The 72,089-nt window shown below is 41.0% G+C and overlaps 1 protein-coding gene across 2 annotated transcripts; it reads right to left on the reverse strand.

Moving 5' to 3' along the window:
• Nucleotides 1-18,053: 18,053 nt before the first annotated feature.
• LOC131237239 (uncharacterized) lies at nt 18,054-59,295 on the reverse strand. 2 transcript variants are annotated; one of them, XM_058234927.1, is made up of 2 exons: nt 58,775-59,295; nt 18,054-21,885 (listed from the first exon to the last, which is right to left on the reverse strand). In XM_058234927.1, exon 2 carries the CDS (start codon nt 21,822-21,824, stop codon nt 18,654-18,656), a length of 3,171 nt encoding a protein of 1,056 aa, XP_058090910.1. In that variant the 5' UTR covers nt 21,825-21,885; nt 58,775-59,295; the 3' UTR covers nt 18,054-18,653. The 2 variants fall into 2 exon arrangements, with proteins under 2 accessions (XP_058090910.1, XP_058090911.1); XM_058234928.1 differs by lacking the exon at nt 58,775-59,295 and having other exon boundaries at nt 18,054-21,555; nt 21,704-21,834.
• Nucleotides 59,296-72,089: the final 12,794 nt, after the last annotated feature.

Raw genomic sequence — 72,089 nt, forward strand, 5'->3', positions numbered from 1 at the left:
ACCTTTTTCGGCAACAGGTTTGGTGTAGATATGATTGGTACCTCATCGGTAGAGAATTGGCTAGCCCATTGGTGGCTATCTCCATCTTTTAGGTCATCAGTCCTCTTCATTTGAAATCTGGTTCCTTGTTTCATCATTTGGGAATATGGAAGGTCATAAATGCTGCAGTGTTTGACGGAAGATCTCCTTCTCCTTCAGCGATTATCTCTCGCATCTACTGGTGGATTGCGCTCATCGGTAAGGACAGCCAAGTGACCAATCTCCTCTCCCTTGTTTCTTCCAGCGCACCCAACCAGCAGGTTCCTACCAGGTCCTCTCCCATCAATTCCTCCCTAGTAGTGAAATGGAGGAGACCACCACGTGGTTGGGTTAAGGTTAACATTGATGGGTTGGCCAGCTGCAACCCTGGTATGTCGGGCGGTGGAGGCATTTGTAGAGACGACTAGGGTGGGCTGTTATTTGCGTTCTACGAGGGTTATGGTATGGGCTCCAACATAAGGGCCGAACTCCGAGCCATTCACAACGGTCTGTTCCATTGTATTTTCAGGGGCCACAGGTTTATTATCATAGAATTGAACTCGAAGCTGGTCATAGATTTCCTTCTAAGCGCTGCCTCCCCAAGCTGGAAATGAAACTACTAGCTTTCTCGAATTGAGAATCTCAGGCTCTCAGGCCAGGTTCTTTTCACTCACATCTTCAGAGAAGGCAATGGTCTAGCCGATGCCATGGCTAGATCAGGCAGTTCAAGTCAAGCTTCGGCGGTGGTGGACAGATTAGATGCCCTTCCTACACTGGTCAGGGGATCCCTTTTCCTAGACGGAGTGGGGCTAGGTTCGACCAGAGACTGCTAGGCTAGCCAGGCTATGGTCTTGGTCGGCCAAGCCCTCGCCCCTTTCCTTTTGTCTTGTTTCTTTTGCCTTGTTTTCCTTTTGTTTTGGCCTCCCCTAGGCTCTTACGATAGATTGTCCCAATGTCCTTTTTGTCCTAGGACAGCAGCCTAAAGTGTAATTTTTTGTATATATATATATATGTATATATGGAAAGCATCCTTTAAAATAATAATAATAAAAAGTATCAAGATGTTTGATGAGATGGAGCGTACCTTGACTAACGTTAGGCACGTTCCTGATATGAAGAAAAGTCTGATTTCTCTCGGTGCACTCAAGGCTATAGGGTGCAAGTTCATTGGTATTGATGGTGTCTTTAAAGTTTCAAAAGGGACACTCATGGTTATGAGAGCGCAAAGGCACGGTAACCTTTACAGGTTGATTGGGAGCACTTCAGCAGGTGGAGTGACAGCAGCTATTGCAGATTTCACGTCTCTATGTATGTGGCATGCTCCTCTGGGCTACATGAGCGAGCAGGGCATGAAGGTACTATTTGATAATTGTTTGATTCCAGCATTTAAAAACTCTGATTTAGATATATACGAGCATTGTATATATGGAAAACAATCTAGATTATCTTTTAAATCTGGAAAACATATATGTAAAGGAGTGCTTGATTATGTGTACTCTGATGTATGAGGGTCATCACCAGAAATTTTCGTTAGAGGGTCGTCATGGTTTGTTTCATTCATTAACGACTACTCCAGGAAAGTTTGGGTTTACTTGATGAAATGTAAATTCTAAGTTTTCACCATATTTAAATAATGGAAGGTAATGGTGGAAAAACAGTTAGGGCGAAAAATAAAAGTTTTAAGGACTGACAATGGTGGAGGATTTACTTCCACTAAGTTTAATGATTATTGCAATATGAAGGGATCATCAGGCACAACACAGTGCGCCACACGTCCGAGCAAAATGGTGTAGCTGAGCGAATGAATCGGACTCTCTTGGAGAGGGCCAGGTGCATGTTAAGTAATGTTACGTTAGGAAAGAACATATGGATAGAGGTCGTTAACATGGCTTGTTATTTGGTGAACTGGTCTCCTTCAACGAAAATTGAATATAAAATCTCAGAGGAAGTATAGAGTGGTCAGAAAATTAACTACTCAGATCTATGCATATTTGGCTGTGAGGCTTACTCTCATGTACCGTCAGTTGAGAGAGATAAGCTAGACTATATAGCCAAAAAGTATATCTTTGTTGGCTATGACATTGGTGTGAAAAGTTACAGGTTATTTGATAAGGTCACACGCAAGGTCATCACTAGCCGTGACGTTAGGTTTGATGAAAGCTTCATATTTCGCAAGAATAATCAGGAGGAGCAAAAGGAACCTGAAAGGTTAATCGTAGACATCCAGATTGACACAGATAATACTCAAGCAGAGACAGATGCGCAGACAGAGGTACAAGAGTAGGTGGAGCAGCCACCTTTAAGGAGAAACCCACCGCGTGATCGCAGGTTACCGGCAAGATAAAAGGGCGACTCTAATATTGCATATGCCCTCATTACAGATGAGCGGGGCCCGTCTACTATTCAGGAGGCTCTTGATGAGCCTAATGTAGAAAAGTGGAAGGTGGATATGGATGATGAGATGGATTCGGTGCACAAAAATCACACATGAGAGCTGGTGGAGCTTCCAGTGGGCCAAAAAGTGATTGGATGCAAGTGGTTATTCAAAAGAAAACAGGATAGATACAAAGCTAGATTGGTAGCGAAGGGTTATGCTCAGAGAAAAGGAATCGACTTCACAGAGATATTCGCGCCAGTAATTAAGCAGGTGTCTATCGGATTCTTGTTGGCGTTAGTTGCACAATACGATCTCGAGCTAGAACAAATGAATGTCAAGACTGCATTCCTGCACAGGAGTTAGAAGAGTAGATCTACATAAAGCAACCAAAAGGCTACGAAATTAAAGGGCAGAGAAAAAAGTTTGTAGGTCAATGAGGTCGTTATACAGCATGAAATAGTTGCCTAGGCAGTGATATAAAAAATTTAATTTTTTCATGGTGAGTCAGAAATTTACTCGGAGTGAATACGATCACTGTGTCTATTACAAGACATTGAGTGATGACAGATTCATCATCCTAGTATTGTATATTGATGATATGTTGATCGCCTATCATGATATGTCTGAAATCAACGTACTGAAGACTCAGTTATTAGGGACATTCGAAATGAAAGATCTGGGGGCTGCAAAGAGGGTTCTCGGCATAGTATTCATAGAGATAGGAAGAGGAGTAAGCTTTGGTTATCATAGGTAGAATACCTTGAAAAGGTATTGATCAAAGTATGGGATGGACTAGGCAAAGCCAGTAAGTGTTCCCCATGCAGCTCACTTCAAGCTTTCCTCAGAACAACGTCCTAAATCAAATGAGGAAAAGCAAGTTATGTCTCGTGTGCCTTATTCGAATGCAGTTAACAGTTTAATATATGTCATGGTCTGTACGAGATCAGATATTTCACAGGCAGCCGGTGTTGTGAGTAGAAACATGTCAAACCTCGGCAAGCAACATTGGGAAGCGGTGAAATGGCTTCTTCGATACATTCGAGGTACGAAAGATTACGTCTTAACTTTTGAGAAGACGGAGACAAAATTGGTAAGGTATGTAGATTCAGACTACGTAAGCAGTGTGAATTTCAGAAAGTCTACTTCAAGATACTCATTTGTACTAACAAGTGGAGCAATCGGTTGGATGTCGAAACTTCAGTTCGTGGTGGCTCTTTTCATGACCGAAGTAGAATATAAGCAGTGACGGAAGCATTTAAGGAAGGTGTTTAGTTAAGAGGTATGATAAATCAGTTGGGACTTCAGCAGGAGGCTGTGCCGGTTAACTGTGATAGCGAGAGCGCTATTAATTTAGCTAAAAATTTTGTTTATCACTCACGTACTAAACACATTGATGTTCGTCACCACTTTATCCGACAGGTGCTTGAGGAAGGAGGTATAACACTAGAAAAGATTCACACCAGCATGAATCTAGCGGACATGCTCAACAAGGTTGTTTCTACAGAGCAGTTCAAGTTCTGTGTAACTTCTCTGGGCTTGGCGATGGCGTAAAAGAAGGATGAAATGTGCACGAGAAGCGTTGATTGAAGCTATGATGCAATGTAGAGATAAGAGAAGAGGGCAACAAGATACAAGTTTAAAGATTGAAGACATGGTGGAGATTGTTGTCAGAAAGTGATGTCTTAAATCTTCTGGGATGCTCGACCAGTCGAGGGGCTGGCTCGACTAGTCGAGGATCCCTTCAACCAGTCGAAGACCGTTTGACTCGAAGTCCAGCGACAATGTATTTAGATTTTTGGGACGCTCAACCAGTCGAAGCCTTGACTCGACTAGTCGAAGGTTACGCAGATTGCATAAATTTGAGGCAGTTTCTGGACTTTTCCAAAGTCGGTGCGTAAGTGGAGTTTTCTAAACTATAAATAGGGCTCCCTAGGGCCTTTCTAAAGTATTCTAAGGCTTCCTAAATGTATTACAATGGTTTCTAAAAGGGTTCTAGGGTTATCAAAGGGTGTAGCAAGGGCGAGATTTGAAGTTGTTCGAATCGAGTAAGTCCTCTCTCTTTGTAATTTCTATTTTCATAATGGATTTCTGTCGCTTTGTGCCGTGGTTTTTTTCTGAAAGGGTTTTCCACGTTAAATCTTTGTGTTCTTTTGGTGCTCTTGGATTGTTATATTAAATCCATATCTGTGTGATTCCGCAGCACAAATCCCAACACTTGCCATTCATGATTGTTTGTAAAGAAATTGGATGAGAATAGAAGAAGGAAGAGGGCTAGTTCTAGTTAACAAGCTGACATAGGTCGAAGAGATCCATTTACAGTTGAAGAAGTGCTTGGAATAGAAGTCATAAAAAAACTTACCGCATCGTTGGCAGTTCAAACATGGGAAGAGAAAGCCCCTTTGGTGTTTTAGATCATCTTTAAAGAAAGATGAACAACAAAAGAAGGAAGAGGGTTAGTGCTAGTCAACATCTACTTCCATTAGTCGAAATGAAAAGGATGGAGAGGTGCTTGAAATTTCAAGAGCAAAAAACCCACCCTAAAGTCACTCGAGCAGAGATGAAGACGAGCAACGAAATGAGCTTCATATATCTTTGGTAGAGTGTGGGGAGTACCAATTCAGGTGCCAGTTAGTAGGCTGACATGATGGGGTTTTCCTCCTCAGTTTAGAGGAGAGATAGTGCAGCAGGGTAAAAATCGGAGTGTTTCACCGCGCTGCTCGACTAGTCGAGTGGGCTACTCGACCGATCAAGGGTGGCACTCGACCAGTCGAGGGAGGCTCGACTCAAAGTCTAGCAACCAATTGAATTAATTCCTCCGATGTGCCCGACCAGTCGAGGGAGGTGTGAGACTCGTATCCTAGCCCGTACCATTCCATAGGCTTCTGCAGTTCTCCCGATTGAATTTCGGCAACCTGCAACCTGTAATCGGTATTTGCGCGTGACCCTGAGTCACGTGCTGTCAATGTAAATCGGCTCAATACGAGACTTGTACCCTTGCGATCGCGTCGTCGCCAAGGTTCCAACACTGCGTCTCACATGCCGATGTGATACCCAGGCTAGGAGATGTGGGCCAGCGTTTATTCCGAAGAAATGCCGCACGTTTCAAATTCTGAGAGAATCTTTACAATCCGTCACATCAATCAAGTCAAGTACATCATCCATACCCCCATGTCATCTCACCCTATCACAAGTACAAGCACCCATTCCCTATTTTCCTCAAGTCAACTCTCTCTCTCCCCACCCATTCCTCTTTTATCCAAATTTCAACCAAACCCATACCTTCCCATCCCCATTCCTTACAACACTCATTCCACCATTCCTTATCAATCCATCATTCCTCTCTCTCTCTCTCTCTCTCTCTCATTCTCTAACAATTCTCCAACTCCCACGAGAAAGCACCCAACGTTTAAGCTTTCCCAAAGCCAAGTGTGTCCCACTTTCCTACCCTCTCATCTCCCATTTCAACCCTCCATTCTTCATCAACATCCATCAAGATCAAAGACAAGGAGCATAGGAGTCCAAGGAGCTAAAGAAGGAGGTCACATGTGGGTCCACCGTTGAATTTCATTTAGGGCCCAGTTGTGATGGGACCCATGTTGATGTATGTGTTGTAGGCTAGAGGAACCCATAGTGGCGGGGTCCCTCCATCACACGACTCTTTCTCTCTCTCTCTCTTCCCTGTTTGCGGCCTGCCAGGATGCAAGTATTTTATGCACGCCGTGCATTTAGTGGACTACGTTGTTGTCCAAGCAGGGCCCACATCGTTGCCACGTTCGGGGCCCACCACTGGCTGTCCATTTGGACTAGCCCGGACTGAAGGTGAAGCAAATGTCAGCTTGACATTGCTGGTGGGCCACACATGAGGACCCACCATATGCATGTATTTCATCCAGCTGTCCAATCCATGGACGCTGCTAGAAGGTCTGGTAGCTGTGAGACCCACCGTTGCACATGTACCCTCCCAGCCGTCCATCCATCAGACGTGGACCCCACCATGGCAGAGTGTGGGGCCCACCTTCATGTGTTGTGATCCTACACCGTCCATGCATATGTGATCCACATCAGGTGTGGGTTTTATTCACATCGACCGTCCAGCGTCCAAGGCCTGGATGTTGGAATTCTTTCAAAAAAAGAAAAAAAATAATAATAATAATAAAAAAATATAAATATAGATATTATAATAGTATAATATATAGTATACAATATATGATGGTGGGCCCCACGTGAGACCCACTTAGATTTGGGAACGGATTGGTTGGTGCGTCTCACACCAGCTTATAGCTGTTGTATTGCAGCAGGAAGTCCCGTGGACCCCACACATGATATATGTGTTTCATCCATGCTATTATCAACACCGTCCATTGTTGGACGGTGTCATGTGGAGCCATCGTGACGTATGGGTTTAATCCACATCGTCCAGATGTTTGGACGGTGGGACCCACACCATAATGTATATGTTATATCCAACCAATGTCCATCTGTTTTACATCTAGACCGTCCAGCTACTGGATGAGCAGCCCGGGGCTGCTGTATTGACACCAGCGAATTCTGTGGGTTTTGTCCACGCCGTCCATTTGCATGGACCCCACATGATGCTTGTGTTTTATTCACATCGTCCATATATGTGGACCCCACCTATATACCTGTTGTACTCAGGTCAGCAAGTTCTATGGGTCCCATGTGTTGTATGTGTTGGAACCATCCATCCACCATAGGGCCCACGTGATGTATTTGTTTCATCCACACCGTCCAGACAGTGCTGGACGGCGTTGGACAATGGTTAGATGGTGCTGATTTACATAGACAATGTTTGGATGGTGCTGATTTACATGGGAAATATTTGGATGGTGTTGATTTACCTGGACAATGTTTAGATAGTGCTAATCATCGTTAGTGGGCCATGTGCCCCATGGAATGATAGTGTACGGTGATACACATGTTACACCTACAACTATTGAAATGATTTTTATGTGGTCCAAGCCCATTTGAGGCCCATTGGCGCGGCCCATCCATGAGGCCCATCATGATGTATTTTTGGCCCATGTGATGGGGCCCACCTGTTTTGTATTTGAAGTCCATTGATGCGGCCTACTTGATGTATATATTTAGCCCATTGGTGCGGCCCATTAATGTGGCCTACTTGATGTATATGAGGCCCATTGGTGCAGCCCACTTGTTGTATATGAGGCCCATTGGTGTCGCCAATTGATGCAGTCCACTTGTTGTATATGAGGCCCATTAGTGCGGCTCATTGATGTAGCCCACTTGATGTGTATGAGGCCCATTAGTGCGGCCCATTGATGCGGCCCATTTGATGTGTATGAGGCCCATTAGTGGGGCTCATTGATGCAGCCCACTTGATGTATATGAGGCCTATTAGTGTGCTCCATTGATGCAGCCCACTTGATGTGTATGAGGCCCATGTGCAGGGCCCACCTTTGATGTATATTAGGCCCATGTGTAGGCCCACCTATTTTGTATTTGAAGCCCATGGGTTGTGGCCCATTGTGATGTATTCGAGGCCCATGGGTTATGGCCCATTATGACGCATTTGAGGCTCAGGTGGTGCGGCCCATTATGATGTATTCAAGGCCTGTGGGACGTGGCCCATTGTGATATCTTTTCGGCCCATATGATGAGGCCCGACTTGATGTATACAAGGCTCGTTGCGATGTATATTAGGCCCATGTGATGTGGCCCATTGTGATGTATGGGGCCCACTGTGATGCGGCCCATTGTGACGTGTATGAGGCCCGATGTGTTGTATATGAGGCCCATATGATGAGGCCCAATGTGTTGTATAAGGACCATGTGATGCGACCCACTTGATGTATGAGACCCTTGTGTAAGTCCCATTCAGACTGTATTTGACCCATTGTGATTGTATGAGGCCCAATGAGACGGTATGTGGCCCATTAGTGAGCCCCATAGTGATGTGTATTAGGCCTTTGTGTGGGGCGATGGGCCCACTTTATGTTTGGCTCTATATGGGCCACTCCTTGGGAGCAATGTTGGTTAAACATCCACATTGATGGGCAATGATGGTTAAATGTCCACATTGTGACATTCCCTTAGGTCCTTTGTTAGGCTAATTATTAAGGCCGATTATCGAAACAATTGTTGATGCCGATTGTCGATACCAGTTATCGATACCAATTATGAGTATGTGACGGCATAGCATCATGATACATGCCCATACACATCATCTGCATGTTTGTTATGAGATGTGATTGACCATTGCATATGCCATGGTGAAGGTGGTTTTTGGGACTCCCTGATAGGTGGAGTTATCCCACATGAGCGCACGATATGCGCAGGATTGATGCATGATTAGACTCCGTGACTCCTGCATCTTGTATTGTGTGATTGTGATTACTGTATGCCCTAGTGACATTAGGGCTATGGCCTCCACAGGCATATCGTAGATGACCAGATGGGACACCGAAAATGTTTGATTCAAGCATCTGGGCACTTTAGATGTCTGTGGATGAAAGTCCCTAAACCTCCGTGGCCAGGAGATGCCCCAACGTCTATACCGAGTGGATACATGAGCGCCCGAATGCCGAATACCAGTAGGTCACGTCTCCCACTGTGTCGTGGTCGGTTGGGAGGGGGTGTGGCCTTATCCGCCTGAGTGAGGGGTCTGTAAGCTAGGCTGAGTTTGACCAGCTCCCAAATGGGTCCGCTATCGATGACTTGGGTAGGCATTGGTATACTACTGGCAGGCGGGTAGTGAGGTCTTTTCCACTCGTTGGGCTACACGGCCGGCCGGGGCGGTAGCCAGCTTGGAGTGTACTAGACCCCGGTGATGATCTTAGAGATGTACAGTACTGATTTGTGGAGCAGGAGTTGCATACTCAGCATTTTACTCATTCATTCATTCATTCACTATCCACTCGAGCTGGTGGTGCGCAATTATTTGTTATGCGTACCTTCGCAATGGCCAGGATTTCAATTGGGGCGCGCGACTAACCTGAGATCAAGAGTTTATCACATTGAGTCTGACTATTCAAATTTAGGTATGAGACTAGTTTGAATAGAAGTCTCTTGTGGTGGACCCCGTAGCCTGCGATACTACATACTATCATCCTGACTTCATACTCCAGTTTGGTCATTTCATTCGCATCGTATATTGCATTGCATCCTCAGCACATAACATTTGGTTTATTGTGCTTCTGTATTGCACAACCTTATTAATGTTGATGGTATTCGTGGACTTGGTATCTGATATTTAGCTTACTATGTCTCCACATTGCATAGCTGATCTATATTGCTTCCTTAGCATATGATATTGGCCTATTATGTCTTTACATCGCATAGTTTGGATAAGGCTGATGATATTTATGGACTTACCAGCATGTTTCCGCATTACTCTGATATTGTACGATTTATGGATTGCCAGTATTTCCACTTATCCTGATATTTATATGCTTGGCACGTGCATCGCACACACTTTCACCACCCTCTAAGCTTTCTATAAGCTTATGCACGATAGATGCGTGCAGGTGGCGTTAGGTCGTAGTAGCGTTGAGCTTAGAGCGTGCAGCGATCTTCTGGAGCTTAGATTTTCGATATATGTATTTTCCTTTCAGCACTGTATTCAAATGTTTATATTAGTGGATATGTGATGATGATGTTGTCTTTGTGATTTGGGTAAACTTATGGTTATATTTCTTACAAGATAAATGTATGTTGGAAAATCCTCCTTCTAGGATTCTAGGATCGGAACCTGGTGTATGGGCGTTGGGAGCCGAGAATAGGGTACTACGAAGGCTGTCGGCACCGGATTTGGCGATCGGGAATTTTGTGAGCCCGGTTTCCGAGTTCGGGGCATGACAGGAGGTGCTCTACCGGTCGAGGACCCTGCTCAACCAGTCGAGGCTATGCAGATTTAAGTCCGGATCTTGTGCGGACTGTGAAAATCTGAGGCGGTTTCGCAAGAGGTGCGAAAGAGAGTTGCCTAAACTATAAATAGGGGTTCCTAGGGCTTTTCTAGGTAATGCAAGGGAGTTTCCTAAAGCTTTGCAAGGATTTTCTAAAGGGTTTAGGGCTATCAAAGGTGTGTGTGTGTGTGTGAGAGAGAGAGAGAGAGAGAGAGAGAGAGAGGAAGCTTGTGGAAGGGAGGTTCTACTCATAGAGGTGATCTACTATGCACTCGACATCTCAGCGCTTCTACGTCCTCGTGATCGGTGAGATCTCTCCATTTTTCTTTTATTCTCTTATTGTTCATCCACTCTTGTGTGAGTGAAGAAGGTTTGATCCAAGTAGTGTGTGCTTGTGATCGGTTGTAACGTTCTACTTCATAGTGGATTGTTGATCTGGACTAGGTCCCGTGGTTTTTACCTCTTTGAGGGTTTTCCACGTAAAAATCTCTTGTGTCGTGTGGTTTGTGCTTTGATTTATTTCATTGCTTTATTATCCCATAATTCTGGTATTTTTAGGGAGGCTAGATCTTAAGGTTTTGTGCAATGGCCCCCAACAAAGTGGTATCAGAGCGAGGTTGGTTGAACGGAGTGGGATAGGTTTTGAATTATGAAAGGTGATAAACGGGCTCTTATTAAAAATTACAAAGACATGGTAAAAAATCAAAGTTTTGAAAGACGGAAGTCCATTGGGTCCTACCCTATCTGTCTCTAGCTAGGAATGGGTAGATCTACGTGGGGTCCATCATGATGTATCTGTCTATCCATGCCGTCCATCCATTTTCTCAGATCATTCTAAGGCATTAGCCCAAAAATGAGGTAATTCGAACACTCAAGTGGACCACACCAAGATCTTCCTCATTTTTGGGCTCATACCTTAAAATGATATGAAAAAATGGATAGACAATGTGGATAAACGGATACATCACTGTGGGTCTCCACATAGATCTACCAACTAGAGACGGACCTACACAATCCACTTCTGTGAAAGACTTGCAAAAACAAGGACTTTAAGCAAGGAATGGACTTTTCAAACTCTCAAACAGAAGTAACTTAGGGTGTGTTTGCATGATAAGTTGCTTAACATAAGCTATTTATGCCTCGAGTAGTATGTTTTAATTTTTACTTAATCAGTTGATAACAATGTTTAGTAAGTATGTTTTTAAAACACCTCACAAGAAAAAGTCTGACATTGCCATAACCATGGGCCCACTTTAATATATATGTTAGATCCATATCCACTCTGTTCATCTATTTTGCCCGGTCATTTTAGAGTATCGGCTCAATAATAAACCAGAACCAAATCTCAGGTGGACCACACCATGGGAAAAAATGTTGATTGAACGCTCACCATTAAAAACCTCCAAAGACCCACTGTAATGTTTATTTCCTATCCAACTTGTTGATAACGTCACGTAGACTCAGATGAAGGGTAACACAAATACTGGCTTGATCCAAAACTTTTGTGGCCTCCAAGAAGTTTTTAATGGTGGGCGTTCACTCATTATATTTGGTATGGTATGGTCCACCTAAGATTTGGATACGCTTCATCTTTTGGATCATGCACTAAAATGAGCTGGCAAAATGGATGGAAGGTATGGATATATAACCATACATCAAGGTGGGTCCACACGACCTGATTCAATAGTTTGTCCCTATTAACCTAATATGCTCGGCTACTCTTGTTGGAGGCAGATTGATGGGTCTAGGTTGACCGTGATGTTTCTTAGAAATCCACAGGGGCCATCCATTTTACCAGATCATGTTAGCTTATGGGCAAAAAATGAATCAGATCAAAAGCTTAAGTGGGACACATTGAAGGAAACAATGGAGATTGAATGACCACCATTGAAATTCCCAAAGCCTACAATGCTGATTATATGCCATCCAAACAGGTCATAAGGTCATTTCCACATCCATGTGAACATATGAAGAAACAGGTGGATAAGTGAATATTTCAAAATTTTCAATCTATGCATCGTGACTATTTCAATATTGCAGGCTCAATACTACTGTTTCAAGTAGTGTGGCCCACTTGATTATTGAATTTGTCTCATATTTGGGCCCATAGCTTAAAATGAGCGGGAAAAAATGATGGACATGATAGGTTTCTCAAAAACATCATGGTGGAAAACTCTGGTTTTTTAAGGTGCTGCATTGGGATGGTGGGATTGCAATAATAGTGTTTCAAGCTGCCTTGGATGTATTTGAGTTTGGGATCTTCGTTATATTCGGGCCTACTGATTAAGAGCAGTTGAAAAAACTGGTGGATAAGTTGGATTCCCAAAAACATTATTATGGGCTACACAATAATGGGTACAGTTTCAATGGTTGGCATTTAATATCACTATTATAAGTTGTGTGGCCTACTTGAGTGCTAGATTTACATCATATTTGGGCCTACCACTTAAAATGAGATGAATAAAATAGTTAACAGAGGGAATTTCTCAAAAAACATCAGGTATTGATTTCCTATCATGGCACATCCATTCATCATGATTAGACCGCACTCTTGGTAATGGTATTTTAAGTTACTTTTTGTAAGTTAAAAATGAATTAAAAAAATAAGTTATTTTATTTAATAAGCTATTTATTTGTTGATTAACTAAATTAACTTAATTAAAAAAAAGTAGCATATTATTTTATTTTTTTATTAAAAAAAAAAAAAAAGAAGCCTTACTTGGTTATCCAAACAGGCCCTAAAAGTAATAAAGTTTGACTTTGAGCTAAAATTAAACCCCTTAAAAGCAACCCTTATTATGTGAAATGATTCCAAGGCCAATGGATTGACTGGCCGGAGGTCATAGACCACGTCATTAACTTTTCAATAATATCTTATAATAACGATTCTGATGACCGGTCGCCAAGATGTAGTCATCGGAATCTATAATGGGGGTGGGTAGTTTTTGCCCAAGTTTGGCTCATCCAGCCGATCCTGGTGCTCCATAGAGTCATCAGCGACAATTTTCTAGAGTATTCCACATTTCTTTCTCTTTCTCTTTCTGTCCACGTAGCTCAAATCCTTTTACATCAACTCTCTTCTTCCTCTCTCCACCTTACACTTGTCATCATCCAACTAGTGTTTTTAAGTGGTTTTAAATGATGTCGACCAAAACTCTTGATGCTCTGTTGGCGCCTTGGGGTGGTACTCATTTTCAAAAGGCACTGGTACAGCACACGCGCGCGCGCGCGCACACACACACAAAAAAAAAAAAAGAAAAAAAAAAAAAAGGTCTTTCTAAAGCTTGCAGTCCATGATAGTATTGTAACAAGAGTATATGTTTTAAGGAGTAAAACTTATGCACTGTTAAAAGACAGGACAAGGACCTTTTATATTAAAAGACCAACACTTGTATTAGTCCACACTCTTCGTATGAATTGCTATTTTATATGCGGGGATAGTGGCACTTAGATGTGGAGTCATGTTGCAATGATCCAAACCATCACATGATGGGCTCAAAACTATCTTTTGGATCACTGGCCCAAAAAAAATAAAAAAAGGTTCAAGGAAAAATCTCAGATTTTTTAAGTAATCTAAGATATATATATATATATATATATATATATATATATATATATATATATATATATATATATATGAATGCTCAGCTACATACCGGTTCGCACGTCATTACGTGCAAACCTTCCTATCAACCGTCGGATAAGGTAGGCAATCTGGATGAAGGCGTTCTTAGTGCAAGCTTGAAAGAGCGAGTTTCCTTCTCTCGCACGCCTTTTCGCCGTATTCTCTAACTCTCCGAAAGATGCGACGTAAGCATTTTCACATGAAATTCTTCCGTTGGGATGCTAGGTGGGTCCCACCAAGATGTTAGTGATAAATCCACGCCGTCCATACATTTTTAAAAATAATTTTATGGTATGAACCCAAAACTGAGGTAGATCAAAATCTCAAGTGGGCCACACAGTGTTGATTGAACTATCACCATTAAAAACTTCCTGGGGCTACCAAATTTTTGGATCAAGCTGATATTTGTTTTTTTTCCATCATCCAAGTCTCTATGACCTAATCTACAAGTTGGATGTCAAATAAATATCACGGTGAATCCTAAAAAATATTTAACGGTGAGAATCATTATCACCGCTGCTTCCTGTGGTGTGGTCCACTTGAGATTTGGATCTGCCTCAGTTTTGAGATAATGCCCTGAAATGATAAGGAAAAATGGATGGACGGGGTAGATTTCTCAAAAACATCATGGTGGCCCCACCTAATTTTCCAGCGCGCAAAAGGCTTTTGCAGGAAATCCCATTTGAAAAAATAACACTACAGATTTCCTGCAAAAGCCTTACATAGGAAATTCCTACGCTGGAAACCTAAGTGGGACCCACCGTGATGTTTTTGAGAAATCCAATCCGTCCATCCGTTTTATGAGATCATTTTAGGACATGCGTACAAAAACGAGCCGAATCGAATACTCAAGTTGGCCGAAAACGTGAAGATTGAACTTACACAATTGAAATATTCGTACGTCACAGAAGTTTTGAATTAGGTTAATATTTGTGTTCTCAGCTAATCCTAGTAGGAATGACGTTATGAATGATATAGATGGCATATAAACATCACCGTCGACCCCAAGGAGGTTTCAACGGTAGGAATTTCCCTACCCCTTTTCCTTCAGTACAGCTCAATTGAGTATTGTATCCTGCTCACTTTTGGTCTAAGTCCTAAAATGAGCGCCAAAAACGGATGAACGGGATTGATTTCTCACAAACATCATGGTGGGCCCCAACTAGATTTCCAGCGAACTTTACAAATTGGGTGCGTCATTAGGGGACGCGAATTAGATAGATGTTGAGTAGCTGACGGGGATTGGATACTGACAAAAACCGAGTAGCCACACTCACTACTGAAGTGACATCACCAAGTTCTGTGTGCCCCACATGATGTATGTGTTGTATCCCCACCGTCCATACATTCGGAGAGATCATTTTAGGATATGGTCCAAAGAAAGAGGTAGATCCAAGGCTGGGGTGGACCCCACCATAGAAAATAGTGGTGAGCGTGACACCCACCGTTGAAACCTTCAAAAGGTCCACCATAATTTTTATTTGAGATCCAATCTGTTCACGTGTTAACACAGACATGAAAGAAGGGAAAACACAAATATTAGCTTGATCGAGAACTTTTGTGGCCCTTAGAACTTTTTAATGGTGGGCGTCACTCTCCCCACTATTTTTTGTGGTGGGGTCCACTAGATCTTTGGATCTAACTCATTCTTTGGATCATGGTCTAATATGATCTCTCCAAATGGATGGGCGTTGTAGATACAAAACATACATCATGGTGTGGCTCACAAAACTTGGTGATGTCACTTCATGAGGGAGTCTGGTTACTCAACCTATCAGTAGCTAATCCGCACCCGTCATTAGGGAGGTGAGGGACGCATATCCCATCCTACCTTCGGCCATCTATGAGAACATGTGGTGGCTTTAAGTGGCCACCGTGATGTTTTCTATGGTCTTATCCACACCATTCATCCATTTTTATTTATTTATTTATTTTTATCATTTAAAGCTATTAGCCCAAAAATGTGGCAGATCCAAGATAGATGTGGGCTACACAGTGGGGATTAAACCCTTACCATTGAAAAATTCATGGGGGCCAAAGAAGTTTTGGATGGAGCTGATATTTGTGTTTTCTCTTCATCCAGATCTATGTAAATTTATGAATAGGTTGGATGGCAAATATAAATCACGGTGGGCCCTAGAAAATTTTCAACGATGAGAATTATTATCACCTCTGCTTCCTATGGTGTGGTCCAATTGAGCCTTGTATCTATCTAAATTTTGGTTCTATGCTATAAAATGATGCTGAAAAATGGTTGAATGGTGTGGATAAAACCCATACTTCATGGTGGCCACTCAAAGCTCCTGCCCGTTTTGAGCTGGGTTGGGGCAGGGTAGGACGCATTAAGAGTAATTGAGGGTCCTCTGTTGGCCCCACTTGAGATTTGGATCTGCCTCAGTCTTGAGATAATGCCCCGAACTGATAAGGAAAAATGGATAGACGGTGCGGATTAAACCCATACATCACGTGACCACTCAAAACTCTTGCCTATTCATACATTTTTCCTTATCATTTCAGGGCATTATCCCAAAACTAAGGCAGATCCAAATCTCAAGTGGACCACACCACAGGAAGTAGTGGTGATAATGATTCTCACGTTAAATATTTTTTAGGGCCCTCCGTGATATTTATTTGACATCCAACCTGTAGATTAGGTCATACAGACCTGGATGATGGAAAAATAAAAATAAAAAAATAAAAAAAACAAATATCAACTTGATCCAAAAATTTGGTAGCCCCAAGAAGTTTTTAATGGTGAGAGTCCAATCAACACTGTGTGGCCTCCTTGAGATTTTGATCTACCTCAGTTTTGGGTTCATACCATAAAATTATTTTTAAAAATATATGGACGACGTGGATTTATCACTAACATTTTGGTGGGACCCACCTAGCATCCCAACGAAAGAATTTCATGTGAAAATGTTTCCGCCGCATCCTTCAGATAGTTAGAGAATAGGGTGAAGAGGCGTGCGAGAGAAGGAAACTCGCTCTTTCAAGCTCGCGCTAAGAGCACCTTCATCCAAACCATCTATCTTATCCGACAGTTGATAGGAAGGTTCGAACCAGTGCGTAGCCGAGCGTTCCTATATATATATATATGGTATTTTGCTACATGTGCAACACATGCCACCAATGATCTTCAGGTGCCCCACTTGTCAAAGTGTCACTTGCCACCGTCATCACCATGCATCCCTCATTTGCCAATGTGCCTTTGTGCTAGCATGCAACATGTGACATCGTCCAACTTTAAGCATTTCACATGTGCCAAATGTACTATTATCCAACTTCAAATTCCCCACATGTTCAACCAAGTTCATTTGCAAGTGTGCGTGCCTCACAGGCTAAAATGCGGCATATGTAATATGCATGCATCAATCTCCACCTTCCAGCACCCCAAACGTGCCCAATGTGCCACATTTGCCACAATCCATCTTCAACTTTGCACATGTATCACCTTTCCATCTTCAAGTATATTTTTCATTTAAAAAAAAAAAAAATGTTTTTTTCCACGCAACAATATAGAAATTGAGGAACTTTTTTTCAAAACCCTTGGGGAAAAAAAAAAGAGGGGAAAAATATATATATTTTCCTTTCCACAGTATCATAGAAATGACGTTTCTCGGAAAACATAAATTCCTCCATTTTATTTCCACAAATCCATGTAGGTGAATTCAATTGCTTAACTTTGAATGACAAATAAAAGAATATTACATTCTTTGAACCATGCAAATGGCTTATCAATGACCCACAAACGGTATAAAAGATGGCATTGCTTAACTTTGAATGACAAATAAAAGAATATTACATTCTTTGAACCATGCAAATGGCTTATCAATGACCCACAAACGGTATAAAAGATGGCTCAAATTTCTACGTGTGCTAAATGTATCCACATTATCAAGTGTCCATATTCATCCAATACCTATGGGGTCCACTAATTGAACATGTTGGATGACTGTGTGTACATATGCCACCCTGAACTGTTGGTGAATGTCTGATTATGACCCACAAAATTCTACCAGGCTCTGCGACTCCCCCCTTTAAGAAACTATAAGATTCAGCCTCACAAAAAATGTAAATGAGACTTAAAAAAGGACCCTAGAATTAGACCCAAAAATAAAAATGAAAAATTTACGAATCAAAAGATATCGCACTTTAAAGATTACCACTTGCAAATTGAGAATATCTATTGTAACAGGAAATGGAAAAAATAAAATCAGAAGAGAATTCTTCACCAGTGCCACTGATTATTCTGCACCTGAACTGCAGAAATCAAACTTAAATCCACTTAAGAGTCAATGCTGATCATTTTGCCCTCTCGCAAAAATTGCAACAGCTGTAAGTAGTCTTGTTAGCTACAACTAGATCCAAACATTCACATGGAAGACCCAATTCACTCATCTTTTCTGTTAGAATTATTTATGAGAGGCAAAGTACATGAATACTTCTTTCACTGGGTACAAATGGCCCTACAATGCAGCAAAAACAGCTAACCCCACACCCCCCCCCCCCCCCCCCCTCTTTTTCTGGCAAAATCTATATTGGACACTATAATGTCTACCTTTCCAGCCTTATTCAATTTGTGTGTGTAATTCCTGCCAACGGCCCCCTATGGGCCCTTCCATCATCTTCTGGGCCAACCAAGTGAAACATCCATCCTGTTTATCTATAAGGTGCCCCACGAGCCCCAAATTCATTGGGGAAAAAAAAATCTGACCCAGCCATCCAGAAACTAATTCCATGACATCTCTCATTTGTAACCAATCATGTTCAGTCCCCACCCACATTCTGGTTCTTTCTGTTTCACTGGCATTACAACAGCATCAGGCTGCCAGGAAGACTTCATCCGCTCCTCCTCCAGACCACTGTGACCTTGAAAGAGTAGCTGCCTCAAGCTTCCCACTCCCCTACTCTCACTATCCACCGATGTCATGCCTGAATTCAAATCAATTCCTGGCCTAGAGATGCCGATTCCACTCAAACCTGATTGCGAACTCATTAGGTTCATAAGAAAAGGCGGTCTGGAAAAGTCCTGGGGAAAGGCAGCTGTGGAGCCCATTACTTGTGGTACGACAGTGGCTCCTCTCGAGTCCAAATATGGGTTGGAACCACCAGGTCCATAAAATTGTGGAGGGAGGGGCATGGTGAGCCCCATCGCAAGGCCATTGTAGCCAAATGTTGCAGGTGACGCAGGTTCATAAGCCAGCACAGGTTGTGCCCCTGAACCACCACCAAACCTTGCCAAAGTAAGACCAACTGTGGAAGATTCCACGCCCTGCTCGTTCGCTAGAAAGGACCGAGTTCGATTGATATCCATTCTCGATCCCATGATTGAAACAATGGGATTGTCCAATTTCAAATTTTCATATGCTCTCACATCTTGTGACAACGATTTGTTGAGGCTCTGCTGATGATCATGAGAACTGCGGGGATCGAAGAATGAAGGGTTGTTATTTAAATCAAAGTTTCTCAGGGAAGGGTGTCCCAGTGATGAGGCTGAAGCAGGAGATCTGCTGCAATTGCTATTTTGGTGGTATTGGAACCGACCCTCCACCTTCCAATCTGATGATGGATATGGGCATGCGTCCTCATTGTCACCAAGACGGTTAAGGTCCAAGTATAGCCTGTCTGCCTTTCTTGAATTAACCTCAACAGATGAATCGGGAAGGCCTGATGACAGTAAGATGTTTTTAGCTGATATCAGGTCAACCGCTGCATCATCGTCGCCCTCGGCCACATTGAGATCGATTTTGAGGAAGTCTCGTCTCTGCTTTGAAAAGTTGCTGCCAGCCTTTATCATAGACACATTTTCACCATCTGGGGTTCTTTGAGGGGATGCTGGATGGAAGGAACTTGTTGATGCAGACCGCTTCCACCCCAGTTCCCCTTCAAAGTGCAGAGCAGCAGCAGCTGATCCGGAAGGTCCTTCCAAAGCAGAAGAAACAGGGATGGTTGCAGTTGAGGTGATCGGCTGATTAGTAACAGGAACTGCTGGGAATTCGATTTCCTCAGCATCCTCGTTCAGGTCGAAATTGCATCTGCCTTTGTCAATCTTATCAACTGATTCTTGTGCGATAGCAGTGGAATGAGGCGATTCTGAGACATCCCTATAGCCTTCTTGCTCAGTACTAATGATGTTTGAAATTCTTAAGCGCTTCACTTCACCAGAAGATCCATCGTCAGCAAGGTCGTGTCCGCTCAACGATTCATTCTCATCTAGTGGTTCCATCATGGGTTCATCCTGCTTGATTTTGACAGAATCAGGGCTACCAGGCAGCAAGGTTTCTCCCTCCGAGCTTTTCTCTGAAGAAGAGGTGCAGAAAGTCTCTATATAATCAACAACTTCTCGCTCCACTTCTTTAGCGACTTGCCGAGCAACTTCCAATGCATCATCCACCCCATAATCGAATTCCATTTCCAATTTTTCCTGACAGCCCATCTCATTCGATTCTTTGGCATTCATCACCGCTTTAAAGATGTTGCTGCAGATGACAGGACCCTTTCTTCTCCTCACCTTCAAATCTGACTTGCTAACCAGCTTTTGATTGTTGACGCCTTTCTCCAAACTGTCTTTCCTCTTAGAGGAAGTTTCTGGACCTGACCCACTGCAACTAGCAAAATCCAGCAAAACCTTATCATAAAATTCGCCATCTTGCCCCATAGATTTGCGCTTGATTGTGCTTCTTTTATAGTTTGATGGCCCGCTCTTATGCTGGGGCCCAAGTATACCATTACTATGCAGAAGATCAGGTGACACAGGGTTCCTTGCACAAGATTCACCCTCATTTTCATCAATATTACATGATAGAGGTCCTGTCACACATTTCTCAGCATTTGCAGGAGAAGAGGACGAAGAAGCAACTTCTTTTAGTCCGGAAGAAGTAGAAACAGCACATGTTTCTTCCTTGCTGACTCTGCATAGGCTACCTTCCTTGATATTCATCTTAATATTCATTTCCTTCATGTCATCATTGATATCTTTTGTCTCCAAAACATCAGAAGACCTATCGTCTGTTTTTCCATTGGTTGGAACTAAAGAATTGTGTAACGCAACAGAGTTTGTCCCTTCTCCAAGACATTCAGAGGATCTGTCAGCAACAGACGAGCTTTCCTGAAGAGTGTTTGGCAATAGAGAGGAGCCCAAAGCATTCATGTCTCCTGGAGACCCATTTGCACTTGCTCTATTTGATGTGATCTGAGGCGGATCTTGGTTAGATGTTGGGGCACTTGCATCATCAATGATCTCTGGCCAGGAAATATCTGTGCATCTTGAAGCACTTGAATGCTGCATTTTACTCTCAGCAGGATCTACCTCACAATTTCCTTCCTCAATACCTTCGCGAGGAGATACTTCAAAACCAGGGGATTTTGAGCATCCACCCTCTCCAGCTATTTTCATGTCACTTGAGGACTTGGCGTCATCTTCATGACATGCCCCACCTGTCTCCATATCCTGGTGATTTGGATCTTTATCCCTAGCCTGATTCCATCTATCAAACAAAGTTCTTGCCCTCTCCTGGACTTTCAAGCTCCTGTTGCCAAGGAGATGTTTGACAGTTTCCACAATTCCTGAAGCAGTTAAGCTCTCATCTAGAGGCAGCTTCTCAAGTGCTCCTAGCACTGCACTGATTGATTCTTCCACAAAACTGTCACTTGTGCCACCACTACACTTTTGAGCTTCCTGGAGCCATTGGTCGAGAAACCTACGCCCGTCTAACTGAAGAAAATGATTAAGGCAACCATTGTTCTCTGTCGCTGATAAGGTACTTGCTACAATTGACCATTGTCTGGATGCATTACCTACATTCTTCATAATAATTTCACTCTGCCTCTGCATAACAGCAACCAGCTCTTCGACTCTAGCAAGGTTTGTGAGTCCACCTTTCATCTCAGTTGGGGTGAAGAAATCTTCTAACGTCATATTGCCTTCATGCACCAGCTAGGTACTTCCAACACGCTAATACTCTTATCATCTGCTGTTTCTGAAATACACATCTTAAATTTGATGAGTTGGCTAAAAAATATTAATGTTCATTGATAACTAATACCAAATAATCCTGAAAGCAAGGGATAAGGTGAGGTGAGCAACAAGTTTAGTGAACAACAAGATATGTCACATTCCAGGATGAAAAACCAAGCACTGATTATTTTAGAATTCATGTAGTTGGTGTGTGATGGATGCAAGCAATTGAAGGTCAAACATAGAAATGAAATTCAAGAGCACTATGAGCAGATACGAGTTCCATTACCAATCAAATCATGTCCATGCAGCTCTATTATCACATAGATGTTTATTCAGTTCTAGTGCCAAACAAATAGTGTTCATTCAGTTCTATTACAAAACAAATAGTGCTCATTCTTAAGAAAATGGACCCTTTTTTTTTTGGGGTGAACTTATATATATATATATATATGTCAGAATTGAACCATACAAGAGATACATCAGACTAAACTACTAAAGTTGGCATACCCAATCAGAAAACAGTATCTGCATCAAGGATAACCCAACATTGATGGGGACATCAGAGGACCTACTCGGATGTACCAAAGACGGAGATGACCACTCACATCAGCGCAGCTTTCTTTGTGGATGGGTAACGAGTTCCAGATGGGGCCCTCCGAGCCATTTTGAAGACCTCACATGCATTGGACGTGCATCAGGAAGACCCCACCTTGGGATGATGCATGTGGGCTGCTTAGGAAACTATTTTAGTCATAGGATTTCTATTTCGTGTCGATCCGACCGTTGGATCTTGTCGATCAGGCCATCGGGTCACCAGATCTTTTACATCTGGGCCCCTTGGATTCTGATCTTGCTTTCTTTATGTTTTTTGTTATTTTTAAGAGTTATTTGATGGTTGAGATTGATAATATATGTTTTAGTTTTCTTATTTTGGACGATGGGCCACTTCACTTAAGTGAGTGGCATAGTTGTAATTATGCTAGATTTTAATTTTAAATTTTTTATTATAAAAGCACGGGGGGGGGGGCTTCCAATTAAATTGTGGAAGGGTAGAAACTTGTTTGGTGGTGGATTCTCCAAGGTACATCCTTCCTCTTCCTCTTCTTCGAAAGGTAGTCTTCTTCTTACATCTTTCCCCTCTCTTCTTCGAAAGGTATTCTTCTTTTTCTTCTTCTTCTTCTTCTTCTTCTTCTCTTATCTTCCTCTTCTTTTTTTTTTCCTTTTTTTTTTTTTTTATTATCATTACAACCTTCTAAACTCTAGATCTTCAATTTCCTATTTTCCCCAATTTCTAAAAACCCTAATTCCAAAATCCCCAATTCCCATGAACCCTAATTCTCCATATTTCAGATTTTCCCCTTCCTTAACCCTAATCATAAAACCTACAAACCTGTTCATTGAGTGTGGAACGTATCTATACTAAATTGGAAGTTCTATCCTTCCATCGGTCCTAGTTTTAATTGATTTATGTGATTTCTTAGCATGCGGGCATGTGATTTAGGTTAAATCAAATTTTATTTCCTATTGTTTACTCTTAATTACTTGGTAGGTTAACATATTTTGTTAATTGAATTACTTTATGGACTCTTTCATAATCTCCATGTTGCATGCTAGCATTAAATCATGTGTCCTGCATCAAATTTGGTGTCAAAGCGCATAGGTTTAACATAGGATTTTTGTGTTGCATCTAGGTTAGGGTCACATCTAGGGTTAGTAGAGCATTCATTGCATATAAGATCATATTGCTGAATTTTTGTTTGAGTATCTTATTGCTTAAATTTCAGTTCACGGCCCCACTTATTCCATTGCTGAATTTTCAGCTTGTAATTTTCGAATTACACATGTGCTGAATTTTTAGTTTGGCACCCTCGGATTACTATCTTGCTGAATTTTCAACAAAAGATTTGAGGATAGCGACTTGCTGAATTTTCTGGTTAGTGTGTCTGGTGTGATCTCTCAGTTAGTACTATCATTGTCATCACGTTGTCCTAGGACCTAGGGTTTCCTTTAGAGAGTCCTTCTGTATGCCCACTCGTCCAGGACGTGGTTTTGACCTACATCCCACTATGAATCTAGAGCAGATTGACGAGGCCCTTAACGCTATCAACAACCATCTGACGGCTATTGAAGTGCATAATAGGACCACCACAACTCAATTGACCGTGATCAATGCACGTGCCAATCGGCTTGAAGCCTCCATTCAGGCAAACCCCGACACTCGGGAAGATGTCCAATCACAAGTCAGGGATCAAGTTGAGACTATGCCACTTGCAATTATTAGCCGCGCCTTAAGCCAAATTGTAGGAAGTGATGATTGGCGTAGGGATTCAATTTTCCACACTTATGCCAAGTGTGGTGGCAAAAATTGCAAGGTGATCATTAATAGTGGCAGTTGCATCAATGTGGTATCTACTCGCACCGTGGACCGCTTAGGTATGCTAGCCGTTCCTCACCCTCAGCCCTATCGAGTCTCATGGGTTGATGCATCTTCAATTTTGGTTTCTCAGCATTGTCCTATTCCCATCCAGTTTTGTTCTTATACGGACACGTTGTGGTGTGATGTTTTGTCTATGGATATAGGCCACATCATTTTGGGCAGGCCTTGGTTGTATGTAGGGTTGTTCACGAGTCAAGCTAGCTCGAAAAGCTCGCTCGACTCGGCTCGAGTCAGCTCGGATTGACTCGGCTTGAATGGTCGATTCGAGCCGAGCCAAGCTAATTGTTTGAAGCTCGAGTTGAATTCAAGCCAAGTTCCAGCAGGGGGCATTTTAACTCGACTCGACTCGAAGCTCAAACTCGAGCTCGACTCAGCTCGCTTAATAAATATATTAAATATTATATTATATTATATAATATATATATATATATATTATTAATATAAGTTTTAAGTTTAAACTTAAAAATAAAAAACAAACCCTAGAGTCTCTACCTGACCGCATGCACCCCCTTCCCTTTCCCTTTCTTCTCTTTCTCTGCCCGCTGCCAGCCGCATGCCCGCCCCAACCACCACCACTAGTTTTCATTTTAGCTCCACAATAGTATGATTTCAATCTCTTGAGATCTACTTCGTAGGCGAGAAACCCAAGAAATTCGAGACGGGTTCTTCTCAGATTTGTTAGAGCTTCAAGGAAATCCAATGATTTGATTGGCTAGAGCTCTTAACTTGGATTTCTGATCTTTGTTCTGCTCTGTTTCTTTTCTAGTACTTGGATTTCTGCTGGTGGAAGAAGATCAAGAACAGAATGGTTCTTATAGGTTTCTTCATCCGATTCTAAGCTTTGTTTGGTTTTTTTCATCGGGTTTTGCTTTGATTCTCTTAAGATTTTTGAATTTTTCATCATGGAGGAGGATCAAGAACAGAATCCATTACTCTCTCACCCAACAAGCTCGAGCTCGACTCGAGGTAAACTCGACTCAACTCGAACCACTAGCTCGACTCGAACTCGACTCGACAGCTTTGGCAAACAAGCCAAGCTTCAATGTTGAGCTCGAGCTCGAACTCAAGTACATCATGGACAAGCCAAGCCAAGCTTAGCCCACCTTGACTCGACTCGGCTCGATGCTCACCTCTAGTTGTATGACATGGACGTAACACTATTCGATCGCTCGAATACATGTTCGTTTTTGTATAGAGGCAAAAGGATTGTCTTGAAGTCTCTCCCGCCCAAAAGCATCCCTAAAAGGGAGGCTGTCAAGACATGTGGTCCTGAAGATGTGACGAAACTCCAACTTGAGTCTCTTCCTATAGTTAATGCCGAAGAGTCTGAATGAGAGACTAAAACTGATTTGACGTTGTATGCACACGTGGCAAGTAAGGTCACACCTAAGATTATTATGGAGATGTCTCCTGAGGTTACACCCAAGGGTAGTGTAGAGTTACCATCTGAGGTGAGTCCGGTATTGGAGGAGTCCAGTGTTGTTATTCCAGAGAGTATACCGGATGAGTTTATACCCGTGCGGCCATGTACAAACATGATATGGAGAAGCTGATGGTTGGATTAGATCTTACAAGACATAACAGTGGACCCCACATAGCCCTGTCATTGTTACCGAACTCAACTCGAGCTTGAGGCGAGTCGTGACGCGGAAGTAGTGCCTATGTGGTATCGGTGCAGAAACGGAAACTGGGAGAGTATCTTCTCCAGATTTTCTCGGTGCAAAAACGGAAACTGGGAGAGATCTTCTCTAGATTTTCTCGGTGCAGAAACGGAAACTGGGAGAGATCTTCTCCAGATCTTCTCGGTGCAGAAACGAAACTGGGAGAGATCTTCTCGGTGCAAAAACGAAAACTGGAAGAGATCTTCTCAATGTAGCAACGGAAACTGGGAGAGTTCTTCTCCTTCAAATTCTCTAACCCAGGAATGATTCTAGCCATCCATCTTAGTTCCTTAGTGCACAAGCATATGCAAAGACAGCCCGAAGCCATGTTTCACGGCGCCTTCAATGGCCGCGAGCGGCAACTCGTCGAAAGCGTTTTCTTCCAAACCCAGGAACGGTTCTAGCCATCCATCTAGTTCCTTAGTGCACAAGCAAATGCAAAGACAACCCAAAGCTGTGTTTCACGGTGCCTTCAAAGCCCGCGAGTGGCAACTTGCCGAAACCGTTTTCTTCCTAACAAACTGATTAAAGGGCGCTCAAATACGCCATGTAAGTACGTCATCTTGCTCGCAAGAATGCCACACCGAGTTGAGTTCGAGTGGTGGTCCGAGCTGAACCAAGTTGAGTTCGGGCCAGCTCAGACTTGGCTCGAAATTTTTTCCAGCTCCAAAATTCAGCCTGACTCGGCCTGAACCCAGTTTCGAACCGAGTCAAGTCGAGATTTTCCGAGTCAAGTCGAGCGAGTTAACTGAGCTAACTCAGTTCGTGTCCAACTCTAACCGGTCATCACTTGTCAGGGTTCTTCAACTCCCATCAAGTTTGACCTCCCAAAAAAATAAACACGCATCTAGTTTGGCCAAATATAACTGTCAATGGATGCAACACAACAGCAGGGTTAAACTAGTAAGGTAGGTGTAACTGTGAAAAGGATCTTCTATAATGACAGCACTACAATAACTAGTTATGCAGCTTCACTAATCATTATCAAGCCATAGAAAATGTTCTTCTCATGATGCTCAGACATTCTTCTTGACTCCACACAAACTTTGGATTCAAGGTAAACAGCAGCATCCCGCATCATGCTTTAAGCTCTAAAGAACCTAGAAAGGCTTCCTCTAGAGATTCCTTATGATATCTCCCAAGAGATGCTAACCATTGCAGATCACCTTCAAAACTTACGGGTGGAAATTGACTTCATGCTCTTGGAGTTGTATAGCTGTTGTTGGAATTGGAACCACATTCTCCCTCTTGGCTCCACCCTTCTAGTTTCTCTTTTTGGCTTCACCATTCTCGTGTTTCTTTTATTATGGCTTCACCAGTCTACTGTTTCTTTCTTCTTGGCTTCACCCTTCTAGTTCTTTTTTTTTTTTTTTTTTCCTGCTTAATATATAGTGCTCCATTTCTAATTTCCTTTAATTGGACGGCACACGCACACACACAATTAGATCACACATGCACAAACACACACACACAGAGGGAAAGATGATTACATGCAATCAACAGTATGGGAGCCTCCCATTCCGTCCAACAGGGTGTGCCCACTGTAATGTGTTTCAAATATCCACCCCATGCATTAGTTGCACCCTCTGTTTTTTAGGCCAAGGGCCAGAAAATCAGCTCGGTCCATAACTCAGGCAGGTGGGTCATACTAGACGGAAGAGTACAGAGGGGATGGCTAGGGTAGGTTTCTATGTGGGGTCTCCAATAATCTGTATATGCCATCCGACCAATTCATTGTGTTCAATTGTCACGCCCCCAACTCTAGAAACATGGTTAGAACTAACCCTGGACTCGAGTTAACGGGTCATAGCCTTAGGAAAAATACCTTAACAAGCACATTCATGATACACATTCACATTTCAATCACAAACATATAAGAAACCATCATAAATTTATTTAACTTAGTATAATGTGCTTTCCAAATCCACAACCACGACATCAAATAAAAGATAAATACTAATAACAACAATCATAAGACCATCATGGTCCGAACTGAGAATCAGAATAATCATCTAAACTAAAACACTTGTCCGGCCACTCTCTGATCTTCCTGACTTTTTCCTCATCCTAAAAGTCAATCAATTAAAGGGGTGAGCTTTCCACAGCTTAGTGAGATAGCTCCTCAACAAGTGAACTATATGATTTTCAAAGATAAGCCAGGAATTTAAATACGAAAGATATAAGAATTTAAAAGAAATGGATGCATGATGTAAATGCATGCTCATTTTTCACAGTATTCAGTGCACTTTTCTTTGTGAACACCAGGGCCAATTTTATTACAACTGGCCAGGTAAAATACTCTCAATCCATATACTAACATTTCTCTAGTTGGACAGCTAGGAGCCTTAAAATTTAGTTACTTGGATTACACAAATGAGTCTAAACTTATAATGCGAGGGCATTTTCACACCGAGCTCGAGTGGGGTGGCCTATGGGATGCAGGTGCACACTCGGGGTGGGCAGCCTATGGAACCCATGGATTTGGGGCCCGTGTGAGGTGGAACCCATGGATTTGGGGCCCACAAGGGTTCGGTCGAAGACCTAACCCATGGATTTGGGGCCTGGGCTATGAGATAAAGGGATTAATTCGTCACGCTCTATCACTTCGAGCTTTTAGAGCAAGTGGTTAATTGTCCTGCATCAACTTACTTCCCATTGGACAGCCAGAAGTCAAATCCCTATTCGTCGTTCCTCTTCCTAGCATGGGTGACGAGTGTGCGGGCATGCCAGAATTGGGATTACGGTTCCAATTCAAACCAAACAACAATGACCCCGAGCGCCAAAGTAGGCAGACATTGTGTATGACCGAAGTCTAAGGAGATCGATCGCCTATTCGACCACTCGCTCAAAGTGTAAATTGATCAGGCGATAGTTAGAGGGTGGGGTTCGTCCTCTGATAACAGGTTTCTCCTTGCCTTCCATACGAAGGGACTTTCTTAATGCATGAATAGCAGAATGCAAAGTGATAATTTGAAAATTCGACCGCTAAAGAGTATTCAGATTCTGGCTATCGACTACTGTATTTATGCTACAGATTATACTAGAGAAAGCAAGTGCAATAAGTAAATGATTACTCTAAAGGAAAGGAATTACTTGATAGAAGCTGCGATTACACTATGGAATGCAAATTTGACAGGACAAGATAATTTGAAGATAATTGATTTGTTTGGGTTAGTGTGGGACAATTTTCTTGTTAACATTTTCTTCTATTTATAGTTTTGATCCAAGCATTTTGGATCCTTCTCACGATCTGACGGTTACCATAACCGTTTTTTGCCCATGCTCTACTTCCAGATTCTTCCCACAATCTAGTCTTTCTTGAGTCTTTAACCCCTATTCAGCATTCGTGGTGACTCGACCGTTGGCTGATTTAATCATTCGGTCGCTTGAATTCGGTCGCTCCGCAATGATTACTTGTCATGTGCAAAACACGTGATACCACTCACTTGAAATTCGGTCGCACATTCTCATTGCCGTCTTTCGTTCATTAATCTTCATACACATGTGACCCACACGAATCTGACCGAAACAGGATCCGGTCAAATCGGGTACAAACAATCCCGACATGATCTATAACCTAGATTCGAAGGGAGACCCTCATTGGTACCACTTAGGAGCAGGCACTTTCAACCCCGAGGACCTCAAAATGTTCCCCTCTATTTTAAATCACTCAGAATAAGTCCTCACTACTCTGAATCAATCCTCACCCTCTCATCTAGCATCCATAAATGATTATGATGAATGCGTAACATAATCGCATATGCCATTTTACAAACATAACTCTCTAAGTATACCTTCCAAAATAGTACTTTCTAATAAAATATATTTCCAATCATGACTTTCTAAATATAGAATAATTGTGTGATGTATGCATGCAAGACGAGATGTCAGTGCCTACTTGAATCAGAACCACTCACCCAAATTGACTCGCAATTGTGGGTAAAACACCCTTCGGTATGTCCGTAGCGCTTGACGCACTCTTGTTTCTTTTCGTTTCAAATATTCTTAGGTAAACATTTGGAAAAGTATTTCTTATGATGTTTCCGTTCTACCATTTCTATTTTTGAAATTTTTATATAAATAACTTTCCTAATATGAACTTTCCTATTTAAGAAACTTTTAAAATAGAACCTTCCTAATTAGGATTCGAATCTGACAATTTTAATAGGAAATCTAGCTTTATTTGGTTGAAATAGAATGGACCAACTATTAAACAAAATGGGGTTTATCCAATAGTCTATCTTATACCAACTTAATTGTACTAACAGCTCACCCCTAGCATGTAAATTCCAAGGGATTACCGGTTTGATCTTATTCTAAATTCTTAAGTCTTATTTACACTTGGGTTGATCATTTTAATCAAGGTCGATCGTCACACAGGCTTGACAGAAACTAAACCACGGGTCAGGTCAAAGGGAAACTCTCTGTTAATAAGGGCTCAACAGAACTTATGATGACCGCACAAAGGGGTTGATTGGATAGTCCTGGTCTGAGCATCCAATCAACCCACAATTTGGGCTATTTTGATAGGCCAATCTTAGCCGTTGATGCTCGATTTTTTTGATGGCCTTAGGGGTGAGATTAGGTCTAGATTTAACGACTTAGATGACCTATCTAATTAATTCATTTTGGGCCATCTACAAATCAGATCCAAAGGTGCACACTAATCCTTGAAAACTAAAGGCGATCGAGGTCCAAAAGTAGTCCTACTCTTGATCGCTTCCTAGAGTTCAAAGGTCGGCCGTTGCTGGTCCATCTTCAGGTCCAAAAAGATCATAATTATGACTAGAATAAAGATAAAATACATTGATCTAAGCATTTACAAGAACAAAAAATAAAAGTAGATTTCCTTCGCAAATTAACACTTTCCACAAGGATCAAAATAACTTGATTTCTTCAATGACCAAAACCTATATTTTGCTTGGAGTGTTTTGGGTCATTAGTGGGCCCCACTTATTGATCAAAAGGGTGGCCCCAAGGGCCTCCACAATGCTGCCTGAAAATGGTCCATTTTGAGCCCTCAAAGGGGACTGTAAGTGGGCCCCACACACTGCCCAAAGCATGGCAGCGTGGGCCCCACTTGCTGGTCTTTTTTGGACCATAATTTTCCAGTACAATGGGCTCAACTAGGCCCCACTTGGATCTCAAAACATGTCGGCAAATTTAATCTCACAAAATGAATAATATCAAAGGCATTTATCCGTTAATTTTCACACTGTACTAATAATCAAAATAAAAGGATTTTATAAGGAGAATATTATCGACTTATTGAGGGATCTTGCAGCCATTAGTGGGCCCCACTTTTAATCCAAAAGATGGCCCCAAGGGCCTTCATATCACTGGCCCAAAACCAGCTGAACACTGGACCGTGAGTGGGCCCCACACGCTGCCCAAAATGAGGCAACATGGGCCCCACTTGCTGGTCTCTTTTGGACCATTAATCTATGGCACAAAAGGGATTGGCGGGCCCCACTTTGGTTCCAAAGTATCCCAGTAACTTCAATTCTACCGATTTCTACTTTTGTCAAAAGATCGGGTCCGATCTAGCCATCTATCATACCAACCGTTGTACGAGCTGTTCGTAAAGATCGGGTCCGATCTAGCCATCTATCATACCAACCGTTGTACGAGCTGTTCGTAGGGTGTATGGGCAATTATTCAAGGATTTTTAAGGGCCTTGATTTGCTTGATGTTGGACCTTATAACCCAATCATCAGATCAGCCCCCGAATGGTTCAATTTCGGGCCGTTCTTAGACCCCGATCACAAAACAATGTAAACTATAATATAGAAAATTTTAAAGATTTTTATAGGTGGGGCTACTTACTATAGGATGGGGATTAGAGGCTGGAAGGTTAAAAGCAGTGTTGAGGTCCAACCCTCTCAGTTTTCCCATTTGTCTGCAGGTTAAAAGTAGTGTTGAGGTCCGAAGTAACTCCCATACCCTTTTGAAAACTTTTCTAGAACTATGACGTAAACCTCAAGTCCTTATCACATACAATCGACATTGGAACTCCTTGCAACTTCACGATTTCATCTATATATAACTTTGCCAACTCATCCAAGGTGGAGATAGCACGCATTAGAAGGAAAAGCACAGACTTAGTAAATCAGTCCACTATTACCCAAACGGCGTCATGATGGCGCCATGACTGTTACGTGCCCAAAGCAATCTCATTAGTGACATGCTCTCACTTCCACACCGGAATCGATAATGGTTGCAGCACTCCTACTGGCCTCTAATGCTCGGCCTTGACTTGCGGGTACGTGAGACATAAAGACACATATTCGGCAATCTCCCTCTTCATATTCTGCCACCAATACTATCTATGTATATCCTAATACATCTTGATTCCTCCAGGGTGGATTCTATACTTGGTCCGATGAGCTTCATCCATCACTTCCTTCTTCAATTTTGCTATGTCTAGGATGCACAATCTTCCTTGAAATCTCAACCCTCCATTTGCACCAGTTTTCCATTTTGGACTCTGATCATTTGATGCCTACTCTACTTGTTCTTAAATCCACATGATGTAGGATGAGTGAAACTAACCTAGGATGCAAGATGTGAGATCAAATTCGCACCAATTTCAGCATTTAACATATAAAACCAAACATATCCACATAATAAATTCAAAAAATTCAGATTTGTAACACAAGGGGGCTTAGGCTATCACATACGCAGTGCACGAAAATATAAAGTATTACAAGAGTGGCCCACTTGGAAGTAGGAACTTCCAATCTAGCACAGGTAGTACAACAACCACGTAAGAAAACAATGACGCCAATAAAATTGGGTTTGGGGAAGGGATTTATAATATAATATAATATAATTAAAAAAATCAGATTTTCGTTAGGGTTTTGGAGTCTAGGGATTGAAATGTGGGATTTTTTGGGAATTAGGGATCTATGGATTAGGTAGGGTTTGGAGGGGAATCAATGAGGGAAGGTACCAAAAGGGGGCCTGCACGTGGCAGCCCGTACGGACGCACGTGCGTGCGTGTCCACGTATGGATGGGCAAGGGAAAAGGGAAAGGAGGTGGATTGGGTAGGGTTCTGATGGGTTTAGAAGAGATGTAAGGGAAGGAGAAGAACAAAAAGAGAAGAAGTAGAGTACCTTGTTGGAGAAGAGAATGAGGAAGAAAACACCTTGGAGGAATCCACTACCAAGCAAGCTTCTACCCTTCCACAATTCGATTAGAAGGAAGGGTTTCTCACAAACCCTAAAACAAAGAGGAAAAACACCCAAGTAAGTCCTCTGATGTCCCCATCAACTCTCCCCGGTTGAGAAGAATTCGCCACTGGCGAAATAAAGTTTTGGTAATGCTCAATGAGGTCGGGATCAATGCATTGAAACTCTGCCTTTGTAATCAAGGTTTTGTTTAACTCTGGCCTGCTTTTCCACTTCACAAGGTATTTCTAATATCCTCCATGGCAGGTAGAGACCGCTTGATGGTCCAGAACATCCTCGATCTATTATTTCCGTCTAGGTAGTGATGGAAGAGAAGGTAATAAGTGGGAAGTAGTCTGGTAAAGGCCATGGACTAGGATCGGGGTTGGGGACACCATCATCTGGGGTATGAGAAAGGTTTGCAGGAGGGCTAGAAGATGGAGGTGTGGGTCCGTCACAAGGCACAAGGTCCTCCATGTTGAATGTTGCACTAATGCCCATGTTAGATGGAGTATCCACCACATACGCGTTAGGGCCCACTCTTGTCAAAATTTTATATGGACCAGCACTATGGGCATGCAATTTCCTCATGGTTCCCTGTGGGAATCGTTCAGGCCTGATGCGGACCATGACGTAGTCACCAACCTGAAACTCCTTAAATCTACGATGTGAATCTGCATAGATTTTATAATGTTGATTACTAACATTAATGTGCCTCTTGATCTCGCTATGCAATTCATGAATATGTCGTGCAAATGCTTCCACGGACTCAGATGGCCTATGTGAGACGGACATGGGTATGAGATCTATAGGGGCTCTAGGCTTGTACCCAAATATTATCTCAAATGGACTCATTCCTATGGACCTATTGATGGAATTGTTGTATGCAAACTCAGCTACGAGCAAAACTGCATCCCAAGTCCTAATATGATCTCCCACCAAACATCGTAGCAGATTCCCTAAATTGCGATTGACAACTTCCGTCTAGCCATCAGTCTGAGAAATGTACGCTGAAGGAAACTGCAACTTGGTTCACATCATGTGCCATAGAGTTTTCCAAAAATAACTCGTAAACCGCACAATCTCAATCTGACACAATGGTCTTCAACAAACCATACAAACGAACTACCTCCCCAAAGAATATCTTAGCCATGTTAGTGGCATCAAATATTTTGGAACATGGAAGAAAGTGAGTCATTTTCAAAAAAGGTCCACAACTACAAAAATGGAATCGTGCTTTTTAATCATCTTGGAGAGCCCAAGCATGAAATCCATGCTAATATCAACCCATGGGGCATGGGGGGTTGGCAAAGGTGTATATAAACCGGTGTTTTGCTTCCTCTGCTTTGCAAGCTGACAAGTCTTACATTCAGTGTTGTCATGTGCGGTCGCATTTGCGAATATGCGATCGCATATGCGCATATGTGGGCCGATCGCATATGCGGCAGTGGCATATGCGATCCCTGCACATATGCGATCGCATATGGCACATGTGCTAGCATATGTGATCGCATACTGCATATGCGATCGCATAATGGCCAACGGTCAGATTTTTGACCATTTTTTGACCTTTTTTTTTAAAAAATACGGATTTTTACTCTATAAATATGCATTCTAAGCATTCCTACTTGCAAAAAAAAACTCAAACTCTCTCTCTATTCTCTATTTCTCTTACTACATCCTCTCTTACATTACATATTTCTAATTCTAACTTCTAAGTACTTTACAATCTACATTCTACATTCCACTCCTCTCCATCCATATTCCATTTCCATATTTCTTTTCTTTTCTTTCAACTTTCAAGAATCAAGAATCAAGGAAGGGTACAAGAATCAAGAATCAAGAATCAAAAATCCAAGATACATCATACATCATACATCATACCATTACCATCCATATTCAAGAATCAAGATTCAAGAGTCAAGAGACTCCTCCTCACTCCTCTAGTCCTCTCCAATCTCCATCCATTAAGTTTTCTAAATTCTAAGTTTCTAAGTCTAAGTTTCAAACAACTTCTTTCTATCATTTTTTTTTTTTAATTTTTTTTTTTATATTTTGTTTGTTAATTGGTTTGTTACTCTGTTAATTGTTAGTTGTTACAACTTACAATACAAGTTACAAGTTTGAAGTTACAACTTACAACTTACAAGTAACAAGTTACAACTTACAAGTTACATCTTACAAGTTACAACAAGATTTCAAGATCAATACTCAAGTGAAGGGGCAAAGGTGAAGAGAAGACAAGTAGACAACTTAGAGTCGAATTTGGAAGTTGAAAGTTGGAAGTTGGGAACCTCTTTTAGATTTGTTACATTTGTAAATTGTAATTTTACTTTTATTTGTGTAAATCTCTCTCTCTCTCTCTCTCTCTCTCTCTCTCTCTACAAGTGTAAGTGTGTAACTTAACTCTCTCTCTCTCTCTTTTTCTCATTTTCTTTTCCCTCTTCTTCTCCCTTTGGACCCTTTCTACAAGTGTAAGTGTGTAACTCAGCTCTCTCTCTCTTTTTCTCATTTTCTTTTCCCTCTTCTTCTCCCTTTCTACAAGTGTGTAACTCAACTCTCTCTCCCCCTCTTCTTCTCCCTTTCTAGTTTCTACAAGTGTAAGTGTGTAAGTGTAACTCTCTCTCTCTCTCTCTCTCTCTCTCTCTCTCTCTCTCCCCCTAAGTCCCATCTCTTTAGGCTCTTTACTCTTTACTCTTACTTACTTCTCTTAGATCTACTTCTTTCTTACTTCTTAGTCTCTTACTTTACTTTAGTTTTCTTTTTATTTGTAGTTTACTTTCTAGTTTCTAGTTAGTAGCTAGCTAGTTACTTTTTAGTGCTAATACACACACCACCATCCACCATCATAATGTCTTCTTCCCAATCTTCCTCTTTGAAGCCCAAGTCGAATGACCCGGTTTGGAAGTATGGGCACTACCGTAGTGCTACTGAAAAGACTCACATAGTATGTGAGTTATGTGGATTTGTGAGTTCCGGTGGCATTGCAAGGCACAAGCAACACCTTGCAAGCATGCGACAAAATTACTCCAGAAATCCAAAGGGAGATCGTGGAGTATATGGAAAAACAATCAAGAAAGAAATGCAATAGTGCCTTACGTTAGGAGAAATATATGGAACAAGATGCATATAAAGATATAAATGTAGTAAATGTAGATGAAGCTAGTCTCTCCCCCTACTTCGACAGGCTGGTCTAGACCACAAGTACAACCATCGAAAAGAGCCCGAGGGCATGGGTACATAGATAGATGGTGTAGACCACACCTCGAGGATGTGGTCGACCAAAAGGGTAGAGGGAAAGGTCCGGCTCAAACAACTTTAGAGAACCGGTATAAACAAAAAGATAGGAAAACCACAATTCAATATATTGCTAAGTGGTTTTACCAAACCGGTGTTGCTTTCAATGCCATTAAATCGAAAAGCTTCAAAGTAATGATTGAGGCTATAGGTCAATTTGAACCTGGGCTTAAACCTCCTTCATATTATGAAATGAGGGAGACATGGCTAAAAACTGAAGTTGAATATACACAATCCTTCATAGCTAAATATAGGGAATCATGGAAAATATATGGTTGTTCACTAATGGCCGATGGATGGACCGATAAATCCGGTCGGTCTCTCATTAACTTTTTGGTAAATTGTCCAGCTGGGACAATGTTCTTACAGTCAGTGGATGCGTCGGGCCATTCGCACACAGGAGAATATTTGTTTAACTTACCAGATAGTGTAGTTGAAGAAATAGGTGAGGATTACGTTGTACAAGTAATTACAAATAACGAAGCCTCTTATGTAATGGCCGATCATCTTCTTATGAAGAAGAGGCGACGTTTATTTTGAACCCCCTGTGCGGCCCATTGTATTGATCTTATGTTAGAAGATATAGGTAGATTATTTATAAATGTGATTGCAATGGCTAGAAGAATCACAGTCTTTATGTACAAACACGCCCTTCTTCTCAATCGAATAAGAAAACACATTGGGGGTAACTTGCCACGTCCAGCAGTCACCCGTTTCGCTACAGCCATTTTAACACTACAAAGGCTACATGCAAAGAAATCAGAACTTAGAAGCTTTGTAGTGTCGGCCGATTTTACAAGTGGGCCTTGGTCAAAGAAGGCTGAAGGGAAACGGGTTCAACAAACAATTCTTTCTCAAAATTTTTGGACTTAAGTGGTAAAGGCGCTAAAATCATACAAGCCCTTAGTCACTATGTTGCGATTGATGGACAGGGATGAGAAGCCCGCAATGGGCTACATATATGATACGATGGAGAGTGCGAAAAATAAGATCATGGACCATTTTAACTATAGAGACCGTGATTACAGGCCAATTTTAGATATTATAGATAGAAGATGGGGCAGCCAAATGTCATCCCCATTGTATTCATCTGCTTACATCCTTAACCCAACCTGTTTATTCGCTTCTACTGATCCAGCAGAAGCACTAACTATGCATATAGTTGGATTTATTGATGTCTTGGAAAGAATGATTCCAGATAGAGGAGAACAGGACAAGATCTCAACTTTGTTGGACTTCTACACAAAAAGTGAAAGGATATTCTCAAGGGATATCGTAATAAAACATCGGACAATGAAATTACCTAGTAAGTACTTCTATGAATGAATGTTAGTGTACTATCTACTGTGTACTGAACTCTTACAAAAAGTTTTTCTACAAAGTGTCTCTAAGAGACTAAGACTATAACCCATACTTAAACTGTTTTTCTCAGCTGACTGGTGGGCTGCCTATGAAGTGGAACCGAACAGGAAGTATCTAGCTCTAAAGAAGCTGGCTATGAAGATTCTTGGACTCACGTGTTCTGCTAGTGGTTGCGAGCGCAATTGGAGCACGTTTGAGGCGGTAAGTTTAGACTGTTTAGTTTAAACAGTCTAAATAGTCTAAACTTTAATTGTTTTGTTTTTTTGTAAACTTTAATTTTTTAGTGGCCTAAGCTAAATTAATTACCTAAATAGCTAATGTCAAATGCGCTTTCTTTCTTGCAGATTCATACCAAGAAAAGGAATCGCCTTGAAAGCTCAACGACTTGGTTTTCATTCAATACAATAAAAAATTGCGAGAACGATTCCAAAGTAGGAAAGAAAAGCCTGGCTTCTTTGACCCTATCTGCTTAGATGAGTTGGATGTAAATAACGAGTGGCTCGTAGAGACAGAGGACTTAGTATTTGCTGGAGAGGATCTGACATGGGCACAAGTTGAAGATGCCGCATATGGATCGACACCTGGTGAAGCTAGTAGTACCACTCGAAGGCGAAGGACGGGGGGGGGGGGGGGGAGCCGGGGGGCGAGTAGTAGCCGTTAACTCGTTGATGAGATTGAGGAGATTGAAGAAGGAGAATGTGATAATGATGATCAAATTGAAGATCATCCACCATTGGATGTTGATGAAGTATTAGTACGTACAGATGACGAAGAAATGGAAGAAGAAGTGTATGTGGAAGAAGGAGATGACCCGACTGATGATGATGGAGGTGGTGGTGGACCTGGTGGTGATGTGCTACAATGGATGCTAAATCAATGTATATGATTAATGATTATTGATTAGATAAATAATAAATACATAACTTCTTAATTTTGTTTAATGCTTGTCTCATAAGTCTAAGTGTGTTGATGTTGATGTTGTTGATTGTTGATAATTTGATATATTATGTATTGTATGATTTGTATCATGTACATGTAGTGTTAAATGTTGAATATGGATATTTGATATTTGATATTTCATATTTGTTATTGTTATTTGTTAAATGTAACTAAAATGTTAATTGTTAAGATTTAAGAAGTTAACTATATTGTAATTTGTAAATTGTAAATGTATGATGTATCATTATCAATTTATCATACATTCATATGTATGTAATTGGTTGGTTTTATTTTTTTATTTACTTAAATTAAATGTATTTCATGTCCCAATGACATATAATAATTTATTCTGATTTTTCTGATTTTTTTAAAAAATTTTCTGATTTTTTTAAAAAAAAAATTGAAAAAAAATGCGAAAAAATAAAATAAAATATGCGACCGCATATGCGATTGTGCGATCGCATATGCGCACACGCATATGCAATCTCACAAGATCGCATATGCTATTTGACAACATTGCTTACATTGCCCTATAATGCTAGCTACGTCTCGTCTGAGACTTGACCAACAAAAGTGCTCCTCTATAAGGGCAATAGTCTTATCATGCCCAAAATGACTATCTATCCCTCCAGCATGAAGCACCTAGACAAGAAAGTCACGGAGGGATGTACAGGGTATACACAATCTATCGCCTCTAAACAAAAACTCACTGACCAGGACAAACTCACTATTACTCCTAGACTGACCATCTAATAACGATGTGTATACTTCCCTAAAATCTGAGAAACTGGGATAATCTTCCTTTAATCGTTCAAACCCAATGACTTCGATGTTCATGGATTGGAGTAACATAACCCTATGACTCAACGTATTAGCAGGTATATTCTCAACCCCGGCCTCGTGCTTCAACACAAAAGTGTATTCCTGAAGAAATTGGACCCATTTGGCACATGGTGTGCTATAAAGGCCATTACGAGGCCATAAAGGCCGTTACGTAAAGGTAATGGTGGCAACCATTACACGTTACAGGATCGTAACAGCCGTAACAGCCGTTATGAAAAAAATGATCCGTAATTGCCGTTAACGGCACGTTACATCCCCTATAAAGGCCATAATAGCCCCATAATAGTCTATTACGGGACATATACAGGTTTTTCATACTTTTTAATCAACATTACGAGGCGGATACATGTTTTTGGGGATTTTTTTAATAAAAAATAAAAATAAAAAAGAGAGACCAAAACGGCCGTTACGGGGCCATAACAGCCGTTATGCCCCATATCGTAAAGGTAACGGTGGTGGCCGTTACGGCCACCATTCCCCTTACGAAACACCTTTGGCATGTGTCGGGTTCAACTTCTTTTGCGAGTTGAGATAGGGCAAAGCCTCATGGTCAGAGAATAAGAATAACTCATGAGGTAATAAATAATGTCACCAACGACGCAAAGACTGCACTACCGCATAGAATTCTGTCATAGTTAAATACTTTTGTTTCGCCTCATTCAGCTTCTTGCTAAAGAAAGCAAAATGGTGCCCTTCCTGACTAAGCACTCCACCTATACCTACACCAGACACATCACAAGTAACCTCAAAAGCCTTGGAAAAATCCGGAAGTCGCATGACAGGAGCTTCAGTTATCCTGACTTTGATCTCCTTGAATGCCCTAGAGGCTACTTTAGTCCACTGGAACTCCCATTTTTTAATGCAATCGGTAATGGGAGCCATGATGGAACTAAACCCTCTAATAAACCGCCTATAAAAGGTGGCTAAGTGATGTAGGACAATTAACCACTAGCTCTAAAAGCCCGAACTAATAGAGCATGGCGAATTAATCCCTTTATCTAATAGCCCAGGCCCCACATTGCATGGGTTAAGACCTCGGCCGAACCCCCCTCGTGGGCCCCACATCATATGGGTACTGCCTCACACGAGCCACCCATCCCGAGTACCCTCGCATCCCACAAGCTACCACACTCAAGCCCGGTGTGAAAATGCCCATGCATTAATCACCTCTGATGATGAGTCTCGAACACGAGACCTCCCACTCTGATACCACTTTGATGCAGGACAATTAACCACTTGCTTTAAAAGCTCGAACTGATAGAGCATGGCGAATTAATTCCTTTATCTCATAGCCCAGGCCCTACATCGCATGGGTTAGGTCCTCAGCCGAACCCCCTTCATGGGCCTTACATCACATGGGTGCCACCTCACACGACTGGGGCCTACCTCACACGGGCCGCCCACTCCGAGTGTGTCCCCGCATCCCACAGGCTACACCACTTGAGCCCTATGTGAAAATGCCCCTGCATTACTAAGCGAAAGCTACTCACCTCGTGAATATTATGCAACTCAGGCCAACTGACTATAGCCTTAACCTTCTCAAGATCCGCAGACATGCCCTTAAATGACACGATAAACCTAAGAAGATGACACTACTAGACAAAAACGAACGCTTCTCAAGGTTGGCATACAACTTCTCAGCCTTCAGGATCCTACACACTTGCCTCAAATGGTGGAGAAGTTGTTCCTTAGTCATGTTATAAATAAGGATGTTGTCAAAGTACACAACTAGAAACTTCCCCATGAAGGGTCTCAACACCTGGGTCATCACCCGCATAAATGTACTTGGGGCATCGGTTAGCCCAAAATGTATAATTAGACACTTGTACAACCAATCCTTCGTCTTTAAGGCAGTTTTCCATTCATCACCTGGGTGAATACGAATCCGATGATACCCACTCTTGAGGTCTATTTTGGAGAAAATTGTGGCATTGGTCATCATGTCCAACATATCGTCTAGAGGCAGTATAGGAAATTGGTACTTAACGGTGATCTTGTTGATGGCTCTGCTATTCACACACATACGCCACGTGCCACCCTTCTTGGGCGTTAGAAGGGCGAGCATTGAACATGGATTCGTGCTCTCCTGAATGAACCCTTTCTAAGAAGCTCATCAACTTCCTTCTTGAGTTTCGCATGCTCTATGGGATTCATTTTGTAATGAGGAAGGTTTGGGAGAGTCAACCTGAGGACAAGATCAATGGCATGTTGAATGTCCCTCTTAGGTGGAAGTTCATCTAGGAGGTTATCAAGAAAGAAATCATTGAACTCCTCCATCACCGAAATCACCTCACTAGGCAACTCTACACCAACCTGGGGGGTAGCCTCTCTAGTCACAAGGGCATACACCTCTGAATCCTCCCTAGTATGTCTTTCAAATTCTTTTGCATTGATGATGTGAAGAGACTTAGGCTTGGATTACCTCAAAGTTCCAGGATCACCCTTCCTGGCGGTCTCCTCCTTTTCCGGTATGCTCTTGGGTGGAAGATGACTCAATCTAATTTTCTTGCCCTCAAACATGAATGTACAAATATTTGAGCGACCGAATATTATAATGTCCAAGTCAAATAACTAGGGCCTACCCAAGATGATGTGGCCAACATCCATGAGAACCACATCACACCACAGTGAATCCTTATACGACCCAAACTGGATGGGGATACAACATTGTTGTGAAATCGGAATGGAGGACTTATCAACCCACAACACTTTGTAGGGGTAAGGGTGAGACTCGGCTTTCAAGCCCAGTCGACTCACAATGGTGAAAAAGACCACATTGGCACAGCCGTCACTGTCCACGATTACCTTACAATTCTTTTCTCCACACTTAGTATAAGTGTAAAAGATTGTTCCTACACCAATCATCATTTTCTTTAGCTTGGGCAAAGGCGCATCTGACTACTACGAGAGTGTGGGTCTCCTACTCATCAAACTCCTTATCACAAGCACTAATATCAGGCTCATGTTCCTCTACATTGCAATTGCCCTCGGCATCCTCATTTGCCTCATCTATTATTAAGATCTTTACCTCTTTCTTTGTTCGGGCATTCTTTTGCAAGGTGACCATAACCATTGCAGCGAAAACATTGCATGTGCTCGCTTCCCTTCGAACTAGTGCTAACTAGACCCTTACCTTTAACATCTCTGTTATATGTGGGAGCATCAGTTGGGGCTTTAGTCTGGCTCCCTTAGGAGCAACCCTGCTACTGAAATCAAGAGATCCAAACTGCTTCATGATCGGTTGCACTAGGTATCGTTCAAGCTCCTCTACCCTAAGGGTCTGTTTGGGCAATGGGATTGGAAGTGATTAGGTGGGATGGGATTCATTTGGTCCTGTGCCAATTCCACTCCATGTTTGGGAAGAATGGGAAAGCTTGGAATTACATTAAATGGAATTGCATTGGGTTCTATGCCAATTTCACTCAATGTTTAACAAGTTGTGTAGGTCCCACCATGATGTGTGGGCTATATCCACACCGTCCACCCATTTATCGAGATTATTTTAAAGCATGGGCGAAAAAATCAGGTAAATCTAAAGCTCAAGTGGACCCCACCATAGAAAGAAATAGGGATTGAATACTTACCGTTGAAAACTTCTTTGGGGCCACATAAGTTTTGGATCTACCTCATTTTTAGGCCCACGCCATAAAATGAGGTTACAAAACAAATGAACGGTTTAGATATAACACGTGTGTTATTCTTAGCAATTTCAAATGATGGTGGGTATATTCATTCAATATACCACCATATTATCAACAAAGCACGGCATTAATTTTATCCCATGGTATTAGGGGACAATCCCTGCCATGCGTAATAATTATGTTTTTTGAATCCCATCCCACCTAATCCCTTCTAATCCCACCGCCCAAACAGACCCTAAGATAGGCCCCCTGTAGTGTACCAACATCATGAGGAATGAGCTCACGCCTAATCTCGGGGTGCAGGCCCGTCCTAAAACGAGACAAGGTCACAGCAGGGGACTTGTCGACATCATATCGCATCATGTACTGCTCGAATCCCTCAATGTAATCCGATACATGCATTGACCCTTGCCTCAAGAACTGCCACTAATCCAAAAGGCGATCACGGTAGGAGAGCGGGACATTTTTTTCTCTAAGTTCTTTCATCTCAACTCATGATGTAATGGGTTTATCCCCACGCCGCTCTGCCTTCCGCTTTGTATTGGTCCAGAATTGCTTGCCTTGACCCGTCAACTTCATCTAAGGGAACCTTGCTCGATGGCGATCTGAAATGTCATGCCACTCAATGAAGTGGTCCATGTCAGCTAGCCAATCAAGGAAATGCTTTGGATTCAAGCGACCATCAAAATTGAGAGCATCGACTTTGATGCTCTTCATAACTTGTTCCTCAAGGTCACAATGATCCCGCGACTTTCTACAGGGCGTGTGAGCGCGCAGTCCTACAAGACCTACTCCCTAACCAAAGTTTTTATAACAATTCCTAGTGGATTCTACTGGGACTGGACCTTCTTCAATTAGGTCCTCATCCATTGGCTCTCTTGCCTAAGACTAGTGGTCTTCCCCAGTGATGGGGGTATCGTGAGAGGTAGCCTCTAGCTGCATGATACGTTGGTTGTTGGTAGTCAATTATGCAGCAATGGTCCTATTGTGTGTCTCAATGGCCATCGGCCGACAGTTAATCTTTTTGCAAGCCTGGCAATCTAATCCAGGTTCATGGTGGGGAATAGACCAAAACCATGACTGTATTACGTTTGCATACACTAAACGACCCTAATGAAAGGCGACCTAGTTATATGTGTACTATATGATGAATGCGATGCAAAAATCATTTTTTCCATCTATGGCCAAAATACAAGATTTTTACTCAACTTAATATGTGCCACCTCACCATGAGGGGGCCTTGATGCCTATAAAAAGAGGTTCATGCCACCCCCTCCCGACGTGAGGACTATAGAGAGAGAGTAGGGGTATGGCCACCCTTAATCGTGTGTGGTCACCCTTAATCCCCGTCATATAGTAAGTAGACCACACTGATAAGAATCTTTAAATTTTTCTATGTTATATTGTAAGTTATTTTGGAATCGGGGTATAAGATCGGCCCGAAATCAAACCATTCGAGGGCTGATCTGATGGATCCAGTGATAAGGTCTGACATCTAGCAAATCAAGGCCCCTATAAACTCTTGGACGATGGCCCAGACACCCTATGAGCAATCCATAAAATGGTCGGTTCGATGGACGGCTAGATCAGACCCGATCTTATGATAAAAGTAGAAATTGGTAGAGTTGAAGTTATTGGGGTACTCCAGAACCAAAGTGGGGCCCGCCAATCCCTTTTTGTGTCATAGATTAATGTTCCAAAAGAGACCAACAAGTGGGCCCACGCTGCCCCATTTTTAGCAGCATGTGGGGCCAGGGTACTCTAGAACCAAAGTGGGGCCTATCATTCCCTTTTCGTGTCATAGATTAATGTTCCAAAAGAGACCAGCAAGCGGGCCTATGCCGCCCCATTTTGGGCAACATGTGGGGTCGGTCAAGCGCTCGGGTTGGTTGAGGCTGGTTTTGGGCAAACGATATGAAGGCGCCCTTGGGGCCATCTTTTGGATCAAAAGTGGGGCCCACTAATGGTCCTAAGATCCCCCAGCAAGTCAACAATATTCCCTTTATAAAATCCTTTTATTTTGATTATTAATGCAATGTGAAAATTATCAGATAAATGCCTTTGATATTATTATTATTTTTAGATCAAATTTGCTGACGTGTTTTAGGATGCAAGTGGGGCCCACCTAAGACTCGTACCAGAGAATTATAGTCCAAAAAACCAGCTAGTGGGGGGCCCAAGTTGCCACGTTTTAGGCAGCATGTGGGGCCCGCTTGTGAATCCCTTGAGGGCCCAAAAGGGTCCGTTTTCGGGCAGCAGCATGAGGCCCTTAGAACCACCCTTTTGATCAATAAGTAGGGCTCATTAATGGCCCAAAACACTCTAGCAAAATACAACTTTTGATCATTGAATAAATCAAATTATTTTGATCCTTGTGCAAAGTGTTAATTTGCAAGGAAAATCTACTTTCTTTTTTATCTCTTGTAATGCTTAGATTAACATGTTTTATCTTTATACTAACGATAATTATGATCTTTTTAGACCCTTCTCGAACCCCAAGATAGAAAAGCAATGGCTCACCCTTGGAGTTCAAGAAGCAGTCAAGAGTAGGACCACTTTTGGACCACAATCACATTTAGTTTTCAAGAATTAATGTACACCTTTGGATTTGATTTATTGATGGACCAAAATGGACTAATTGGATAGGTCATTTAAGCCCTTAAATCTGGATCCAATCTCACCCTTAATGCCATTAAGAAAATCGAGCGTCAATGGCTAAGATCAAGGCAACAAAACGGACCAAACTGTGGATTGATTGAATGGTCAGATCAGGACCATCCAATTAGCCCTTTTGTGTGGTCATCATAAGTTCAGTTAAACCCTTGTTACGAACCGAGAGTATCCTTTTGATCTAACCCGTGGTTCAGTTTCTCTCGGCCCCGATTCAAGCCTGTGAGAGATAATCTAACGTAGGCAACACATGAATGTGTGAATGACCCTAATTAAAATGATCAACCCAAGTGTAAATAAGACTTAGAATTTAAAATAAGATCAAACCTGTAATCCTTTAGAGTTTAGATGTCGAGGATGGGCCATTAGTATGATCAAGTTAGTCCAAGATAGACTATCAGAGAAACCTCGTTTTATCTAATAGTTGGCCCATTCTATTTCTCAACCAAATAAAGCCAGATTTCCTATCATAATTGTCAGAATTGGATCCTAATTAGGAACTATTTTAGGAAAGCTTCCCAAATAGGATAGTCCATATTAGGAAAACTATTTATAAAAAGTTTCTTAAAATAGAAATGGTAGAACGAAAGCATTATAAGAAGACATAATTTTCCATACGTGCACCTAAGAAGATCCATGACAAAGAAACAAGAGCGCGTAAAGTGCTATGGACATTCTAAAGGGTTTTTCACTTACAATTATCAATCGATTTGGGTGAGTGGTTCTTCCATGCATATATTGCAGGGTTATTCTATATTTGGAAAGTTCCTATTTTAGAAAGTTATATTTTTTGGAAAGTTGTGATTGGAAATATCTTTTATCAAAAAGTACTATTTTGGAAGATTTATACTTGGAAAGTTATGTTTGGAAAATGACACCTGTGATTATGTTACGCATTCATCATGAACATTTTATGGGCACGAGATGAGAGGGTGAGGATTGATTCAGAGTGGTGAGGATTTATTCTAAGGGCCCGTTTGGCCAGTCGGATTGGAAGGGATTGGATGGTATTGGAAGCGATTGGAAGTTAAATCCCGGGATTGGCCTGGTGTGCCAAACAGAGTCGGTGATCTGATCCCAATCCCACGGATCTTAAGACAATCCACTAACAACACCATCATTACCTTTAAATCCCATCCAATCCACCCTAATCCTTTCAAATTTGCCTAGGACGTGTTTGGTTTGAAGGATTGGAAGGGATGGGAAGGTTTAATCCCGGGATTGGCCAGGTGTGCCAAACAGATTGGATATAGCAATCCCAGGGATCTCAAGACAATCCACTAACAACACCATCATTACCTAGAAATCCATGCCATCCACCCTAATACCATTCAATCCCTTCCAATCCACCCAGCCAAACAGGCCCTAAGTGGTTTAAAATAGAAGGGAACATTGAGGAGTCCCAGGGTTGAGAGTCCCCACTCCTAAGTGGGTACCAATTATGGTCTCCCTTGGAATCTAGTTTACAGGTTATGTCAAGATTGACCTCTGGCTGTCCAATGGGAAGTTTATACTCCTTTTGTGGAATCCAGATTGCTAAATTTTAAGGCTCTTAACCATCCAACTTAAGAAATGCAAGTATGTGGATTAAGAGTATTTTGCTTGGCCAACTGTGACAGAATTGACCCTGGTATTCACAAAGTAAACTGCATCGAGTATTATGGAAAATGAGCATGCATTTACATCATGCATCCATTTCTTTTAAATTCTTACAAGTATATCTTTCGTATTTAAATTCCTGGCTTATCTTTGAAAATCATATATAGTTCACTTGTTGAGGAGCTATCTCACTGAGCCGTGGAAAGCTCGTACCTTTAATTGATTAACTTTCAAGATGAAGAAAAAGTAAAGCAGATCAGAGAGTAGTTGGACGCTTATTTAGCTTAGATGATTATTTTGATTCTTAGTTCGGATCATGATGGTCTTACGACCGTTGTCATTAGTATTTATCTTTTATTTGATGTCGTGGTTGTGGATTTGGAAAGCACATTATCCCAAGTTAAATTAATTCATTATGGTGTCTTATATGTTTGTGATTGGAATGTGAATGTGTAAGGTGAATGTGATTGTTAAGGTATGTTTCCCAATGTTATGACCCATTAACTTGAGTCCAGCGTTAGTTCTAATGATGGTTCCGAAGGTGGGGGCGTGATAACAATCCACTTGGATGAAGAGACAAACAAAAAATAAGACCATTCCAAAACTCATATGGTAGAACAAGACACGTCAGGACTAAATGGAAATGAGTATCCATGGTCTTCAAATTTATTTACGCCTCCAATAGAGATATCCCCCTGAGATGTCTCTAAAAAGGACATATCCAAAATAAAAGGAAATATGACGAAGAAGAGATTATCTAAAAGAGGCTTAGATCAATTTTATCTTTTCCGGAGATTCTTTCTATACGGTGCAACTTCCACTATGGGTTGAGGCATATTACCCTTTTGGTAACAAGAGTCCATTGCGCTCATCACGAGTCCCTATCTCATGGTCAATTCCATAGTTATCTGATGACTAATGAAATGAAGGCACGTGTCACCTTCATGTAAACCTCCCTCAATTTGACTGATTATCCAAATCAAGGGCCATGCACCCTAACTTGGAAACATCTCAGTTGTTCATTTAAGCCCACTTCCATTTTATCCTATCGCACGAGGTTAGTTTACCCTTCATCCCTGGCTATTATCGATGATCAAGGGCTATTTGACCACCTTATCCATCCAGTCCAACATCTCCCACTTGACTAATTGGCCCGATATGTTATCAGTCATATCTTAGACCCATGGATAATGTCTTCTAGAATCTTCATCAATCAATCCCTTTGTTAAGGAGTGCAATAATGCCTCCTCCATTGTGTATATGGCCACACAACTCAATTTTCTTTTACTTGACTAGGAAACATCTCTGAAGAGGAGTACATGTCCTAAAGAAGATAAGCTAAAATCTAATTCCATTACGAAAATCGCATCAGAGTATCCTATTTGATATAAGTAACAACTTGGTAGATCTACTCCCACTATTCAAAGCATGTATACATGGCCAAAAATTTATAACTATGTTAAACATCTATTGTAGCTAAACAATTAGAGAAACCCATTAATGGCCCTATCACCCTTAACAAATATATCATTATTGCATCAATGGAAGCTGGACAAAGATCACATGATTATTTATAGCAAGGCTAGATTGCATCACCATAAATCTATTATATCTAATTAGATTTGTTTAGAAATGCTATCACAAAATGTGCATACATGTATAAAGGGTCTACACATTAGTAACCACCAAGCACTTCATGCACGTCTCATGACTTTCGCAAGCCTAACTTTGTCCATAATCAATCATGCACATGAATTTGAACAACACATGCTTTATTCATATAAATTATAATACATGCATTTGTGCACCATGTGCATTCTTGTGTAAACTTGTGCATATGAGCAATGTTCTAAATATCAGTATCGCATTACGTATCGACTATCGCATGGGATATATTGGTTGTGTCACGTAATCTATCACTATTGTTGGAATCACGGGGAAACATGGGACATTGGTCGAATTTTTTAATGAAACTTCGGTGATTGTTAAAAAAGACATCAATACACTTGTAAATCTAAACATTACAAAAAACAAGTGCACATAATAGGTTTTCTTTGTATGGTGTCCTAATCCATGCGTTGTAACTGAATTGAGGCAAGTATATTCAAAGTCTATTCATATAATTTAAATGTAAGAAGATATGTAAAAACACAAGCAATACATTCAAAAGCAAAAGAAGAATCATTATATCAGGTTACATACATGTTCGATTTTATATTTGGACACAAAGATTGCAACCAATTTGCAAGAAATCTGAAATTTTTGATTTTTTTCAATTTTCCACAACTCAACCCATCTCCTTCAAATCTCGAAATATAAGCACTAAATCCATGACTTTTCATGCATAACATGAAAAATCATAGATTTGTAACAATTTGAGACTGATTTAAACCAATTTACAGAAAAAAAAGAAAAAAAGAATCGAAAATAAAAAATGCTCACCAGATCGAACATGTAGGATATATCCCACTACTTATGGGTTTCATATCGCACAAGTGGGATACAAGATATATCGTGGGATATATCGGCCGATATCGTCAATACTTAAAAACATTGCATATGAGCAACACATACATATGCACAACATGCGCACTCATTCTTGAATCTTATGTATTTATCAGCTATTGCATCTTATACACATATCTACGTGCATTCCCATGCATACAGCATTCGTATATAATGTGCCTATTGTGCACATTCAATAGGCCCTATTATATGTTCCTTCATACAAACTCAATTGTAAATTGTAATCAACCTTTGTAATATTGTTAGATAGCGCTTGATTGTAATCAACCTATGTAATAGTCTATTACATAGCTCCAATGGGAGCTTTGTGCTCTTATTGCCAATCCCAAGCCCGGATAAAGGAGGTTGTGGCAGGTTGACAGCCAACGTCAAACTTATGCCATAGCTTCCATCTTTTGAATCTGAATTATGTGTGTGTAGTCAACCCCAATTAATTGGGATAAGGATTAGATGATGATGATTTACTCCCCCATACATGGGGCCCACACATGCTTATGATGATCATGTGTGGAGATCACGCCGACAAACATTGGCTCATGTGTCCATATTTGTTTGATTGTCTATCTACCATTAACTATCACCTACTCATGTATTTATCATATGAAAAGAAAAAAATAAAAAACAAATATATATATATATATATATATTGGTAGGATCCTGACAGAATCATATAATTCCCTTGACAAGAGTCTAGTTGGTTAACATGATCACCAAACGATTCGCTTAGAGAAATAATTCATACCATCAACATTGGCTCGTGTGTCCATATTTGTTTGATTGTCTATCTACCATTAACTATCACCTACTCATGTATTTATCATATGAAAAGAAAAAAAAAAAAAAAACAAATATATATATATATATTGGTAGGATCCTGACAGAATCATATAATTCCCTTGACAAGAGTCTAGCTGGTTAACATGATCACCAAACGATTTGCTTAGAGAAATAATTCATACCATCAACCAGTGTTTTAAATAGCGGTAGTGTGATGGGTAGCGCTCACCCCTCTATAGCGTGTAGCGCAAATACGTAACGGGTAGCATAAGCTACACGATACTTCTATTTTTTAATTTAAAAATATGATAAATATAATAAATAGTGGAATAACAAAGGAAAAAAATATAAAAATGCCTAAAACATGATTCATTTTATCAATTATAAGCATGTTCAAAAAAGTTATTAGTTATCATTTATCAAAAGCCAATCCACATATATAAGCCAAATCAAATAATTATCACATCAACAACTTTCAAAGCAAACCACTTTAATTAATAATGTCTAATTGAAACCACAAGTACAATTATGAAAAGAAATAAAAATCCCATAGGTTAAAAGTATCAAGTACAATATAAGTGTCACATTCCTCAACATTAGAAACAAAGAAAACGTGAAAAAAATAATAATAAAATAAAATAGTAAAAAAATATATTGTAGCTTACACTACGGACACTACGCGCTACGTAGCTGTAGCGTACGCTACGATGCTTGTAGCGTACGCTACAAGGGATTTACGCTATTTGAGACGCTACGTAGCGTATGCTACGGGCGCTATTTGAAACACTAACATCAACACATGCATATGTGCATTTCATGGACGAATGCAAACTGATGCATCTTAGTGCGACTCGTGTACATGCAACTATATGAAACATGTCTCATGAAAGCAGAATCAGTTTGGCAACAGATGCACAAATGTTACACATTCAAACATATGCATACATGATCCACATGTCAGTGCATGTACACGTGGTGCACATGCAAGTGCATGCTACATAGCACACTCATGCATACAATCCAAAAGACAGTTATCTAAACATGCATATGGCCTAAGATATAATCATCTTAACACACATACCGATGCATTTATTGATCATGCCCTGCAACTTGCAGCCGTCTTTCATATATGTGGCTCATCGTATGATCATATATTTGCCCTGTCAAACAACTAGCCGACTACGCATGTAACCTCTTATGCCTCCATCTTCTCATGCAAATATCCTGCCATACTATGAATTTACATGCACATCAATCACCTAAACACACATTCGGCCAATTAGTTTTCTAGAACTTGGCCCATCAGAAAAACTAATCATGCACTAATATTAATGGGCTAACAATGACGATACCCCATGTCAACATGGAAAACCACCTGCAAAAAGGGGGCCATGGTTTGTAACATACTTCAAGCAGACAAGTACACTATGTTATGCATGTTAACTTCCACCAATGGCCTTATCCAAATATATCATGGGCCAGAAACATGTCTGATTAATGATGCAGGACATGAAATTCAAATATGATGTGTGAGATTTCAGGCTTAAGATCACGTTAGTTCAGAAACAATTACACAAATTCCATATCCCACATGAAAGTCCAAACATTCAATTAAGGGGAATCTATGCGGGTCCAAGCCTACACATGTTAGGGCTGGATCAATAAAAATTATGAACCAAACGATACTCAAAGATAAGAAATAATCATCCACACATGCAAAATAATCAGTCCCTAATCCAAGGGATTCACTAATTTCAACTCAAGGAACCCTAGAGTGAAAAAAAAGGGGGCAAATAAATTTAGGGTAACGTAATTTAAGGTTAGGGTTTATGAAAATAGGTATGCAAAGGGGAAAATAAGAGAAAACCTGAACCGGGAGACAATTCCCGCGAGCAGACAGCAGGCCAGGGCCTGACGCACGTGCGCAGTAGGCTGGCCGCACGTGCGAGCAGGTCCCACACCTGGAAACCAATTCCTTGGCCCTGGTCGGCCAGGGGTGGGCTATAAACCCCCAAAGTTTCAGGCCGATCCGAGCTACGGGCTGTGCACGGTGCTCCGGCGAAGTTTCAGCCCTTCTGCAGGATCAGATTCTGAATACTGGCTGTAAGGAGAAGATCCGCTGCAAAACTGATGGATTCGAGGTGATGATGGCTATATAAGGTGAGATATATGGATGGAAGAAGGTAGAGGTGGATAGGAATAGATGTGGCTTCACACCACAGTAGTTAGCCCTTCGAAAAAGGAGGGTTTCGCACCCACTTGAATTTTTTCACAACTCAGAAACTCAGAGAGTAGAAAAAGAACTTGCAGGAATTTTTATTAAACGTCAATGAAATCTAAAAAACTACAAAGGGTGCCTATTTATAAAAAAACCCTATACCTCAAAACTCGCGCCACGTGCCCAACCTATTACTTGGTGATGAAGTAAACTAAAATAAAAACCAATCAAAGAAATCTAAAGCGTTCATGATGTTCTAAATAATATAAATAAACAAAACCTAAAGTATGAACTTAATCCGACTAGTGGGCCACAATCATGAGATCCCATGATGGGCTTTACTTGGCTATCGGATCCACTCTCTTGAATCAAAACTTCGTCTTCTAAATAGGAGGCCCTCCCTAGACGTCATCATCGAGCCAGATCAACGGTGGGGCCCTCCCTCCTTGCGTACGTGCGTGGGGGCGGCGTGGGGGCGCGTGTGCGCGTGATGTCCTCATCAATTAATGTGGGGTTTATATTTGGAGATTAGCCAAGGAATGTGGAACCAACCTTACACAGACCCTTGATGACATAATTTAACTAAATAACGAAAAGAAAGAGAAAGATGGAATGGACTGACCTAATTTGATTAACTACCCAATATGAGTAAAGCTTCTAGTGATGTGGCGGTCATATCTTGATATTCTCTTACTTGCCTGATTTGGTACTTACTGGGTTTGATCTGCTCCCATCTAGATCAAGGATTCAACTAGATCAAGCATATATCTCGGGTTAGGGCTCGGGTTGGGTCAGGTCATTGGTTGACAGAGCTTAAAGTCAGGTTGGGCTCAAGTGGATCCCCAACCCAATCTAACCTGCCCAAGTTGCTCCCTAATTTTGTAATGTGTGTGGAAGATGTGACAAAATAGGGGGAAGATAGGGGGTTTAATGTCGAAGATATGATTCAAGATTTTGGGGCTATTAATATATTTGTTTTTTCTATTTTGCGCCAAATCTTTGTTGATGAGATTTTTATCATCTTGAATAAATTATTAATTGATTTGTGAGAATCGAATGCCTACCGTTAAAAACTTCTCGGGGCCCTTAGAAGTTTTAGATCAAGCTTATATTTATGTTTTTCACTTATCCATGCCTATGTGACCCCATGAACGGGTTAGATGGTGAATAAACCTCAATGTGGGCCAGTTAAAGAATCAACTTTCAACGGTGGACAAATTAAGTCCATTGTTTCCTTTCATGTGGGCCATTTGAGCATTGGATCTTCCTTATTTTTCGGCTCATGCCTTCAAATATTTTAATAAAACAGATGGACGACACGGATATATCATATACATCATGGTGGGGCCCACGGATTTAAGTCAAACATTTTTGGACCGGTTTTCTAAGTGGATTACTCACCCATCTTCAGACAAGTGAAAAAGTAATAATTACCTATTTACCAGGAATTTACCAGTATCATGGAAAATCAAACAGGCCCTATAAGTTTAAAGGATGACATTGGTTTCCAACTCGAGGACAAGTTCTTTTGAAGGTGGGAAGAATTGATGCATCCAATACCACACATGAGGAACAAAATGATGCCTAGGCTACACAAGATGTTCAATAGAAAGATCAAACCATCAAAACACATATCATGCCCAAAGCAAGCCCATCCAATAATCTTGATCATGCATTGAACCTATCCAACTGTCCAGATAAAAAAATTGGACCATTTAATTAATCTGAACTATTTCAAATATTCAAATTGATCAAATCATGGATCTGGACTTGATCCAAGGTCAACTGATATGTGGACCCAATAGTCTGATTGGTTTATGCGGCCTACTGTATCAATACAATTAGAGTAGATCAATGGAACGCACGCGTCTTGGAGTAATGACATATTTTGGGTATTTCCTAGTTTATAGTCTCCTTATTTCCATCTTAGATAGATAATCTTTTGAATAGTTGTCTACTTTCTTGTTTTCATGTGTCAAACTAAGTTTAAACCAAATGTAGGACTGTTTTGAAGATCAAACACAACTTTTTAATGGGATTCAATGAACTGAAGCGAAGTGGACCATTTTAGGAAACATCACAAGGGCTAAAAAATCACATTTTTTTCATTTTTGCATCTTCATTTTATTCTACTTATATATTGCGTTCCCTGATCCACCAAATCATGCCTGACCTATGTTCGATTGGGGCCTATTTGGTCAACTTTCAACATGGCAAGTTCAAATGGCATAATTACTAAAGAATATCCTGTTACAGCATCAAATGCATGTCTATATATATATATATATATATATATATAGGACCTCACTCTTTTTAGAAATTTACCAATAACTTTTGAGATTTTTCTCCCAAAGGAAAAAAGTTTTGGTCATTATAGGGCCATATTGGCAAATACAAGGGCCGTATCAACCGATATGATCCATATCAAAATCAGCCCTACTAATACTTCGCTTTCGACTACTTCTCATTGAATGTGGGCAATTGTATTTCACCTTACACATCCAGTTTTAGGCCCACAATCCAAGGCTTAGGGCCTGCTTGGATCTTTGACTACCATAGTAATGTGGTGGAAAACTCACATCATTACACCTTACCATTGATTGGATATAACCGGCTGTCAAATCATGGTAATCCTTCGGAATCGCCCCAGAACTTGGATTGGCGGAGATGTGTTGACATGGCATAGTTCCGTGGGCCCCACCATGATGTATGTGTTGTATCCACACATCCATCTTGTGAGATCAATTAATGGAATGAGACAAAAAAAAAAAAAAAAAGAAAAAAAAAAAAAGAAGGTAGAGCCAAAGTGGAAATGGACCACACCACAACAAACAGTGGGGATTGAATGCCTACCATTGAAAACTTCTTGGGGTCCACAGAAGTGTTGGATCAAGCTAATATTTGTGTTTTCCGTTCATTCAAGTCTGTGTGACCTTATGAACAGGTTGGATGGCAAATAAATATCCTAGTGGGCCCTAGGAAGGTTTCGATGGTGGGCGTCATTGTGCCCACTGCTTTCTATGGTGTGGTCCACATGAGCTCTAGATCTTCCTCATTTTGGGGCTCATGCCCTAAAAGGATGGTGTAAAATGGATGGACGGTGTGGATATAATGCATATTGAAAATTTTACATCCACACGTATCCTGCCACGGTGGAACTTTACATGCATATCCATGGTCGGAAGTGAAGCTGCAAGAGTGGTATTGCATGCAGGCTACAGCGAATACCCTGTTTTAGTTCCAACTACATTGGTAATGATAATCATTACCCATTTACAGCACATTATGGTAGCAATCACTAATCCAAGTAGACCCTTAAGGATCTTCCAATATAGAAGATTTTCAAGGCATCCCCATCACAAGAAAGCCCATCAGATGTAAAAATAATGTGGCTCACCAAGCTGTAGTTGCCTATGCATAGAACCATGAAAAGGATAACCAAATCTCTCATGAATGTACCCAAACAAAAAATGAAATGGCACATTGTTTGGCCAAGGCATTCTTCGATCAAAACAAAGTTATTTTAGGGCCTGCTTGGCTTTGCTACAAAAAAGTATTTTTTATGAATTTTTTTTAAATTCACTTTTTTAGGTTTTAAGTATGTTTGGTCAACCACTTGATTAATCAATTTTGGAAAAACAACTTTCCAAATTTGCACTTTTTTCCTGCAACGAGTAGCCCTCCGTTTCCTACGATGTCGTTCTGCTTCTCTAAACTTGCAAAAAGGACTCAAAAAAACAAAGCTCTCTTTCTTGTTGGAAGGTTTGTTAGTTGCACACAAATGTAGAGCCATACACTTCCACGCATGTGCCATCATGAAACGTAGGTCCGAGATCAAATCCATCCGCCACTTGGTCCAACCATGTTTTCCTTAAAATTAATTTGGTCCAATCAAAAGGCAAGCCTCATTATTGGAAATAGGTGGATGGGATAGAAAACTTCAGTCAATTGTTTTAGAGCCATACATTTATATTGCAAATTGTGGCCCAGCCCACCTGATTCGTGGATCAACCTAATTCTTGGGCTAGGGCATCAATGTGCCTTTCTAATGGATGGAGGGATGGGATGTTGGACCTACATGCCATGATGGCAAAAGTGTGGTGTGTGCATGAGTTGTATTGCACACACACATGGGCTTAGCAAGTCTCATCTCTAGAGAAGCCAGACGTTCCTATAACCCCTGCTTGCAACACCGTGGGGCCCATGGCGATAATTGTGCAGTATCCATTCCCGTCCATCCATTTTGCCATATTATGTCAGGGTATGACTCAAAAACGAGGTAGATCCAAGACTTAAGTAGACCATGCCACAAGAAACGATGGGAATTCAACGCTAACCATTGAAACATTTGTGAGGAAATTGTTTTTCTTATGCACGTCTACCAACCATGAACTTTTTTATATAAGCAATTCTCAAAAAACAAATCTAGAGAATTGTTTTCTAAGAATCAATTCTACAGATGCTATAAGCAATGCCAAACAGGCCCTTAAATTGAAATTTAGGACTACACAAATCTGCTGACTTTTCAAGTGCATCCTATGCCATCCTAAAATTTTCCCAAAGTAAATAATATCTGACTCCAAAGATTAGTAATTTCACGTAATAAAAAACGACTAAGCAAAAGGAAAAATTGTCCAACCATAAGCTATATGTTTTTACATGAACCCATCCCGCCATATTATTAAAGAGCCCGACCACATTAAAGAACATTAAAGAAACTAACTTCAAGAGCTTGCCTTTCAAAGGCCATGGGCACTAATTCAGGGTGGGCCTTTTTTTTTTTTTTTACCTTTTTTGTTTGGTTCACTTTTACATTATTTTAAACATTTTCATATCTTTTTTTCTAAGAATGATTCTAATTCTAAAAACAATAGAGTAGGCACAAAGCATCACGTGATAAATATATAAACGACATGTTACGGTATCTTTTCCTAAATGAAATCCGGCCAAATAATAGATTGAACCTAAAAAATAATTTAAAAAATAGAAAATATGAAATTGTAGAAAAAGAGACCTGAATGTAATACAGATAAAATAACTCAAATTGCTGAATACGAATAAAAAATAAATTCCTAACTATAGATGCATTCATGTCGAGAATTAACTTCACATATCATCACTTTATTCTCTAAATAAATTACCAATCAAACCGACGTGCAAAAATTAGACAGAAAGGAGAATGAATTAAAACCACCGCTTACTCGAAACCACATCAACCATGAAATATCAAGCAACTCAATTAGACAAATTCTCTCTGCTAATTTCTCCACAAAGTAAATGAATCAAGAAATAATAAAGCAGAACTCGGCCAACAACACCAAATCAATATAAAGATGATGATATCAACATCATTCCAAGAAAACACAACGAAAGATGAAAAATAGTGCAGGAGAAACCAAAACCCTAAATATAACAGTACAAAATTCAAACATTCGACACAAATTCCAACGAATCTCTACAAAAAAAAATAAAAAAAAATCTGGAAAATCTGGAAAAAAAATCGAAACGAGATGATGAAACGCTGAAAAATGAGTAATCGAATTACCAAAAAGAAAAATAAAAAGGAATCAACAACCAAAGCACGTAGAATTAAAACCCTAGCTCCATCTAGATGTGGACGCGACAATAAAAATAAAAAATAAAAAATAAAAAAGAAGAAGAAGAAGATTCGAGAAGAGAATTAGACAAATAAAAATAAAAATTGTCAGAAAAGTCGAAATAAAAGAATTTAGTGGGATATTCAAGGGTGGAAAGGAGGCGGACGTTACCGAGCCAAGAATGCGCGGGAGCTTCTTAAACTTCAACCCCAAGGTCTAATCCTTAACCTACAGAAGCTTCGGTTCTTTCCTTTTTCTTTTTCTTTTTCCTTTCTTTTTTTTTTTTTTTTTTTTGAAATTTCCTTTTTGTTTTCTTTCTTCTACAGCTTCAGAGCAGAGGGAACGGAACCTTCATTCTTCTCCTCGTGCTTTTTTTTTTTCTTTTCTTTTCTTTTTCTTTTTCTTTTTCTTTTTCTTTTTCCTTCTCTCCCTCTGGTGTTACACGTGCCGCACGTGTCAGTTTGTCAGCCGTCCCGACGCAACTTGACTGTGGTCGAAGGTTTCGTGGTTGGCTGGAGATGGACCGGCCTTGCCGTCGCTTTCGTGCCCTCAAGAAATAGGCCTACGGTTCTGTGCTCGTTCGGTACAGCTCTTAGTTTTGGAAACGCGTATACCCGACTGTCAGCGCGCGCGTGGAGAGCGGAAGAGGATTGCGTCCGGACGCGGATTGGGTACGACCCCGCCTTACATAATGAGAGACGAACGGTCATGTAAGGGACTCTGTGAGGCTTCTATATGTTTTATCTACGCTACCCATCCTTTTTGACGTATCATTTTAAACCCTGAGCGAAAAAAGAGGCAGATTGAATGCACAAGTGGACCACACCACACCAAGCAAGGGGATTAAATTCATTCGGTTGAAAACTTCCTAAGGCCCAAGGTAATGTTTGTTTGCCATCATAGACATGCATGAAGGGAAAATTTAAATATCAGCTCAATTCAAAACTTCTGCATCTCTCTTCAAAAGTTTTCAACCGTAATCTTTCAATCCCACTGCTCCCCGTGCGGTTGTCCACTTGAGCCTTCAATCTGCCTAAAATTTTTAGACTCATGGCTCAAAATAATTTATCAAAATGGATGAACGGCATGGATAAAACATATTGTGATGGCCCTGTAGATCCCCTCACAGGACATTCGTCCTTAGCTAGGTCTGCGTCCAGGTGGGGGTTGTACCCAATTCGAGCCCATTGCATCCTGCACCATGTATGAGTTTTATCTACGCCATTCATTCATTTTTCCTATCATTTTAGAGTCTGAGCCCAAAAATGAGGTAGGCTCAAGTGGACCCACAGTGGGAACCATTAAAAACTTCCTTGGGGCCACTTTTTGATCAAGTCGAAATTTACTTTTTCCCTTCATCCTAGTTTGTTTAACCTTATGAATAGGTTTGGATGGAAAATAAACATCACGATGGGCCTTAGGAAGGTTTCAACAACGATGTCATAACCTATGGCCAGCTAAGCACCTTATGGTAAACTAAGGAATCAAAGATTCCCTAGCTTGAATGACTCATGCAGTCAACCTACACCCAGAGATCCAAAGGCCTTAGTGAGGGATAAGGAATGGGTTAAGCACACTTCTTTTCCTGAACTGAATTTGTTGGGATTTATGCTGCGGAATCACACAGATCTAGATCTAGGATAGCAAGCCATTGGTACCAAGCAAACATAAAAGAACACAAAAATTTAACGTGGAAAACCCTTGTGGGAAAAAATCACAGCACAAAGCGACAGAAAATTCCACTATGAAAGCATAGATTACAAAGATGGAGGATTTACCCGGATTGAGCAATCCTCAAATCTCACCTTCTTTCCACCCCTTGAAACCCTAGAACTCTTTTAGAAATACTTAGAACCTCTTAGAATACCCTGAAATACCTCTCAATCTCACATACACCCATTTATATAGGTTTAGAAAGAAGTAGAATCAGAATATGAAACAAAAATCGCAGAATCTGTGTTCCCGCAAATGAATCTGCGTAAACCTTCGATGTCATCGAAGGTCCTTCGATGACATCGAAGAATAACCAAAACTGTCTAGCGATCATCGAAGGTCCTTCGATGACATCGAAGAACAACCAAAACTGTCTAGCAACCAGGGGTGAAAAATCCCAAAAATACTCGATGGCATCGACCGGCTTCGATGTTATCGAACCATGCTAACTGACAGATTTAAGACATTTGTTTACAACAATCTCCACCATGTCTTCAATCTTCAAACATGGCTCATTGACCTCTTCTCTTTATCTCTGCCTTGTATCATAGCTTCATCAACGCTTCTTGTGCACACTTCGTCTTTCTTTTATGCTATCGCTAAGCCCAGAGAAGTTGCACAGAACTTGAACTTTTCTTTAGGAACGACCTTGGTAAGCATGTCTGTCGGATCTGAATCCACATGCCCAACCACCTTTACTCATATCTTCTCAAAAGTAAGACATAAATCTTTTGTACCTCGAATGTATTGAAGTAACCATCTCACCGCCATTCAATGTTGTTTGCTCGGGTATTTGCTCATAACACCAATTGCTTGTGAAATAACCGGTCTAATACAGACCATGGCATATACTGTCAACCGCATTCGAATAAGGCTCATGAGACATTACCTGCTTTTCCTCATCTATTTTGGAAAATGTCTTAAGGAAAACTTGAAGAGAGTCGGGTACGGAACGCTCACCGGCTTTGTCTGGTCTATCACACACTTGATCAATACCTACTCAAGGTATTTTGCTTGAGATAACAGAAGCCTACTCCTCTTTCAGTCTCTATTATATCAATGCCAAGAACCCTCTTTACAGCCCCCCATCCTTCATCTCGAATGTCCTACTTAACTGAATCTTTAGTACGTTGATTTCAGATATGTCATGATTGCCGATTTACATATCATCAACATACAATTTTAGACTCACCATGAAGAAATTAAATTTTATACCACTGCCTAGGCGACAGGTCGTACAACAACCTCCTGCAAACCTTTTTCTCAGCCCCTTTAACTTTGAACCGCTTTAGTTGTTTCATGTAGATTTGCTCTTCTAATTTTTCGTACAGAAGTGCAGACTCCACGTCCATCCTTCCAGTTCAAGATCGCATTAGCTAACCAGCGCCAATCATGGATCTAATAGACACTTGTTATACCGTTGGCACGAATATCTCTGAGAAGCCGATCTTTTCTCTCTGAGCATAACCCTTCGCTACCAACCTCGCTCTGTATCTATATTGTATCCTCCTGAAGATCCACCTACATCTAACTGCTATCTGGCCCACTGGAAGCTCCAACAGCTCCCATGTGCCGATCTGGTACAACGAGTTCATCACATCGCCCATAGTAACCTTTCACTTCTCAGCACCAAGTTCACCTAGAACCATCTGAATAGAAGACGGATCCCCTGCGATATTGGAGTCGTCCATGTACCTTGCCGATCACCTGCGATTATGCTGTGTGATTCTTCTGACAGGTGACTGCTCTACCTACTGTATCTCTGACCGCGCGTCTCAGCCTTCATGCCTTGCTCGCTCATGTGGCCACGCCCAACATGCCACACATGTACAGCGGTGGAATCCGCTACAGCCATTGCAGCTTCACCTTTTGAAATGCTCCTAATCAACTTGTAAACATTATCGAGTCGTTGCACTCTCATGATCACCCGTGCCTCCTTAGATACTTTAAGGACACCATCAATACTTGTGAACCCGCAGCCTATAGCCTCGAGTGCACCGAGAGAAATCAGGCTCCTCTTCATGTCAGGAACGTGCTTCACCATAGTCAGGGTACGCTCTGTCCTATCAAACATTTTGATACGCACCATACCAACAGCCACAACATTACAGGCACTGTCATTATCCATAAACACTTGTCTATCATCGCACATTCTTTAACTGGTGAACCAACTTTGATAATGAGTTATGTGAAAAGATGCCCTAGTGTCTAAATTCCACCCGTCCTTACTATCATCGTAAGAGTGTTTGATCATAGACACAGACAAAACATCACCATCACATCCACTCGATCCATCTGACGTGTCAGCGTTAACCTCCTTGTATGAAGCCTCAAAGCCTTCTCTCTTAAATTTAGGATTTGTACAATCCTTTTTCACATGTCCTTCCATCCCATAATTTTAGCACTTTAACTTACCTTTACTGTAACACCCCGAAATTCGAGGGTTGAGCAGAAGCTCAACACCCGAGTTCCGACACATCACTTATGCAACATAGAAAATGATGATTTAATGTTGTCCGTGTTAGTGCATTTAAACATGAACGGGATTAAGCTAAATCAGCATATCATACTCCAGAGACGATTAAATTTAAGTAAGCGAAAGACAGTGATAGATATATAAAACATATAAACTGTTGTAGGTCTCCAGAGTGTGAACATGTTACCAGGTTAAATGTATACATGTACAATTCCCAAAATATCCAAAATGAATATACATGTGTATCCCCAAAATACAAAATGGTAAAGTGTAATGGCATCTAGTCATCATCCCTAGAACCCCGTCGATCAGAACATGGCCTACATAGACCCGCCTGATAACTGCATAAAGGAGAACTCCTCATCATCAGCGAATTCAGGATCCGTCACGTAAGTCTCGTCGTCATCTGCAACTACAATAGGGTCTGGTTGGTGTTTTAAAATACTGTCCGAGAGTGGGAGTGAGTGATCAATTCAGTGGAGCTATAAGGCAAAGGTTAACATGTTATCAATTCAATCAAGCAGTAATGATAAAGCAGTACAACAATCATATCTTAAGTACTCTTATTAATGCAGGAATGGTATGCGATAATGATGTATGCCCTCGCCTACACTCCCTAGCGACATCATCTCACGATTGCGGCATGCACCACTCCGGACACGTGCACTTCCTCGCCAAAGCACATGCAATGCATGTATGATCATGTTAGCCCATTTCTTAATTAGGTTTATTCAAACAGCATATTCGAAAAGCTAAGGTACCTCCCTATACATCACTTACCCCAAACAATGATCCATCTAGGGTCGTCAATCTTAGTTAGTCTCATACGATAGACAGTTCCAGGTCACCACGAAGATGCTCGTCACCTCAGTGCAAGCCTGATTTATACTCTAGTTTACTACGAAAAGGCTCGTCACCTCAACGCAGACCTAGAGTATGCTCGAGGTCACTACGAGAGGCTCGTCACCTGATCGCGGGCCGACAGCACAAATACAGTGTCCCATACCACCGTATTCGGCTCACGAGTCAGGGTTGCTCACTGGACACTACGGGGAGGCTCGTCACCCCAGCGTAGGCCGACAGCTCGACCACGGTGTCCCATACCACTATGCTCGGCTCATGAGTCTTAGCAGATCGTGGTACCAAGGTTAAACAGATTTTCATTGGTAAGTGGTACCTTAGATTCAAGCAGTTGTGTCCATATATGGTAAACACACATTAGGCCAATCGGGTTACTTGACAAGCTCGATTGGTACAAGCGCGCGCTAATCTAATCGACATGGAGCGCATACGCACTCCGTGTGGCCTAACCACTGTCGATAGTCACCGTACGACTCGGATTCATTAAACGTGTCTGTGTGGCGAAGCTAAGTCAGTCACTTGATTGGAACCTGTTACCGATTGCCTGAACTGCGTATCAGTCCCAATCATACTTCAACACAATAAGCATTCATATATGGTAGTCAACATAACACTTCACGACCAATTCAAATATAAATCACATTTGAGCATTTTAACAAACACATAGTGCATATATCATCATACATAAGTATTTCATACATGGATCACTAAGCCTAATGTAAATTACATGGAGAAATTTATTCGAATAGCTAAGGTGATTGAGAATCTTATCTCAACACCTTTAATAAATACATTTCATCAAACAACTACTCATTCAGACAATATAAACACTTAGACTACACATTACAACATACATGTAGTGTATTAGTTATAACATATATTATGGCGAATCCTTTCACAAAGGAGTTGCCACACATACAACGATCATGTATTCTCAATTAATAAGCATTTCAAGCACAAATCATAATTCCATATTCATTCAGACATTTCAACAAACACAAAATGTATTATATTCAACAACATGAATGTATAATATACGGAAAGTGTCATATCTAAGCACATGTGACAGTAATCAAGTCAGTCATAAATCGTTACTGACATTGATAGCCATGAAAACCATAACTTAAATGTTTATAGTCTGCACCTTTCGTCGATATACTCGTATCGAACTCAGTTTGAATACCACGCCTTTGTCTATGACACAACGGTTATCTGAATAACAAAATAGGTTAGCTATTTCGTCGATTCATCAACTTGGATACCTAAAACAGATTAGGGTTAGGATTTCTTACCCAAAACGGTATCGCCGGTATAGTGACATTGATGGGGTGATTCAGCACGTGGAGTGGCGGGAATGAATCCTAGCAACAATCTCAAGCTCTCTCTCACTTCTCCTCACTCTCTCCTTCTCTTTTCTCTCTTTTCTCCCTTAGGGCCCGTTTGGCCAGTTGGATTGGAAGGGATTGGATGGTATTGGAAGGGATTGGATGTTAAATCCCAAGATTGGCCTGGGGTGCCAAACAGAGTCGGTGATCTGATACCAATCCCATGGATCTTAAGACAATCCACTAACAACGCCTTTATTACCTTTAAATCCCATCCAATCCACCCTATTACTTTCAAATTTGCCAGGGATGTGTTTGGATAGAGGGATTGGAAAGGATGGGAAGGTTTAACCCGGTATTGGCCGGGCGTGCCAAACAGACTGGATATAGCAGTCCAGGATAGAACAATCCCATGGATCTCAAGACAATTCATTGACAACATCATTATTACCTAGAAATCCATGCCATCCACCCCAATACCATCCAATCCCTTCCTATCCACCCGGCCAAACGGGCCCTTAGGGTTTATAGAATTCGTATGACATGGGAGTGAGAGTGTTTAAGGTCCTTATATAGGCCCAGAATTGGTCTCAATGGCCCCAGGGCCATGGTATACTTAGGTTATAGCCAAAGAGCGGCTGTTTCGGTCCAACGGAGCTCATCTGGAAGCCCATTTGCTGCGTACGGTTTAGGAAAAGTTCCCTGATATTGGATCTAAGTCAGGTTAAGTTTTTGATCCGATCGGATTCATGGATCGACCACGGTGGACTTGATTTAGTTCAACGATCGTCGACACTCGATCAAGGTCACAAGTACATTGACCTGTGTAGGGAAATTTTCCTGATCTGAGGGTGTAGTTGGGTCGGATTCTTACGGTTTGAAACCTTATGTTTGGCCTGCAAGTGAACAACCCAGATTACTTAAGTTTGAATCTATTTTCTAAAGATACTCGCGTTTCTCACACACTTGGCTCCAGGCTCAAGTTGTGTGTTTCGGGATACTATTTGGATTTAATTTCCGAGGTGGTTGTCAAGTCCAGTAAGGCAGTCAAAAGTGTATAGTTTCGCGTTATTTGAACTTTTGACGCGCGGTCCAGTTCCAATACGGAGTTTCGCGATGCTCCCGAGAGCAATCAGGTTTTGGGATTGATCGTAGGTTTCTAGGTAATGTAGCGTTAACGATTTTACTAGTTTTGGGCCTCGTAGTTCATATAGAAAGCAGTTTAAACTAATTTGCTTATTAATTCAGTTTAGTACTTAATTAATTTTAGTCTAATTCCTAAAGAATTTGGTCCTTAGTGATTTCTACTTGAGGTGGTACTTAGGTCTTTGTACGGATTTTTTTGAGACATTACAATCTACCCCTCTTAAAGAAAAATTTTATCCTCAAAATTAATACATTTTCGTACTCCTTGAGAATCTAAGGGTAGTTCTTGCGAACCTCAGCTTCCGTTTCCCAAGTAGCCTCTTCCTTAATATGATGTGTCCATAGTACCTTCACAAGTGGGATAACTTTACTGCGCAGCACCTACTCCTTTCTATCTAGGATACGTATCGGTCGCAGGATATAAGTAGCATCCTCACTCAACTGTACCTGCTCCCATTTGATGATGTGGGAAGGATCAAGAACGTATTTCTTCAACATCGAAACGTGAAATACGTTGTGCACGCCTACGAACGGTGTGGGCAAAGCAAGGCAGTAGGCTACCATACCCACTCGGTCTAGTATCTGGAATGGGCCAATAAATCTCGGCGTGAGCTTCCCCTTGTTGCCAAACTGAAAGACTCCCTTCATAGGAAAAACTTTCAGGAACACATGGTCTCCAACCTCGAACTCTAGCGGTCGCCGCCTTGTATCGGCATAGCTCTTCTGTCTGATCTGTGCTGCAAGAAGTCAACGATTGATAATGTCGATCTTCTCTGAGGTCGCCTAAACTAACTCTGGGCCAATCAAACTCCTCTCACTAACCTCTACCCAGCAATGTGATGCTCAACAGGGACGCCCATACAGTGCCTCATAGGGGGTCATGCCAATACTCACCTGGAAGCTGTTGTTATAGGCGAACTCAGCATAAGGAAGATAGTCATCCCAACTGTCCTTGAAATCAAGCACGCAAGCTCGCAACATGTCTTCCAACACCTGATTCACCCGTTCTGTCTGCCTGTCAGTCTGTGGGTGGAACGCGGTACTAAATTTAAGTTTCACACCCATTGCTTCCTAGATATGAGTCCAGAAGATAGATATGAATCGCGTGTCTTTGTCTGACACGATCTCCATAGGAACTCCATGCAGATGTACTATCTCCTTGATGTACAGTCTGGCCAAATCGTCAGTAGAGTTCGAAACTCTAATAGGGAGAAAATGAGCCGATTTCATCAACCGGTCCACGATCACCTAAATGGAGTCATGTCCCTTCTTCATCTTCAGTAACCCTAAAACGAAGTCCATAGAGAAGAAATCCCATTTCCATTCAGCTATGGGCATGGGCTGAAGCAGTCTAGGAGGTCGGCGATACTCTGCCTTGACCTGCTGGCACGTGAGACAATGGGACACATAATATGCTATATGGGCTTTCATGTTGTCCCACCAATACGAGCGCTTCATATCCTGAATATCTTTATACTACCAAGATGCATCGCCATCTTCGAATTGTGAGCGGCCTCTAAAACTTCCCTTCTCAAGTCATGAAGGTTTGGAACGCATAGGCGGCCATGATAATGTAAACTTCCATTCGTACTAAGTCTCCATTTAGAGTCTGCATCGTCATTAACTCGCTTCCTCAACTCCACTAACCATTCGTCCTCACCCTGAGCCACTATGATTCGGTCATCGATGAGTGGCTGCACATGAATATGGGCGACGCTCTCGAACAGCTCCTCAACCGTAAGCTTTTGCTCAAAGTCTCGCAAAAAACTCGACCATATTCCATTCATCGATCATCAGCGGAGCCGCAAATGCTATAGTCTTCTCGCGGCTCAACACGTCTGCCACAAGGTTGGCCTTGCCGGGATAGTAGGAGACCTCGAACTTGAAGTCCTTCAAGGTTTCCATCCATCGTCACTGCCTCATATTCAAGTCTCTATGTGTGAATATATATCTAAGGCTCTTGTGGTCACAAAAGAGCTTGAACTCCTCTCCATAGAGGTAATATCTCCAGAGCTTCAATGCAAAGATGACGGCCGCTAACTCAAGGTCATGCGTAGGGTAGTTCTCCTCGTGTTTTCTTAATTGTTGCGATACATCAGAACACAACCCAAACCCACACAAGAGGCGTCAATGTATATCGTATACTTGACCCCTTGCTCTGGCAATACTAGCACAGGGGCGGACGTCAACTTGTCCTTTAGTTCCTGAAAAGTTGCTTCTGCCTTCTCATTCGAGGCAAACTTAAGGTCTTTCCGAGTCAGCTAAGACAACGGTCTGGATATCTTGGAAAAGTCCCTAATGAATCGACGGTAATAGCCAGCGAGTCCCAGGAAACTCCTCACCTCTGTAACCGAACAGAGCTGCTCCCAGTCCTGAACCGCTGCCACCTTGGCAAGGTCCACAGTTATCCCTTTCTTGGACACACATGTCCCAGGAACTTCACTTCCTCTTTTCAGAAGTCGCACTTCTTGTACTGTGCAAACAACTGTTTCTTTCTTAGCGTATCGAAGACTGCTCGTAGGTGCTCCTTGTGATCTTCTCGATTCTTGGAGTATATCAAGATGTCATCTATAAACACAATGATGAATCGGAACAGATACGGCCAAAACACCCCGTTCATTAGGTCCATGAACACGACCGGTGCGTTTGTGAGTCCAAACGACATCACAAGGAACTCGTAGTACTCAAAACTGATCCTGAAAGTTGTCTTCTACACGTCCTCATCCCTGACGCGTAACTGGTGATACCCTGCCTGTAAGTCGATCTTCGTGAAATACTGCACCCCCTTCAACTGATCAAATAGATCATCTATCTTGGGTAAATGGTACTTATTCTTCACTGTCACTTGGTTCAATCTGAAACGGCCAAGCTATATGTCCTAGTTGGGGGGGGGGGGGGTGAATAGGACTATGCCAAATTAAAACTTTAACAACGGCATTTAAATGAATAAAGGAAAGATAACACTTTTAAACAAATCACAATATGAAAATGTAAACCAACCTTAAAATTCTAGTCTTGAGAGGTTGATACAAATGTTGTTTTAAGGACAACCTTGCATTATAAAAACCAAGGGTTTATGACAGGACAACCTTACTAGAACGGTTTAAGTATCAATATCTCAAAATGAAGAGGAATAAAAGTAAATAACAAGAAAAGAAGTCTAAACTATTACAACATTCCCCATAATGCTTGAAATGAAAATATTACAACATTCACATCCACACATACATCTCACAAACTTGAATGATAAAAGATATAGAAAATAAATCAAACATCCACAAAACACAAAGAGTTATAGTGGTTCGCCTGTGTGTTTACCAACTGTTAAATAATAGCCACACAGCTTGTTACTCCACTCCTAATATCCTCACACAGGAGATATTAGCGTTCACTAAGAAAATAGGTTTCTCAGGTTCACCTAAAACCCTCACAATTGTGTCTTTCAAATGGGCTTACACAATTCAAAAACCCCACACTTTGAGTTTTTTGGCTCTCCTCAGATAACCAACACTTAGAGATTGTTCTGGCTTAATCTCAAGGAAACTAAAAGCATATAAGATTTACACAAATGTAAAATACATGGATTTCTCCTTTTGTAGCAGCCCGGAAGAACCAAATCGAAGTAGAAGTTCGAATAGAGAAGTTCAATGTCCAATACTCACTTTGAAATAGTTCTAAGTTCTAATTGATTTTAAATTAAATCAAGTTGGGCTAGCTCTATTTGATTTTGATTCTAAGAAGTGGAATATCCCAATTCCTCTTTCAAATCAGATTGGAATGCAGAAATAAAATCAAATATAAAAAGCTAACAAAAGAGAATTTTAAATATGCACAATATAGCTTAAAAAGAACACAAACTTATCTCTTAGAGTGATGCCTTGATTTTACTTTGATTGGATGTAAAACTCTGAAATTTGTGCTCTATTTATAGTTGCAGAAATCGCATCTACGATTGCTCCTGTGGACACTACGACTGGTCATAGGACTAACAATATTTTGAAATTATGAGCGCGATCGGAAAAAATTGTTCCATGACTGGTCGTAGGCTATCCATGACCAGTCGTGAACCCTCCACTACTAGTCGTGAGAAACCAGAATTCGTTGCTATAGTTTGTGTCGTAGCTGCTGGACTGGTTGTGAACGAGTCGACACTGTTCACACGACCTGTCGAGCAAACTCCAGGACTAGTCGTAGCTCAACCAAAAAATTCTAAAAATTTGCAACAACTTAGGACTGGTCTTGAAATTTCTTGGACTGGTCGAACCAGTTCTAGGACTAGTCGAACAAAGTTCAGGACTAGTCTTAGAACAGACCAAACACTTATAAAATGATTCAATTTGAATTATGTATATAAGATGACCTACCCTAAGGTCAATCTAAGGTCATTCATACCTTAAATGTGAAGTATGGAGTTGAGTCTTCATTTCTCCAGATGATGATTGACCTTTGAAGATTATGAAATTTGTGATCTCTATACTTGATGTAGCTTGAATATAAGATCTTCTAAAGCTTGGATTTAAATTATACTTCATCTTGTATTTTAGTCTTGAGTTGTACTTGATCTTGAGTTGTACTTGATTCTTGAACATGAACTTGTTTTTTGATGTAGCTCTTGTAGCACTTGAAATACTCTGGACTTTGAAGCTTACAGGAGTGGACAATGTACTTGACCTTGCATGTCTTGAAGTAGAGCTTCATTCTCAACTTGAAGCATTGTGATGCAATGCCTTGAACATATAAATATTCTCATGCCACACAAGACACAGAAAGTGTTTTTGGCACCACAAAATTTGACAAAACAAAAAAGCAATCAACCATAGCACTTACAATCTCCCCCTTTGTCAAATTTGTGACAAAACACACTTAACAATAATATGACCAATATGCACACAAGAATCATGCACCAGTTATAAAAGAAAACCAAGTACAGCTTGGTTAAAGAATCATGCACCAATTATCATCAACTAGCACACATCATCATGAACCTTCTTACTTACTTCCCCTAAGTAGCACATATATAACCATAAAAATAATGCTACTATCTATATCCATAAGCAATCAATCCAAAGCTTGAAATATTTCTCTCCCTTTTTGTCAAAATATGACTAAGGAAGAAAATAAGAAATGGAAAAGGATAATAAACAAGAGAGTAATAAAGGAATTAACTAGGCAAGATATGAGAGATAAATAAACAAATTTAAAGTTCACATATCATTTACCAGCAAAAATCAAAGTTAACCAAAGTCAGTCTCACAAACTGAAAGAAAACAAAGTTGTATAAGAGTTATTACAAATCATTGGATAAAAATACCAAATCAGATCCTAAAGAAGGAGCAGGTATGGTAGGATCAAGTTGATAAGGGCCATTGTTTAAGCGCCTAAGATACTTGTGCATATATTTAAATTGTAAATCATAGGCAACATTCATGTTCTCTACCTTCTCCTCAAGTGCATGTAGACGAGCATCAAAATCAGATGGCTCATAGTCAGGATCATTTGTAGAGTCTGATTCAAGTTCATCAAACATGTCATCCATATTAATATCATCAGGAGGAAGATCGCCACCTTCTACATTCCCTGCTTCAGCTCCACCACCACTCACATCCACTTGGCCAGTAGCTAATTTCAATTTCATCTTGTTAATATTTGAATTGTTAAAAATCAGGTGATGAATAGGAGCCTCTCTAACAGGCATAACAACTAGCATGTGAGTAGCTAACATAGTCATAAGATATGCAAATGAAATATCACTGTGTCCTGGATGGAGACGAAACTGAATGATAAAATGACAGATCAAAGATGGAAGACAAACTTGAGTACCAGAGACGATGGAATACAAAACCTGAACTATAAAGGAAGTCAGTTCTGTTTTGTTACCAGAACGCGTATACAGATTTGAAATAAAGATTCTGTGGAGAACCCTGTATTTGGGTAACAAGTACTTTGAGGGGAGCGTATTCCCTTT

This window comes from Magnolia sinica, chromosome 2 (genome assembly GCF_029962835.1).
Source record: "Magnolia sinica isolate HGM2019 chromosome 2, MsV1, whole genome shotgun sequence".
Taxonomy (NCBI): domain Eukaryota; kingdom Viridiplantae; phylum Streptophyta; class Magnoliopsida; order Magnoliales; family Magnoliaceae; genus Magnolia; species Magnolia sinica.

Excerpts from the sequence above, each read along its gene's own strand:
- LOC131237239 (XM_058234927.1), bottom strand. The coding sequence starts at position 21,824 with ATGACGTTAGAAGATTTCTTCACCCCAACTGAGATGAAAGGTGGACTC.